Genomic DNA, 72,089 nt, shown 5'->3' with positions numbered 1-72,089 from the left:
CATGGTTTTCCTTGACCACCGACATGTCGCCAAGCGGCCACGGCGCGGGCCACTTCGGTCCAGCGCACTCCCGGAGGTCGGGACTCAGCATGGCCTCCGCTGCAAAAAGGCCTCCTCAATCATGCCTGCTCCCCGCTCCCCGCTCCCCGCTCCCCGCTCCCCGCTCCCCGCTCACGCCTGCTTGCCGCGGCCTCAGAGCCTGTGCGCTGCCTCGCACCCCACCCCGCCACGGCCTCAGGCCGCTGCCTCCACTGTGGCCCGCCCGCCGGCAAGTCCAGCCTTCCCTCTCACTGGGCTCCCGCCGACACCGCTAACAGAGCACGGCGCCGCGCGCACTCGAGGCTGGGCTTGACAATCACAACAGCAAGCAGGCGGTCTGACTGGGTATTAGGGAGGCAGAGTTTTCTGTTTTGTCGCTCCTGCGTGGGAAAAGAGACAGGGGAGGGGCAGACTGCCTTTATCAAAGTCAGAGGGAAGCCAGCCACGGTGCCTGCACCATGCTCTGTGACAAAATGGTTTGACCCAGAGTAGGGGATTTCCCTGGATAGGCTCTCCTGGTGGCCATTAGGGTCAGGCTGGCTTGCCCTGTGGCCAGCCCATTTTAAAAGTGGGCCATTCCAGGAAGCAGACTGCTTGCCCGACTCTCAGATTTTCACAGCTCGGTCTGCAACTTCTCTTTAGAGCAAGGATCAGAGGTGGATATTTATTGTACCATGGTACCAGGTTTAGAGTCGAGTACAAACAGATATACAAAAACAAAGACACGACATATAGACAGAACAATCAGACAGTCGGCAACAGAATGCGCAGCGCGACTTCCGCGACAAATTCAGATGGGGAAGTGACAACTTCACCCTACAGACTCACGAATCCATAGGATTTGCACCGAGCCCTGAAGAATCGGGCACCCCAGACGTCTGGAGCATCCCCCAGGGTGGCGGGGGAGGAGTCCAGGCTCGTCAGCCCCTCCTCAAGGCCACCTCAAATACAGAACTGCAACCGATCTGATCCAATTTACAAACGCTGCGCAACAGGGTGAAGACGAAAACAGAGAACAAATAATCAGACAGACAAGGACGAACAGATGCTGGCCAGCTTACCTCCCAGTGGGCTCCGGGTTGGTCTGGGTGTGGGGGGGGGGGGGGGGGGAGCAAATCCCGGACGAGTTCCCAAATGAAAGATCCCTGATTCGAATGTCCTCCCCTCGGGGACCCTGACGCCCAAGATTTTGACAAGGGTACCAAAAGTACACCGTGGGAGTGAGGGAGACAGTCTCTTGGGCGAATGACGATGGGAGAACTGGAGGAGCACGCAGGTTTGGATGTTATTGTTCACCATATACAGCATTGAACTCAGTGAATTTAGGAGCTAAAAGCCTACGACTGTAGATTCGTGTAAGAAAAGGTAGGAAAGTAGTAATGAGATTGTATTTTGCGCTGACTTGTTGGATATGTGGTGAAAAGCACTATAAAGACAGTAAGTAGGTGATTGAGGCTCGGTGAACGTTGAAGGTATTTTTCAGCGGTGAGAGCTGAGAGTGAATGCAGAGCTGCGGGAGTGTTTCCCGGGGAGACCGGCAGGGGTGGCGCGAGCCGGCATCACCTCCAGGAGTTGAGAGTCTGCAGAAGACTAGTGTTGTGCTCAGGTTTGGATTACAGGAAGGTGGGCTTAGTTCTGCCGCTAAGGTTCTGTCCTCTTCCTTCATGGGTGGAGCCACATTGACGTCATCGAATTCTTTCTCAACTACTATTTAAATAGGTCGCACTCCTGCCAGTTCTGGTGGCTCAGGCCGGTAGGATTTGCTGAAGGAGGCAGAGGCAGGTGGATCTGGAGTTAGAGGCCAGTCTGCACTACACACTTTTTCCTTCAATTTTCAACAAAAATTCTTCAATCTGTATCTACAACACACACTAACAACTAATGCCCAATAGTCACTGTTCTCCTTACACCGGGATCTTGCTCGCTTACCCGCGTGCCACCCACTCAACCCGCACCAGCCCCTCCAGATGCACAGGCGCCAGCTCCACATGCTGCTCACAAGACCCTGCCCATGTACTCGCCGACCCTCACTCATGCCCATTATAGACACTGTCTCTAAGAATATATAATCTGCCCTTTTAGAGTTCAAGGCAGATGCCCACTAGAACCCAGAATAAGTGACAATGGTGTGACGAACATATTCTAACTTTCCAAAATTTATTAAATGAAATACATCCATTTGCCAATTTTTGTTATTTTTGCATACCTTTAGGGTTTGTATTTGTAGGTAAAGGAATTTGATTATAAAAGGAACAAACAGGACAGCATTTTATAATTTTCTTAGCTTGATGCCAAGTAACAGAATTTTTTTTAATCCCCTACTGTTAACATGATGTATCTTATGAATTTTAGAAACCTCCAACACACTTCCTATTAATAATGGGAGGGAGTTCCAGTGAATACTGAAATTGTCCACGTTTAATTTCCTATTCCTTAAAATACACAACCCTAATAAGTAGGAGAAACATAAAACAAACAAACAAACAAACAACAAACAAACAAAACAAACAACGAAACAACCATTGCATTAACATGATACAAGAAAATGAACAGATCAGTGGAAGGCTGGGTGCTACATCCATAGTTAAACATTCTGTTGCTAGAATGAAGCCAATCAGGCTTTCACCCAAGACCAAATCATTCTGTAGGCAAATCTCTCCCTGAGTGGAATCCATTGTTATCTCCCTAAGGGACCTGAACCTTAGTGGACTCCCTAGACTTTTGTTTGAGGTAAAATATCTACTTCTCTATTCCTAAAATATAAGGGTTGGATATTAGCCACACTTGTTGACAATAATCTTGAGAATGCAAAGGTGAGACCTTTGTTTGAGGTAAAAAGACAATAACATTAAAAGAATAGAGATTAGTTCCAACTCTCTGAATAGAGTCAAGTTCCAGGTCACTGGCCTTTGGTCAAGGTGGAAATGGGCTCACATATTTGGGTCTCCACAGTAATTGATCAGTTTTTGCTTTGCTTTTCTTTTCTTTTTCTTTTTTTTTTTTTGCTAATGGTCCAGGCAAATCAGTATAAGATCGAATCTGAGTAATCTAAAATGGGCAATTTCTTTTGAAATTTTCAGGTTGTCTGTTGTAGTTGCACAAATAATAAAGTTAATTCTAAATCATTAGAAGTCAGTTTAACAGTCTCTATAAGCAACACAACTCTTTTTGCATATTGAGAATCAGTAATTATGTTGAGAGGTTCCTTAAAATCTTGTAAAACCATCAGAATGGCGTACAGCTCTGAGTGTTGGACTGAGTCATGTGGACTTTGAACAACCTTATTGTTGTTCCCTGCTTTATAAACAGTCATTTCTGGTTTGTTTGCACTGTTGGACCCTAGCGTCCAATCACCAAGAGACCATCTCTCATATCACAGCAGATGTAAAACCATGATGATTTTATTAATTCTGACATGACAGCGTCTTCCAGCAGTCAGGAGGCTAGAAGACCCTGAATGTCTGGTACAAGCTATTTTTAAAGGGAAAAACGACAGAAGGAAAGGGTGTCTGGTGGTTGTTCTTTAACTATTATGATTGGCTTATTCAAAAGGACTATTACCAATAATTGGCTGGAGAGTGGTTGCTAGATCAGATGAGGTAAAGGTACACTTCAAAGGGTCACTTTGCCCCTTCCCAGGGACTAAGTCAAAACATCAGTAACTGAGTCAACACCTAAGATTATCTTGCCCCTCTTTAGGGAGATGGAAAGTTCCCAACATCTCAGTACATGCATTCATAGCTGTTCTGTCCTTGGTTCCGCTCTAGGAGAGGAGCGGAAATACTGATAGTTGTTAGAAATGGCTTCAGAATTGTCTTAAAGTTCTACAGCACAAGTATAAAATGTAACAGCCCCAGAAATAGGTGCCCTTCTCACTATGAAGGGAAGAATCCAGTTAGTTCTTTTTATAAACTGAATTTGCTTACTTTTTGGAGACTTGTTGTTAATATTTTTTTAAGAAATTACTACAAGCTCTTTGCCAATCATTAATCCCCTACATTTGCCTAACTTCAGCATTGGTATATGATACCATAATCTTATCTGGATTCACACCTGACAATTGACAAAGTCTTAATCTTCCTTCTATAATTAGTTTAGAAACTTTTTTTATAAGAGTCTTTAATTTTTTACTGTTTGTGAGCTAAGATAATCCATTCCAAAATATTATTCTCTCTCTGCATAACAAGCCCAGTATGGAAATGATTTGAAGGTAAAATTGCCCAAATAAACCTATTTGTGATATCTAATCTAGCCACATGGGCTTTTGTAATTTTTGTTCTACTAGGGTCAATTTTTTTTTGTCAGTCTTGGCTGTTAACTGTCTTGGAATGTTTAACTCTGAGTCACCTTGCAATCTTTGAAACAAATTAGTTATTTTGAGTACCAGTCCAATTGTAGGCCACAACTAATTGATATCTCCTAATAGCCTTTGAAAATCATTAAGAGTATGCAATCAGTCTTTCATATTTTTGCCTTCTGTGTTTGAATATTTAGTTTACTTAATTTATAGCCTAAATAGCTTAGAGAATCTCCTCTTTGTACTTTTTAATATTTTTTAGATCTATGATCTCCAATAAGGTAAATTTTTGTGTACTGCATTAAACATTCTTTTTAAGGTATCTGTATCAGAAACATCCCATAAAATAGTGTCTGGATAATGACAGATAATAAATTGAGGAGAATGTTTAGGTACTACTTTTAGTGGTTGATTTACAAACTATTGACACAAAGCTTAGCTATTTGCCATACCCTGTGGAAGGATATTCCAGTGATATCTCCTTACTGATTGAGAATTGTTATAAGTGGGAACTGTAAAAGCAAATTCTTTCTATCCTGTTCTTGTAAAGGAATAGTAGAAAGCAATCATGCTAATCAATACTATAATAGGCCAGTTTTGGGGCAATAAAGAAGGTAAATGGATCTCAGTCAGTAAAGGTCTCATATGTTGAATTATTTTATTAATAGTTCTTAGAACAGTTATCATTTTTTATTTTTCAGATTTTTTTTAAAGATCTGGTGTTTTATTTTTATTTTTACTTTTTATATTCTCCACTCCCTTCCTTATGTATACAGCATGCATGCCTGCAGGTCAGAAGAGGGCAGCAGATCTCATTAGAAATGGTTGTAAGCTGGGAACTGAAATCAGGACCTCTAGAAGAACAACCCACACTCTTAACCTCTGTGCCATTTCTCCAACTTAATTTTTTTTTAATACAAATACTGGGGAATTTTAAGGACTAGTAGTTTCCTCAGTGTGTTTTCTTCTAACTGTTTCTAACTGTTCTTTCCCAAGTTCCTAAAACGCCTGCAATTGTTCTTTAGTCAAGGGCCGCTCTATCCGCACAGGCTTCTTTCTTAGCCCTTTGAAAGGCAGAGCAGTGAGGCTGTCAGTGGTGGCCCAGGCTATAAAGTTGGACATCCGACTGCTGTCCTGTTTGCCTTCCTATAACTTGTAGAGCCTGTGACCTTTCTTTATATTTTTCCTGATGCCCCTTCCAGAAATACATCCCAATTTAAAAATCAAATTACAAGCTGATTCTGAAATTGTAGTAATATTAGTTTGAGCTCCCCATTGTTGTAACAAATCTCTTCTTCATAGATTTAAGGCCATATCAGCCACATAAGGCTTCAAAATTTTTACTTGTCCTTTAGGCCCTATACATTCAATCCATTTACACTCTGTTTTACTTGAGATAAGGTTCCAATACCCACAACTAGAGTGGAGACTTCTTGTGGAGGTCAGTTGAGATTCCAGGATTCTCGTGAAATTATAGCTACACCAGCACCAGAATCCAATAATCCTTTAATCTTAACCCCATTTAATTTTACTTTCAATTTAGGCCTTTCATCATTAATGTCCATTTGCCAAAATACCCTTTTCACTCCTTCCCAAGCCTCCTGTCCTAGTCACTGGAACTGCTTAGACTTTTAGCTATGGGTGTGTCAGCAACTGAGCGATTCTATCACCAGCTTCTATTTGCACACTCCTTTCTACATATGCCATAATTGCAATTTCTCCCTGGTAATCTTCATCTGTAATTTTCTTGAGATATTGGACTGCTTCTACCAAAAATCATTCCTACTGTTCTTTGGGGGAAGAAGACCTTACACCCCAGTGGCTATTTTATAACAAGGGATCTGTGGGGACAAAGTTAGATGTCTGCCCACTGCCAATTCCAAAGCAGTGCTCCCTGAAGCAGCAAGCATTAAACCTCTAATGCTGAGTCTGTGTTCCCCTGGTGGATCTGTTGATGAGCCACACAGTTGCTGGTGGGAAACTGCGAGCTCTTGTCTGTTAATGTGCCCCAGCTAGGCCCCTCATCCAGTTTCCTGAAGGTAAAGGACTACCATGCATATCTCTCTCAGATCTACACTCTTTAGTCCAGTTTACCTTTCCCACATCTCTTACAAATTCCCGGGGAATGAGGCTTTCTAAATGATCATCGTCTAAAGAGGTATCCCTTTTAGTAACAAAACAGTAACAGGCTTTCCTTAAATGTCCCAGTCTCCCACAGTTAAAACATCTTGTGTTATGGGATTTAAGGCCATTAGCTATAGCTTACCTAGCCATATTAGCATCATATTCTGGGGAGCCAATATCAGCAGTAGGCTTTAACCCACTACTCTGAAGGAGCTCCCTGAGCCTTCAAGGGCCTTATGGCCTTTGACATTCTATAGTAGCATTCTCAAAAGCCAAAGATTCAGATAAAACCTTTCTAACATCTGGATCAGCTGCTGTTCTATGCCCTGCTGAAGTTAATCTTTGTAAAAAGACACTGTAGGTTTCTCCTGCAGTTTGTGCGGTTTTTGATCTTTTCCTTGACTCCTCCACCATATCCTGTGCCCTCAAAGCCACTGGGCGACATTGCACTACAGTGGCATCCAACTGCGTTTGTCTTTGGAGATTAGCATACTGTCCCTCTCCTGGTAATTGGTCCTTTACTCTCTTTCCTCCTCTAGTCTGACTGCCCTGTTCTGTGTCTGTGGCTTCCTCTCTCTCCAAGAAAGGCATTGTAATTGAGGACTAGCTTTTTGTATAGCTGCCATGTGGTCCTTCCAATCTTGCGGAATAACTCTATTCTGAGTAGCCCAGTGGCTTAAAACACAGGGAGAATGCGTTCCATGAGCTACTCCTGCTTCTTTTAATCCGTTCATACCTTTACTCTGTAGGTCTCCAATCAACCTCAGCCAACCTTGAGGCTGCTGATCATTTGCAGGCGTACACTGCATAATATCTGGGGACACCCGTGGAGGTGTCCTTATCACCCTAAGCAACCATTTCTCAAATCCCTCAAAAGGTGGACCTACAATTAAACATTTCCCTTTCTTCTGTAGGGAAAGTTTTCCTTTCAATTCTCTCTCCTTCTCATTTTTTCTACTGGGAAGATTTCCCTTTGCATCTTCATAGTTTTCCTTTTCTTTACTGGGACGTTTTCTTTTTTGCCTTTTGTCTCGAGAGTTCTTGTGTTTTTAAACGTGCAGTCTTCTTCTCACCCTTTCTAATTCCTAAATTTGTTATTTCTAATGTAGGCGGAGGAAGAGTCATCTCCTGTGTGGTGGTTTTCCTCACTTTTATGGTCCTCTGAAACAGCTTTCTTTCCTACCTGTGAAGGATCATTCTCCTCTGCTGGCTGACCATTTCTAGCCTGAGTGTCTTCCCTTTTACTTTCCTTTCTACTTGTGATGCAGCTTTAAGTGACTCCTTACTCTGCAACGGTTCCAGAGCATTTGATATTTATTAAATTACATAAAGTACAAAATTTTAGTGGTGTGGACTCTCCTTTTTGACGACCTCTCTTCAAATCTTCCATCCTTCAGTTTCAATTGACCGTGAGGAGTTGCCTGAAACCACTTGCAATGGCGTTTGATTAACGTCAAAAGCTCTGTAGCCGTTTTTCCTTCTCTTTCACTTCATTTCCCTTTAACAGGTATTTTAATAGCTGCATGTACTGTCGCCCCTGAGATGGGAAGTTTCTCATGACCCTGCCAATCCTGGGGTCCTCTGACTGTGAGAGTGTTCCTCCTAGTTCTCAATGCCCCTGGCTTTTCTGTCCTTCAAGCCCCAGTTGGGCGACAAAATGACTCGAATATTTTTGGCGCAGGAATGAAAAATAAAGACTTCAGAGACACATGAGAATCATCGTAGCCTCTGCGACTTGGGGAGGCTCAGTCTCAGAGAACTGAAGCGCTTTCCTCAGCATCTTTAACCCCCGTGTTTACATTTTAGCTGGTAGATTTCCATATCTCAAAACAAACTGATAGAAACTTCTGACCATACAATGCCAGGTGCATATACCTAATTCATGAGGTACCACGGTTTTCCGGGTTTCCTCTAAACCAAGTTTTGCATACGCTTTGTATCCATGGGAAATGAAAAGTCTTTACAGCCAACAAATTTCTCCGCATACGCAATAATCCAAATCAGACCAAATCAAACAAAATTAGAAAAAGCCCAAGTTTAATGGATGCCAGCCCCGGTAAGATTCCCACAGGGCAGCGAAAGGTCTTTTAAGAAAGGAAGTCCTAGCGGCTGTGTGAAAATTCCGGGGCCAGTCCAGGTATAACTAAGGGCTACTGACAGATTTGCTTGTTCTCCCTCTGGCCTGGTGCCCGAGGGAAATTATACTACATAATGTGAGTGTTTTCTATAGTGGAAGTCAGAAAACACTGCTGTATCAAGTTAAAGCACACTAATAAATGACATCTTGGGTTAATGGATTGTACGAATAAATATTGGTACGGTCATACTAACAAAGCGATTTATAAAGGCAAAGCAATCCCTATCAAAACCTTAATACTGTCTACCAGAACTACATATATTTGAAACATACAAAACACACAAACTTGGAGAACTTAGGTAGGCTTATGTGAAAATATAAACCATCTATAAAAACAAAGCAACTTATAAAACAAGGCAACCTATAAAAACAAAATATGTATGATATTGACATAGAGAAAAATAAACCAGAGTAAAAAATTACAGAAGAATGAGTATTATCAAATGCTCATTTATAGGGTCTCATGATTTTGACAAGGGTACCAGAACCACACCGTTGGAGTGAGGGGGGACAGTCTCTTGGGCCAATGACGATGGGAGAACTGGAGGAGCACGCAGGTTTGGGTGTTATTGTTCACCATATAGAGCAATGAAGTCAGAATGAATTCAGGAGCTAAAAGCCTACGACTGTAAATTCCTGTAAGAAAAGGTAGGAAAGTAGTAATGAGATTGTATTTTGCGCTGATTCGTTGGATGCGTGGTGAAAAGCGGTGTGAAGACAGTAAGTAGGCGACTGAGGCTCGGTGAAGGTTGAAGGTGTTTTTGAGCGGTGAGAGTTGAGAGTGAATGCAGAGCTGCGGCTTAGGCTCGAGCGGTACGGGAGTCGCGAGTGGAAGTGGCCTCCAGGCGGTGCGAGCCAGCTGTTCAGTGGAGAGAAGGGCGTGTGTGTCAGTGTGCAGTAGATTCGCGTCGTCCTTAGGTTGAGACACAGGAAGGTGGGACTAAATCCTGCAGCTATGGCTCCACCCTCGTTCTCGGTGGAAGGATCCCGGACGTCATAGTAGTGCATTCTCAAGTATCCATTTAACAGTCTTGACATTTGCCGGTTCTGGTGGCGCAGGCCGGTAGGATTTGCTGAAGGAGGCAGAGGCAGGTGGATCTGGAGTTCGAGGACAGCCTGGTCTACACATTTTTTTCCTTTCATTCTCAGCCGAAAACACCTTAAGGGGACTCAACACCAACAACCAATCCCCCAACAACCACATGACTGCTCTCCAAGATTTTCTTTGCCTACCCTCGTCCCCACCACACCCAAACCTCACCAACTCTTCTATTCGCCCACTCTTATTGAAAATTATACTGGACATTTGGTCAGACAAATTTTCATCTTTAATGCTCGTGTATGTTGTTATTCTGGGTTTACTAGGATTAATAACTATGTAATACACATTCTTTAGATGTCCAGAGGAAAACATGGCCAACTCAAGATAATTATGAGGAAATTCTAAACACTAAGAGTGGCTGTTCTCTTCCTCTTCAGATTACAAGTCACTGCTGTGCCAGGAGGAGGTGGTGGTGCATGCCTTTAATCCCAGCACTCAGGAGGCATCTCCGTGATCCGAGATCTTTGGACAGAAAGAGACACTTGTGTCTCAGTCTCAAAAGACAAAGTGATTTCTGAAGGCTGTATTTCACACAACAATTGGATCTGCCAAAAGGAACCAAACCTGAAACCTCGAGTAATGACTCCTGACTGCTAATCCCGTCTCCATCACTTTACCATCCAGATCTCTGCACTCACTCTTTCTAGGCTGTGGGCCCCCACCCCACCCAGTCATAGTGGCACAAAGCATGGACTCCATAAAACTGGAGTGTAAGCTAGCCTGTCTGGAATTTTCTTGATTAAAGAGAAGATGATACTACATAGTATAAGAAAGCAAACTGAGCAAGCCAGGAGAAAGCCTCTAGTAAGCAGACACCGTCCATGGCTTCTACTTAAGTTCCTGCCTCGAGATTCCTGCCTTGAGTTCTTCACCTGACTTTGCTTCAAAGGCTTACTGTAAACTATAAACTGAAATGAACCCTTTCCTTCCTAGGTGCCTTTGGTCATGATATTTATCACAGCTACGAAACCCGGACTAAGATACCTGGCAATGAACTGGTGGTCCACATGAGGTAGTTACTGACAGGCACACTGATTAAGCCAATTAAAAGTTTTGAATCTTTTATACAATTCAGAGGCTTGAGCCTCTGGAATGTTTCTTGGTACCTGAACTCAGAGATACAGCGCTTTAATAGACAAAACCATAATTACATCAGTGCCTTGGCAGTCCCTGCGCTGTATTATAGTCATAAAGCGAGTGATGTTAAAGTGATCTAGAACACTTTGGAGGGATTTATTCAGCAATAGAATAAGTACACTTTTTAATACAACGGATAATCAGAACAGCTTTATTTGCTTCCTCCTCGGCCCAAGTTCACCTGTCCGGTTGCCTTAATGATGTGTATATCTGGATATTTCTATTTACACAAAAACAAATTTAGAAAACGTCTTGGTCTAAACAAGCTCATTTTTTAACCTCTTACTCACTCAAGCAGTTATAACACCCGCTGCTTCCCACAAGTACATCCTCGGGGAAATCTTGTTTTCCAGGGCTGAAGTGAACGCTGTAACATGAGGGCCGGCTTGTTGGGGTTTCCGTCCCGCCCGGTACCCCAACAGCCGGCAAATCCCAAAGAGAAATTACACACAGGACTCCATAAGGTTATAAACTGATTGGCCCATTTGGTCAGGCTTCTTGTTAACTCTTATAAATTATCTTAACCCATTATTCTGATCTATGTTAGCCACATGGGCTCAGTACCTTTCTCAGTGTGACAGCTTACATGTTGCCTCTTCGGTGTTCTGCGCAGGAGTGGCTGAGGGTTTCCTGTGTCCCAGAATACTCCCAGTCTCTTTACTCCACTCCTACTTCCTGTCTGGCTTTCCCGCCTATACTGCCTGCCTGGCCAATCAGCGTTTTATTAAAATATGATTGACAGAATACAGACAATTCTCCCGCACCATTTCCCTCTTTTTTTTTTTTTTTTAAACAAAGGAAAATACCCATAGTCCATTTGTTGGGAATGTGGGCGTAGTATTTCAGGCTACTTCCTGCTGGTTGGGGGCGCTGATGATCTTATGGGGACCTAAAGAAAACTTAGAGTTATCATCAAGTCCTGACTGGAGTATCCTGTGAGTCTTGATCATCTCAGGCAGCAATCTTGAACCTGTTCTGGATGAAGAACTCAGACATCTGGGCCATCTATTCCTGTCAGAGATTTTTCAGGTGGCCTCCCTTGGTCAAAGGTGATTTTTCTTAACTCTGAATAAATCCAGAGCCTCTTGTTTTCTGTGGAAACAAAAGCAAAATCTCTTCTCCAAAGTAGCATACCTTTTGACTTCAGTTTTGAAGCCAAGGTATTTTCAAAATACCTATCTTGGGTTAGTTCAGTATCATTTATAAACAAAAGTCTTTTAGCAGCTGTTTCTCCTTCCTCAGCATTCAAACAATTCAAAGAGAGCATAAAAACATACATTATCAAGATTCTCTGTGTATTTTCCATCTTTATTTTAACCTCTATTTCTTTTATTTTTATTTTTACTTTTTGAGACAGGTTCTCTTTATATCTTTGTCCTGGAATAACATTGTAGACCAGGCTGTCTTTGAACTCACAGAGATCCTCCTGTCTCTGCCTCCCCAGTGCTGGGATTAAAGGTGTATGCTACCACACCTTGAACTCACAGAGATCTGTCTCTGCCTCCCAGGCATTGGGATTAAAGGCGTGTACTACCACACCTTGAGGTCACAGAGGTCAATCTACCTCTACCCCTTGAAGTCACAGAGGTCAATATGCCTCTGCCTCCCAGGAATTGGGATTAAAGGTGTGTACCACCACACCCAACTACTCTCTTTCTTCCTCTTTTACCCTAAGAACTTTAACCTTTAGCCTGTATATATTTTTAACACATAGTAAACCATTTAGAGGTTTTCTTTGTCTTTGAACCTCTCTTTACTGTATCTCTCTCTCTTTTTTATGACCACATGAGTCTAAAACCGTGGCTTTGACGGTTAGACCCAGTCCATTTTTTAGCTTTCCAGACTCATATTAGAGGTACCATTGGAGCCTTTTACTGCCACAACTCTATGGCGTTTCAAGGTCCCTGCCAGCAAACAAGCTGGAGCATTCTGCTCACAGACCACACTCAGTCGGACTGCCTGCCTGAAAGAGTCAGAGTTTGCCCTGGCAGGACGGCCCAGAAAGACGGCATTTTAAAACAGCGCAGCGTTTTTCCTGCTACGACTGAAAACCGAAAAGCATGCGTTCAGCTTTTCATCAATACCATTTAAGTGTTTCGCGGCAGGACCTCTTAATGAGCTACAAAGTTTTGCAGCTAAAGCTGAGTCAGGAAGCCTCTCTTAAATGAGAGCATTGCTTGCCTCTAGCAAGCAGAACAGACCCGAGAAATTGCTGCCACCAAGAAAACATGCTTTACTCTATTCTTTCCCAAACTTTCTTAAGCTTTCTGTGGATTCAGTTATCCACGTTGGCGCCATATGTAACATGAGGGCCGGCTTGTTGGGGTTTCCGTCCCGCCCGGTACCCCAACAGCCGGCAAATCCCAAAGAGAAATTACACACAGGACTCCATAAGGTTATAAACTGATTGGCCCATTTGGTCAGGCTTCTTGTTAACTCTTATAAATTATCTTAACCCATTATTCTGATCTATGTTAGCCACATGGGCTCAGTACCTTTCTCAGTGTGACAGCTTACATGTTGCCTCTTCGGTGTTCTGCGCAGGAGTGGCTGAGGGTTTCCTGTGTCCCAGAATACTCCCAGTCTCTTTACTCCACTCCTACTTCCTGTCTGGCTTTCCCGCCTATACTGCCTGCCTGGCCAATCAGCGTTTTATTAAAATATGATTGACAGAATACAGACAATTCTCCCGCACCAGAACGCTGTAATCATAAGGTTTCCAATACCATTTACCTTTTCCTATATTTAACTCCTTGTGCTTGCTTTTTAGAGGAGACAAAATCTGTGGAAGTGAGATATTGTTTACTACAAGTCTTTCAGTCCTCCTCCCACCGCCAGATGGCGTTTCTCTATGTAATAGTTTTGTCTATCCTAGGTTGGCCTAGGAACTTACCCACATCCTGCTGCCTCTGCCTGTCCTGTGCTGGGATTTAAAGGTGTGAACCACACCCAGCAAATGTTTTCTATACATATGTATACAGTGTGTGTGAGAGTGTGTGTGTGTGTGTGTGTGTGTGTGTGTGTGTGTGTGCAGTGTATGCACATGATAAGAAACTAACTACCTTGGGAGTCCATTTGTATACAGTGTGTGTGAGAGTGTGCATGTGTGCAGTGTATACACACGATAAGAAATAACTGCGCTGGGAATCCTTATTGTCCACCTGATCTCAAAATGATCAATTCAGTCAAGTAAGCAATTGAATATCTTCGAATTTCAATTTCTCATTATAAATAAAAACATTAAAAGCAGCGATAATCTCTCTCTCTCTGTGATAAGATTTGTTTAGATACATAACAGTGCTAGTATTTTTATTGAGTTATTATTATTAATTTTATACTATGTGTATGGGTGTTTGTGTGCATGTATATCTTTGTACCATTTGCAGGCCTGGTGCCTGGAAAAGGCAGAAGAGATCAGTTGGCCTGGAGCTGGTGTTCGAGATCGTTGTGAGCCATCATGTGTGATGTGTGTGCTGGGAATCAACCTGGGTCCCTGGAAGAGCCACCTGTGCTCTTAACCCCTGAGCCATCTCTTCAGCTCCAATACTATTTATTATAAATACTCTGTATTATTATTTGAATTTATTGTTGAAATTACTTCAAATAATAATAGATTGAGTTTTTTTGGGGAAAAAATGATTTATTCCGTGATACGGAGAAAGCAAAGTTCACAGACCTGTGCTCTCATTTGTATCATAGTCCATTACATACTAACACTACTTTACTCCGGCGATTTTAGTAAATGTAGAATTTAAGAACAAACGTCCCTTTATGACCTGTTTGTATAAATTTTACATACACTTAAAACGTTTTGCTTTGTATCACCATAGAACGTTCATCTGGCAAGGGATAAAGATAGAGATAGAGACCCACAATGGAGCACTGGACTGAGCTCCCAAAGCCCAGACGAAGAGTGGAAGGAAGAAGAGTATAAGAAAGGAAGGCAGGACCGCGAAGGCTGCATCCACCCACGGAGACTGTGGAACGGATCTAGTGGGAGCTCACCAAGACCAGCTGCACTGGGAATTGACAAGCATGTGATCAAACTGGACTCTGACAATGGCTGACAATGAATATGGCTGACAATGAGGGCGAACTGAGAAGCCAATGATAATGACACTGGATTTTGATTCTACTGCATGTACTGGCTTTTTGGAGCCTAGTCTGTTTGAATGCACACCTTCCTAAGAGAGAAATGGGGGTGCCTTGGACTTCCCAAAAGACAGGTCACCCCGACTTCTCTTAGAACTGGAGAGCGAGGGGGAGGGCGAGTGGGTAGTGGGATGGAAATGGGAGGATGGGAGGAGGTGGAAATTTTAAATTAATTAATTAATTAAAAAAATAAAAAAAGTTTTGCTTTTCCATATCTTGTACATTAAAGTTCACTCAAGATAGGTTTATTTACTGAAGAAATGCTTATAGACTGATAATGGTCAGGATTATGATTATCAGATTATTTGGGCTTGGACTACATCACTGTACTAAAGTGGCTTAGACCCTGGTCCTTGTACAACTCACATTCTCTGTCAGTCAGGCCGACAATAAACAAGAAAATATATACAAGTAAAACGTCCCGTGGAAGAAAAGGAAATGTGCTTTCTGGGTGGAGGGGATAAGTTCAGTGGTCAGGGTTTTCCTCCTCACAGACATGCAAGCCTAAGACCTATTCCCACATTCTCAGCATCATAAAGGAAATTAAAATCTTAAAAACAAAAGAAAAAATCCGTTAGGAAAATATTAAAGCAGTGTATCTCAAATTCTTTTATATTTTATCCCCTAAAGTGCCTGCTTGAATTTAAAAGACATTTTCTTGTAATTGTCATCCCCAAACCTTAATGTCACAGAGATAGAGGTGACTGTTCAACATGTTCTGTGGAGAGTGATGCTTACATTTTCAACCCTTGACAAGGGGTCTTCTCCCTCTGTGGGTGACCTCTTACCTGGGAAAACGCAGCTTTCACAGAACAGCTACCAAGTAGCATGAAGAGACGGGGCGGACAGGTCTACCAATCAATCAGAGCTGAGGGCTGATGAAAATGTGTGAAAAATATGTTTAGTAGCAGAAGGTGGCTAGGGGGGTGGGGAGGCTGGAAATGTGGGGCATGTGTCAACAGTAGGAGGATGAAGACAAACGGGGGCGCTCCAAGACGTCTTTCACAGTCTCTGTGGTTTGTGGAAGTACCTTCGGGGGCCAGATAGGAGATGAACACGCAGAAAGAAACAGAGATGCTTGAAATTGGAAAGTGAACATTAGTGCATCAGTTGGATGGCAGCTTTCTTTCTAAAAAGGTATTTTTCTTATTTTTTAATTGCATTTTTTTAATTGTATTCTCAAAGGCCAGAGTCCTTGGATTCCCCTGGAGCTGGAGTTACAGATGGCTGTAGATCACCTGGTGTAGGTGTTGGGAACTGACTCATGTCCTCTCAAACCCTTTACAAGAGCATCACGTGGTCTGAAGGACCAGCCAGGCTCTCCAGCCCCTGGTGGGGGAGCCCCTTGCTGTCTGAGAGCCGCTCAGACCTCTCAGTTAGACTCTCAAATGATGGACTTCCATTTATCAGGACAATGATGGTATCTGTCTCGTCGACGAGAGCCGCTCAGACCTCTCGCTTAGACTCTCAAATGAAATGATGGACATCCAATTATCAGGACAACGATGGTCTCCGTCTTGTCATCGACCGCGTCTTTTCAGCCAGAAAGCGCTAACTTCAAGGTCATCTTGGAAAGTTCACTTCCTTCACAGGGTGACAGTGGCTTTTTTTTTTTTTCACGGACTCTGTTTAAGAAAAGTAAATTTCCATGTTCATGTCATGAAGGAATTGCTTTATGTTGAAAAGTCTTTTCTACCTGTTTAATGATAAGACTGGTTCTGTCTGGTCACACCTGCTTTTTTTACCCCCGAGCGTCTTGCTAATGAGCTTCCAAGGCAGAGTTATTGCTCGTTTTATGCATCTGAATCCCTGTTGGGCACAGAAGACCCGGTTTCATCATTTTTTAATATTTGAGTTCTGTGTGTTTTCTCTATTTTTTTAATTAAAGACTAAAAATTTAAAGTTATTTAGTAACATCTTCACGGAAGTAAGCAAGCAGTGACACCCCAGACACACCTCTATTTGTAAGAAGGATGGCCTTTCACCTCTTTCTCTGGAGTTAAGAACATTGAAATCAGTTTCATAGACTGTAGTGGTGGGCTGCGGGCAGGCCTGCTTTTCATCCCGCCCAGCTCCCGCACGGCTAGCTTAGTCCTGGAAATAACAACACACAAATTGTATTCATTTAAATACTACCTGGCCCATTATCTCTACAGAGTTAGTTACTGGCTAACTCTCACATCTTGATATTAACCCATTTCTAATAATCTGTAGCACCACGAGGTGGTGGCTTACCGGAAAAGATTCAACATGTCTGACCTGGTGGCTGGCTCCATGGCTTCTGCCTCATAGCCCTCTTCCCAGCATTCTGTTCTGTTTTCTCCGCCTACCTAATTTTCTGTCCTATCAAATGGGCCAAGACGTCTCTTTATTGACCAATGAAAATAACACAATAGACATATAACCCTCCTCCATCAATAGACTGACTTGAATTCAGACAGAAGATCATTTTCCCTGATTCAGTTTTCACAGTCTGCGTGATAATTTCAAATATATCATTACAAAATGAAATTACTCTTACATACAAATACATGAATAAATAAATATAACTTACAAAATAGCTCTACCAAATACTCCTTGCCATTATCCAAATCCTCAACTCTCCGACTCCCGACACCTGTGTAAAGACTGTAGTGAAACCTGGGAGACTAAAATGTTTTCCCTGACTTAAAACATTGACAATTTAATTTTTGTAACGAGCAACTGGAAAGAGTCATGACCCACACACCTGCCACAACTGGAAGGCAATCACATTGGGAACGGCCTCATTGCTGACGTCAGGACGCTCACTCAGAATGGGATACTGCAGCATGGTGTTGTGCTCCTATTTCCTGACCAGGCTTCTGGTCTCTTCTCTTCCACCCCCAGGTCTTGCCCTTCATGAATGACCTCTTGTTTACCTTCCACATTTCTTTCACTCAGCATACTGCATCCTCTGAAAGACAGGAGAGCTGATTCCAACCAGTGTAGAACACAAGTATATTTCTGCACACGAAAGCCAATATAGCACACAATATCGACAGAGGGAAGACGGCAGTCTCAGGCTCATCTCGGGGAACACAGAAACAGCCTTTGACAAGATTACATGCCACTTGATGGTGAGGCATTTAACAAACTAGGTGAAGAAACCCCTCCACTCACACAGTGAACACCATTTATAAAAAGTCAGAGGGTAGGACTCAGAACAAGTGTGCATACCCCTGCTGGTCAATAAACACACTGCTGTTCAACATAGGACTGGAGGTCGTAGGTGTAGGACCCAGCCATGACAAGCTCCATACTGGTCAGAGGCTAAGTAATTGACCCTAATCAATACTTGGTTCCAAGAAAGACCAAACACTGAGACTACCCAGAAGCAAAGGAAATTCCTAATGTGTGCAGATAGGATCACCTGCCAGCACACACCCATCCCTTTTAACCAGGACACCCCGAGACAAATGTCAGCCATTCAGGGGTCCTGAAACTTTAAAATCCCTCACCTCAACCTCTGCTATTATAAAAACAAACAAACAAACAAACAAAATACAAAAAACAAAAAACAAAACCACACAGCTGTGCTCAGGGCTCTCAGATCACTAATACATGGGGCACACTGAGAGCTTGAGTTTGCCAGCTTGTGTAAGAATAAAGGCTAATATGGGACTCGGTCTCCTTGTTAGTGTTTGGGGGACTCCGCAGATCTGGGTATAACAACAGACACACAAAAGACGTAAACAACAGAGATATCTCTATTAGAGAAGATATCCAACCATTCTCTGTTAGCAGGGAACAAACTCCTTAAAAGTTACATTTTTTATTTATTTGTGTGTGTGTGTGTATGCGTTTATGTGTGTACATGCCATGGCACACATGTGAAGCTCAGGGGACAACTAACAGAAGTCTACTACATGGGTCCTGGGGGTCAAACTCTGGGTCCTCTGGCTTGGCAGCAGGCACTCTGGTCACCGAGGCAACTTACTGGACCTAGAACATATTATGTATAAAAACTATAAAAGATTCTCTGTGTGTGTGTCTCTGTCTCTTTCTGTGTTTGTGTCTGTCTGTCTGTCTCTGAGATCAGAGTCCATAGTCGTAGGGCAGAGGTAGCAAGCCGACATGGTAGTTGGAGCAGGAAGCTAAGAGCTCTCCACATCTTGAAACACAAGCATGAAACAGAGCAAACAGGAAGTGGGATGGGACCTATGATCGCAAAGCCTGTCCCCAGTGACATATTTCCTCCAGCAGGGCCACATCTCCTACCCCTCCCCAAACATCACCACCACCTGGGGTCCAGATTTTCAAATGCTCAGGACCAAACAGGACATTGTTCTTCTTTAAAACATCACACTCACCTGTGTACATCACTTACCATGAGCAATTCGAAGAGAAAACTAAAATAGCTCCATTAACAATACCATGGAACAGGCTAAAATAGGAATAAACCAAATTGTAATGTGAATGCTTTATATAGTGAAGTCAGAAAACAGAATCAAATTAAAACAAACACTAAGAAGTGACATCTTAGGTTAATGGTTTGGATGAATTAAATATTGGCACGGCCATACTAACAAAGCGACCTACAGATTCAAAGCAAATCCTTAATGATGTCGTCTACTAGAGCTTCATGGATTTTAAACACTCAGAACACTTTGAAAACACACAAAGCTGGAGGACCCAGGAAGGCGTATATGAAAATATATTAGCAATCCAAAACAGCAAAATAAGTATTGTAGTGCCATAGAGAAAAATAAAGCAAGGTAGAGGATTGCAGAACAGTGAGTATTATTAAATGTTCACAGGATCTTGACTGTGGGAGTGAAGGGGACAATTCCTTGGGCCAATGAGGATGGGAGAACTGGAGGAGCACGCAGGTTTGGGTGTTATTGCTCAGCATATAAAGCAATGAAGTCAGAATGAATTAAGGAGCTAAAAGCCTACGATTGCAAATTCGTGTAAGGAAAGATAGGAAAGTACTGAGATTGTGTTTTGCGCTGACTCGTTGGATGTGTGGTGAAAAGCACAATAAAGACAGTAAGTAGTCGACTGAGGTTGGGTGAACGTTGAAGGTGTTTTTCATCTGTGAGAGCTGAGAGTGAATGCAGAGCTGCGGGAGTGTTTCCCGGGGAGACCGGCAAGGGTGGCGCGAGCCGGCGTCGTCTCCAGTAGTTGAGAGGCTGCGGTTCCTTGGAGACAGTGTGCGGAAGGCTAGTGTTGTGCTCAGGTTTAGATTACAGAAACGTAAGGTGGGTTTAGTTCTGCCGCTAAGGTTCTGCCCTGTTCCTTCAGGGCTGGAGGCACTGACGTCACGAATTTCTTCCTCAACTACCAAGTAAACAAGCATCTCGGTCGCCGGTTCTGGTGGCGCAGGCCGGTAGGATTTGCTGAAGGAGGCAGAGGCAGGTGGATCTGGAGTTCGAGGCCAGTCTGGACTACACATTTTTTCCTTCACTTTTCAACAAAAATTCTTCAAACTATGTTTACAACACCTACAAACAACTAGCAACTAATGCCCAACAGCCCAACAGTCACAAGACCGCTTATCCTTCTCCTCACACCGGGCCCTGCTCTCCTACCCGCATGCCACACTCTCAACCTGTACCAGCTTCTCCAGACGCACAGGCCTCAGCTCCACATGCTGCTCACAAGACCCTGCCCATGCACTCGCCGACCCTCACTCATGCCCATTATAGACACTGTCTCTAAGAATACACAATCTGCCCTTTTAGACTTTAAGGCAGATGCCCACTAGAACCCAGAAGAAGTGACAATGGTATGATGAATATATTCTAACTTTCCAAAATCTATTAAATGAAATACATCCATTTGCCAATTTTTGTTATTTTTTGCATGCCTTTAGGGTTTGTTTTTGCAGGTAAAGGAATTTGATTATAAAAGGAACAAACAGGACAGCTTTTTATAATTTCCTTCGCTTGTTGCCAAGTAACAGAATTTTTTTCTTTAATCCCCTACTGTTAACATGATGTAGCTTATGAAATTTAGAGACTTTCAACACACTTCCTATTAATAATGGGAGGGATTCCAGTGAATACTGAAATCGTCCATGTTTAATTTCCAATTCCTTAAAATATCCAACCTTAATAAGTAGGAGAAACATAAATCAAACAAACAAAAATCAAAAGCAAACAAACAAAAACAAACAAACAAACAAAAACCCAGTGCATTAACATGATACAGGAAAATAAACAGCCCAGTGGAAGGCTGGGTGCTACATCCATAGTTAAACATTCTGTTGCTAGAATGAAGCCAATCAGGCTTTCACCCAAGACCAAATCATTCTGTAATCAAATCTCTCTGAGTGGAATCCATTGTTATCTCCCTAAGGGACCTGAACCTTAGTGGACTCCCTAGACTTTTGTTTGAGGTAAAACATCTACTTCTCTATTCCTAAAATATAAGGGCTGGATATTAGCCACACCTGTTGACAATAATCTTGAGAAAGCAAAGGTGAGACCTTTTGAGACAATATTTTTGAGACAATAACATTAAAAGAATAGAGATTAGTTCCAACTCTATGAATAGAGTCAATTTCCCGGTCACTGGCCTTTGGTCAAGGTGGAAATAGGCTCACATATTTGGGTCTCCACAGTAATTGATCAGTTTTTCCTTTTTTTTTTTTTTCTAATGGTCCAGGCAATTCAGTATAAGATCGAATCTGAGTAATATAAAGTGGGCAATTTCCTTTTCAGATTGTCTGTTGTAGTTGCACAAATAATAAAGTTAATTCTGAATCATTAGGAATAAGTTTAACAGTTTCTATAAGCAACACAACTCTTTTTGCATATTGGGAATCTATTATTTTATGTTGAGACGTTCCTTAAAATCTAGTAAAACCATCAGAATGGCTTACAGCTCTGAGTTTTGGACTGAGTCATGTGGACTTTGAACAACCTTACTGTTGTTCCCTGCTTTATAAACAGACATTTCTGATTTGTTTGCACCAGTATAAAATGTAACCGCACCATAAATAGGTGCCCTTCTCACTATGCAGGGAAGAATCCAGTTAGTTCTTTTTATAAACTGAATTTGCTTACTCTTTGGATACTTGTTGTTAATATTTTTTAAGAAGCCACGACAAGCTCTTTGCCAATCATCATTAATCACCCACATTTGCCTAATTTCAGCATTGGTATGTGATGCCGTAATCTTAGCTGTATCCATACCGAACAATTGACAAAGTCTTAATCTTCCTTCTATAATTAGTTTAGAAATTTTTTTCTGTGGGTGGTGCTCGAGAATTGTCTGTATTCTGTCAATCATACATTTTAATAAAACGCTGATTGGCCAGGCAGGAAGTATAGGTGGGTCAACCAGACAGGAAGTAGAGGCAGGGCGCAGGAATATTCTGGGAAGCAGGAAGCTCCCTCTGCCATTCCTGCCCAGATCACTGAAGAAGCAACATGTGAGCTGACAACTGAAAAAGGTACCGAGCCATATGGCTAACATAGATAATGATAATGGATTAATATAAGTTACAAGGACTAATAAGAAGCCTGACCTAATGGGCCAATCAGCTTATAACCTAATATAGACTCCGTGTGATTTTCTTTGGAACTTGCTGGATGTGGGGTACCAGGCGGGATAGAAACCCCAACAAGCCAGCCCCTCATGTTACATGTGGGTCTTTGATTTTTTACTGTTTGTGAGCTAAGAAAATCAATTCTAAAATATTATTCCCTCGCTGCATAACAAGCCCAGTATGGAAATGATTTGAAGGTAAAATTGCCCAACTAAACCTCTTTGTTATGTCTCATCTATCCACATAGGCTTTTGTAATTTTTATTCTACCAAGGTCAACTTTATGTCAGCCTCAGCTGTTAACTGTCTTGGATTGTTTAATTCTGAGTCACCTTGCAAAATTTGAAACAAATTAGTTAATTTTGAGTACACAGTCCAATTGTAGGCTGCAACTAGTTTTAAAAAGTCATTAAGAGGCTTCTTCTTCTTCTGGAAAGCACCAATGGTGGATGACACCGGTGCAGCAGGGGGGCCCGGAAGCTCCGGGGGCCCAGGATTAGGAGGCCATGGTGGCTTCCACGGAGGATTTGGTAGCGGTCTGAGGGGCCGCGGCTGTAGTCGAGGCCGTGGCCGAGGCCGTGGGTCTCGCGGAGGTAAAGCTGAATACAAGGAGTGGATTCCCTTCACCAAGCTGGGCCGCCTGGTTAAGGACATGAAAATCAAGTCCCTAGAGGAGATCTACCTGTTCTCCCTGCCCATTAAGGAGTCCGAGATCATTGACTTTTTCCTGGGAGCATCCCTAAAGGATGAGGTTCTGAAGATCATGCCCGTGCAGAAGCAGACTAGGGCAGGCCAGCGGACCAGGTTCAAGGCTTTCGTCGCTATTGGGGACTACAATGGTCACGTGGGTCTCGGTGTTAAATGCTCCAAGGAGGTAGCCACTGCCCTCCGAGGGGCCATCATCTTGGCCAAGCTTTCCATTGTCCCTGTGCGGAGAGGCTACTGGGGGAACAAGATTGGCAAGCCCCACACTGTGCCTTGCAAAGTGACAGGCCGCTGTGGTTCTGTGCTGGTGCGTCTCATTCCTGCCCCCAGAGGCACTGGCATAGTCTCAGCTCCTGTGCCCAAGAAGCTACTGATGATGGCTGGCATTGATGATTGCTACACATCAGCCAGGGGTTGCACTGCCACCCTGGGCAACTTTGCCAAGGCCACCTTTGATGCCATCTCTAAGACCTACAGCTACTTGACCCCTGACCTCTGGAAAGAGACTGTGTTCACCAAGTCTCCTTATCAGGAATTTACTGACCACCTAGTGAAAACCCACATCAGAGTCTCTGTTCAGAGGACCCAGGCTCCAGCTGTGGTCACCACATAAGGGTTTTTATACAAGAAAAAAATAAAAGTGAATCAAGTCTGTTAAAAAAAAAAGTCATTAAGAGTATGCAATCAGTCTCTCATAATTTGTGACTTCTGTGGTTGAATATTTAGTGTAGGTACCCAGGTCTTTTTCCCTTTTCTTCCTTGGCGATTCGCAGGGCCATTTGACCTCTGGCTCCCTGGAGATTCTGCACTAGCACTGGCTTGAGGGTATAGCTTAGGAAGAATTTGACTCTCTTTGTTATGGTAATTCCACCTGTAATCAAGGTTCTAGCAGTGGGCCCTATACACCTGTCATGCCTGCCCCTCCCAGCTGATTCTGCCTGAGGCGCCGGGCACCTGTAATCTCCTTCTACTGCTCCTGATGGGAGGAGACCGTGCCCTTTTGAACCCTCTTGCCCACTGGTATAAATACCCGACTTGAGTTTAATAAAGTGGCCATTTACTCTTTGGTAAGTGAGCAAGGTCTCTTTTGTGTGTGTCTGTTTTAACCCTCAGGACAATCGTCCATTCTCGTGGACTTGAGTTCAGGAAAGCGCGCGCCTGGATCGGGTGTGGGTATCCACAGAAAAGTGCGGAGGCTTACAATTTAGTTTACTTAATTTATAGCCTAAATAGCTTAGAGAATCTCCTCTTTGTACTTTTTAATATTTTTTTGATCTATGATCTCCAATAAGGTAAATTTTTGTGTACTGCTTTAAACTTTCTTTTTGAGGTATCTGTACCAGAAACATTCAATAAAATAGTGTCCAGATAATGACAGATAATAAATTGAGGAGAATGTTTAGGTACTGCCTTTAGTGGTTGATTTACAAACTATTGACACAAAGCTTAGCTATTTGCCATACCCCGTGGAAGGATATTCCAGTGATATCTTACTGATTGAGAATTGTTATAAGTGGGAACTGTAAAAGCAATTTTTTTTCTATCCTGTTCTTGTAAAGGAATAGTAAAAAGCAATCATGCAAATCAAAAAGTATAATAGGCCAGTTTTGGGGCAATAAAGAAGGTAAAGGGATCCCAGTCTGTAAAGGTCTCATATGTTGAATTATTTTATTAATAGTTTCTAGATCAGTTAACATTTTTCAGATTTTTTTTAAAGAACTGGTGTTTTATTTTTATTTTTTATTTTCTCCACTCCTTCCTCTATGTATACAACATGCATGCCTACAGGTCAGAAGAGGGCAGCAGATCTCCTTGTAAGCTAGGAACTGAACTCAGGACCTCTAGAAGAACAACCCACACTCTTAACCTCTGAGCCATTTCTCCAACCTGATTTTTTTTTAAAGACAAATACTGGGGAATTTTAAGGACTAGTAGTTTCCTCAGTGTGTTTTCTTCTAACTGTTTTTAACTGTTATTTCACAAGTTCCTAAAATGTCTGCAATTGTTCTTTAGTTAAGGGCCGCTCTATCCGCACAGGCTTCTTTCTTAGCCCTTTGAAAGGCAGAGCAGTGAGGCTGTCAGTGGTGGCCCAGGCTATAAAGTTGGACATCCGACTGCTGTCCTGTTTGCCTTCCTATAACTTGTAGAGCCTGTGACCTTTCTTTATATTTTTCCTGATGCCCCTTCCAGGAATAGATCCCAATTTAAAATTCAAATTAGAAGTTGATTCTGAAATTGTAGGAATATTAATTTGAGCTCCCCATTGTTGTAACACATCTCTTCTTCATAGATTTAAGGCCATATCAGCCACATAAGGCTTCAAAATTCTTACTTGTTGTTTAGGCCCTATACATTCAATCCATTTACACTCTGTTTTACTTGAGACAAGGTTCCAAAACCCACAATTTGAGTGGAGACTTCTTGTAGAGGCCAGTTGAGATCCCAGGATTCTTGTGAAATTATAGATACACAAGCATCAGAATCCAATAATCCTTTAATCTTTTTTAATATTTATTTATTAATTATGTATACAGGCAACATTCTGTCTGCCTGTATGCTTGCAGGCCAGAAGAGGGCAGCAGACCTCATTACAGATGGTTGTGATCCACCATGCGGTAGCTGGGAATTGAACTCAGGACCTTTGGAAGAGCAGGCAATGCTCTTAACCGCTGAGCCATCTCTTCAGCCCCTAATCCTTTAATCTTAACCCCATTTAATTTTATTTTCAATTTAGGCCTTTCATCATTTATGTCCATTTGCCAAAATACCCTTTTCAGTCCTTCCCAAACCTCCTGTCCTAGTCACTGGCGCTGCTTAGACTTTTAGCTATGGGTGGGTCAGCAACTGAGCGATTCTATCACCAGCCTCTATTTGCACACTCCTTTCTGCATATGCTGTAATAGTAATTTCTCCCTGGTAATCTTCATCTATAATTTTCTTGAGATATTGCTTCTACCAAAAATTATTCCTACTGTTCCTTGGGGGAAGAAGACCATATACCCCAGCGGCTATTTTATAACAAGGGATCTGTGGGGACAAAGTTAGATGTCTGCCAACTACCAATTCCAAAGCAGTGCTCCCTGAAGCAGCAAGCATTAAATCTCTAATGCTGAGTCTGTGTTCCCCCGGTGGTTCTGTTGATGAGCCACACAGTTGCTGGTGGGAAACTGCGAACTCTTATCTGTTAATGTGTGGTGAGGGTGCTGCAGGCAGGCCTGCTTTTCATCCTGCCCAGCTCCCGCATGGCTAGCTTAGCCCCAGAAATAATAACACATAAGTTGTATTCATTTAACCACTGCCTGACCCATTATCTCTAGAGAGTTAGTTACTGACTAACTCTCATATCTTGATATTAACCCATTTCTAGTAATGTGTATAGCACCACGAGGTGGTGGCTTACCGGAAAAGATTCAGCATGTCTGACCTGGTGGCTGGCTCCATGGCATCTGCCCCATTGCCCTCTTCCCAGCATTCTATTCTGTTTACTCCGCCTACCTAATTTTCTGTCCTATCAAAGGGCCAAGGCAGTCTCTTTATTGACCAATGAAAATAAGACAATAGACAGATAACCCTCCTCCATCATTTCCCCTTTTTCTGTTTAAACAAAAAAGAAAGGCTTTCATTTTAACATAGTAAAATTACATATAACAAAACAGTTATCAAGCAAGAATTACAGTCACAATATTTATAACTATATCTTTATCATAGTAATGGAAAACTATAACTATGACTATCCATTCTTCAACTCCATCAAAGACTCCAGAAGGATATATTACCTAAGTAAAAAAGAAGTAAGCAACTTCCAAAACTCTAGAAATGACAGAGACATCTCGCTGTCTGGACAGTCACCCAAAGTTCCTCTGTATCGTTGGGGCATCCATTTTCGGCCTTTAGACCCATAATATCCAGCAGACATTTCCATGAAGCAGGAAATTTCATGGGCAGTTCAGTCACTATCTGCTGTGTCCTGCAGAATGTCTCACAGACTCTTTCATGAATCAGGAACCCCGAAAGATCATTTCACCTTTAGACAAGTTCAGCAGTCCTCTCTCTGCAGGTTCTCTGTGTCCAGTTTATATAACAGTCCAGGCAAGAGCAGTTTCTTGCCCAAATGGCTAACCAACTCCATAAGGAGCCTCTTCGATGCCCATCTTCCTCTTGAAGTAGATTGGTGCTGCCAGGTGCAGACGTGTCTCATTGTCATGAAAAGTCCTAAGTTATTAAAACATTAAATGCCATGTTCTGTAGTCTTTGAAAGATATGAATGTCTATCTGAAATATATCTATGCGTTTCTAGAAAATCAGACAAACATTACTACAAGCTTGACTATTATCGATGATTATCCATTAGCAACCTATATTTTTAATTATACATTGCATTTTTATATGAACTACAAATCAAAATCAGAAATATATACACATATAACAAAATTGACCTTAAAATTCATACCAATGCAAATTATTCATATCTATATCATATCCCCCTTTAAATGTAAAAGAACATTTATAAGCAATATTTGGGAATATAGACGTAGTTATTTCTCTCCAAATTTCTTCCTGCTGTATAGGGGCGCAGTTAATCAGGTCTTTCATGGTATAACCTGTCTGCCAGGTTCATCTTAGTCGGCAGTCGAGTGAAGTAATTTTTTGAGGGTGTTCACAGAAACCTTTCAGGAGGGCGTGGTCTATCATACCATATTGGGATAGAAGCAATCCACAGGGTCTCATCCTCTGTGAAAACAAAAGAAGAACCTCCTTTCCAAAGTATCATATCCTTAGATCCAAATTCAGAAGTCAAGGTATTTTCAACATATCTATCTTGGATTAGTTCAGTAGCATTTATAAACAAATATCTTTTAGCAGCTGTTGCTCCTTCCTCAGCATTAAAACAATTCAAAGAGAGAATAGTAGCATACAGTATCAAGATTCTCTGTTTATTTTCCATCTTTATTTTAACCTCTATTTCTTTTATTTTTACTTTTACTTTTTGAGACAGGTTCTCTGTATATCTTTGTCCTGGAATAACTCTGTAGACCAGGCTGTCCTTGAACTCAGAGATCCCACTGTCTCAGCCTCCCCAGCACTGGGATTAAAGGTGTGTGCTACCACACCTTGAACTAACAGAGATCTGTCTCTGCCTCCCAGGCATTGGGATTAAAGGCGTGTACTACCACACCTTGAGGTCACAGAGGTCAATCTACCTCTGCCCCTTGAAGTCACAGAGGTCAACCTACCTCTGCCTCCCAGGCATTGGGATTAAAGGTGTGTACCACCACACCCAACTACTTTCTTTCTTCCTTTTTTACCCTAAGAACTTTAACCTTTAGCCTACATATATTTTTAACTCATAGTAAACCATTTAGAGGACTTCTTCCTCTTTGAATCTCTTTTTACTGTATAGCTCTCTTTTTCTGACCACATGAGTCTAAGACTCTGGCTTTGACGGCTAGATCCAGTCCATTCCTTAGCTTTCCAGACTCATGGTAGAGGTACCACTGGAGCCTTTTACTGCCACAACTCTATGGCGTTTCAAGGTCCCTGCTAGCAAGCAAGCTATAGTATTCTGCTCACAGACCACACTCAGTCGGCTGCCTGCCTAAAAGAGTCAGAGTTTGCCCTGGCAAGACAGCCCAGAAAACCGGCATTTTCAAATAGCGCAGCTTTTTTCCTGGTACGACTGAAAACCGAAAAGCATGCTTTCAGTTTTTCACCAACACCATTTAAGTGTTTCGTGGGAGGACCTCTTAATGAGCTACAAAGTTTTGCAGCTAAAGCTGAGTCAAGAAGCCTCTCTTAGATGAGAGCCTTTGTTTGCCTCTAGCAAGCAGAGCAGACCTGAGAAATTGCTGCTACCAAGAAAACATGCTTTACTCTATTCTTTCCCAAGCTTTCTCAAGCTTTCTGTGGATTCAGTTATCCACGTGGGCGCCATCTTGGTGAGGGTGCTGCGGGCAGGCCTGCTTTTCATCCTGCCCAGCTCCCGCATGGCTAGCTTAGCCCCAGAAATAATAACACATAAGTTGTATTCATTTAACCACTGCCTGGCCCATTATCTCTAGAGAGTTAGTTACTGACTAACTCTCATATCTTGATATTAACCCATTTCTAGTAATGTGTATAGCACCACGAGGTGGTGGCTTACCGGAAAAGATTCAGCATGTCTGACCTGGTGGCTGGCTCCATGGTGTCTGCCCCATTGCCCTCTTCCCAGCATTCTATTCTGTTTACTCCGCCTACCTAATTTTCTGTCCTATCAAAGGGCCAAGGCAGTCTCTTTACTGACCAATGAAAATAAGACAATAGACAGATAACCCTTCTTCATCATTAATGTGCCCCAGCTAGGCCCCTCATCCAGTTTCCTGAAGGTAAAGGACTACCATGCATATATCACTCTTCGATCTACACTCCTTAGTCCAGTTTACATTTCCCACATTTCTTACAAATTATCCGGGAATGAGGCTTTCTAAATGATCATCCTCTAAAGAGGTATCCTTTTAAGTAACAGAACGCTAACATGCTTTCCTTAAATGTCCCAGTCTCCCAAGTTAAAACATCTTGTGTTCTTGGATTTAAGGCCATTAGCTATAGCTTATATAGCCATATTAGCATCATATTTTGCGGAGCCAATATCAGCAGTAGGCTTTAACTCACTGCTCTGAAGGAGCTCCCTGAGCCTTCAGGGGCCTTATGGCCTTTGATATTCTGTAGTAGCATTCTCAAAAGCCAAAGATTCAGATAAAACCTTACTAACATCTGGATCAGCTGCTGTTCTATGCACTGCTGAAGTTAATCTTTGTAAAAAGACACTGTAGATTTCTCCTGCACTTTGTGCGGTTTTTGATCTTTTCTCTGGCTCCTCCACCATATCCTATGCCCTTAAAGCCAATAGGCTATGCTGCACTACAGTGGCATCCAACTGCGTTTGTCTTTGGAGATTAGCATACTGTCCCTCTCCTGGTAATTGGTCCTTTACTCTCTTTCCTCCTCTAGTCTGACTGCCCTGTTCTGTGTCTGTGGCTTCCTCTCTCTCCAAGTAAGACATTGTAATTGAGGACTAGCTTTTTGTATAGCTGCCATGAGGTCCTTCCAGTCTTGCAGAATAACTCTATTCTGAGTAGCCCAGTGCCTTAAAACTTGTCTTACACAGGGAGAATGCGTTCCATAAGCTACTCCTGCTTCTTTTAATCCGTTCATACCTTTACTCTGTAGGGCTCCAATCAACCTCAGCCAACCCTGAGGCTGCTGATCATTTGCAGGCATACACTGCCTAATTCCTGGGAACACCCGTGGAGGTGTCCTTATCACCCTAAGCAACCATTCCTCAAATCCCTCAAAAGGTGGATCTACAATTAAACATTTCCCTTTCTTCTGTAGGGAAAGTTTTCCTTTCAATTCTCTCTCCTTCTCATTTTTTCTACTGAGAAGATTTCCCTTTGCATCTCCGTAGTTTTCCTTTTCTTTACTGGGACGTTTCCTTTTTTATCTTTTGTCTCGGGAGTTCTTGTGTTTTTAATCATGCAGTCTTCTCAACCTTTCTAATTCCTAAATCTGTTATTTCTAACGAAGGCGTAGGAAGAGTCATCTCCTGTGTGGTGGTTTTCCTCACTTTTAATGTCCTCTCAAACAGTTTTCTTATCGACCTGTGAAGGATCATTCTCCTCTGCTGGCTGAGCATTTCTAGCCTGAGTGTCTTCCCTTTTACTTTCCTTTCTACTTGTGATGCAGCTTTAAGTGACTCCTTACTCTGCAACGGCTCCAGAGCGTTTGATATTAAATTACATAAAGTACAAATTTTAATGGTGTGGACTCTCCTTTTTGACGACCTCTCTTCCAAGTTTCCACCTTCAGTTTCAATTGACCTTGAGGAGTTGCCTGAAACCACTTGCAATGGCATTTGATTAACGTCAAAAGCCCTGTAGCCGTTTTTCCTTCACTTTCACTTCATTTCCCTTTAACAGGTATTTTGATAACTGCATATACTGTCGTCCCTGAGATGGGAAGTTTCTTATGACCCTGCCAATCATGGGGTCCTCTGACCCTGAGAGCGTTCCTCCTAGTTCTCAATGCCCCCGGTCTCTCTGTCCTTCAAGCCCCAGTTGGGGGACAAAATGACGCGAATATTTTAGGCGCAGGTCTGAGACTTCAGAGACATCTGAGAATCAATGTAGCCTCTGCGACTTCGGGAGACTCAGTCTCAGAGAACTGAAGCGCTTTCCTCAGCATCTTTAACCCCCCTGTGTTTACATTTTAGCTGGTAGATTTCCATATCTCAAAACAAACTGATAGAAACTTCTGACAATACAATGCCAGGTGCAAATACCTAATTCATGAGGTACCACGGTTTTCCGGGTTTCCTCTAAACCAAGTTTTGCATACGCTTTGAATCCATGGGAAATGAAAAGTCTTTACAGCCAACAAATTTCTCCGCATACGCAATAAACCAAATCAGACCAAATCAAACAAAATTAGAAAAAGTCCAAGTTTAATGGATGCCAGCCCCGGTAAGATTCCCACAGGGCAGCGAAAGGTCTTTTAAGAAAGGAAGTCCTAGCGGCTGTGTGAAAATTCCGGGGCCAGTCCAGGTATAACTAAGGGCTACTGACGGATTTGCTTGTTCTCCCTCTGGCCTGGTGCCCGAGGGAAATTATACCACATAATGTGAGTGTTTTCTATAGTGGAAGTCAGAAGACACTGCTGAATCAAGTTAAAGCACACTAATAAATGACATCTTGGGTTAATGGATTGTACGAATTAATATTGGCACGGCCATACTAACAAAGCGTTTTATAGAGGCAAAGCAATCCCTATCAAAACCTTAATGCTATCTACCAGAACTACATATATTTGAAATATACAAAACACACAAACTTGGAGGACTTAGGTAGGCTTATGTGAAAATATAAACAACCTATAAAAACAAAGCAAACTATAAAACAAGGCAACCTATAAAAACAAAATATGTATGATATTGACATACAGAAAAATAAACCAGAGTAAAAAATTACTGAAGAATGAGTATTATCAAATGTTCACTTATAGGGTCTCACGATTTTGACAAGGGTAACAAAACCACACCGTGGGAGTGAGGGGGGACAGTCCCTTGGGCCAATGAGGATGGGAGAACTGGAGGAGCACGCAGGTTTGGGTGTCATTGTTCACCATATAGAGCAATGAAGTCAGAATGAATTAAGGAGCTAAAAGCCTACGACTGTAAATTCGTGTAAGAAAAGGCAGGAAAGTACTAATGGGATTGTATTTTGCGCTGACTCGTTGGATGTGTGGTGAAAAGCAGTGTGAAGACAGGAAGTAGGCGACTGAGGCTCGGTGAAGGTTGAAGGTGTTTTTGAGCGGTGAGAGTTGAGAGTGAATGCAGAGCTGCGGCTTAGGCACGAGCGGTACGGGAGTCGCGAGTGGAAGTCGCCTCGAGGCGGTGCGAGCCAGCTGTTCGGTGGAGAGAAGGGCGTGTGTGTCAGTGTGCAGTAGATTCGCGTTGTGTTTAGGTTGAGACGCAGGAAGGTGGGACTAAATCCTGCAACTATGGCTCCACCCTGGTTCTCGGTGGATGGGTCCAGTAACGTCATAGTACTTCATTCTCAAGTATCTATTTAACAGACCCCAACGCCGCCGGTTCTGGTGGCGCAGGCCGGTAGGATTTGCTGAAGGAGGCAGAGGCAGGTGGATCTGGAGTTCGAGGACAGCCTGGTCTACACATTTTTTTCCTCATCCTCGTCCCAAACCTCACCAACTCCTCTATTCGCCCACAATTATTGAAAATTATACTGGACATTTGGTCAGACAAATTTTTAGCTTTAATGCTCCTGCCTGTTGTTATTCTGGGTTTACTAGGATTAATAACTATGTAATATACAGTCTTTACAAGTCCAGAGGAAAACATGGCCAACTCAAGATAATGATGAGGAAGTTCTAAGCACTAAGAGTGACTGTTCTCTTCCTCCTCAGATTACAAATCACTGCTGTGCCAGGAGGTGGTGGTGGTGCACGCCTTTAATCCCAGCACTCAGGAGGCATCTCCGTGATCTGAGATCTTTGGAGAGAAAGAGACACTTGTGTCTCATTCTCAAAGGACAAAGTGATTTCTGAGGGCTGTGTTTCACACAACAATAGGACCTGCCAAAAGGAACCAAACCTGAAACCTTGTGTAATGACTCCTGACTGCTAATCCCGTCTCCATCACTTTACCATCCAGATCTCTGCACTCACTCTTTCTAGGCTGTGGGCCCCCACCCCACCCAGTCATAGTTAGTGGCACAAAGCATGGACTCCATAAAACTGGAGTGTAAGCTAACATGTCTGGAATTTTCTTGATTAATGAGAAGATGATCCTACATAGTATAAGAAGGCAAACTGAGCAAGCCAGGAGCAAGCCTCTACTAAGCAGACGCCGTCCATGGCTTCTACTTAAGTTCCTGCCTCGAGATTCCTGCCTTGAGTTCTTCACCTGACTTTGCTTCAAAGGCTTACTGTAAACTATAAACTGAAATGAACCCTTTCCTTCCCTGGTTTCTTTTGGTCATGATATTTACCATAGCTACAAAACCAGGACTAAGATACTTGGCAATGAACTGGTGGTCCACATGAGGTAGTTACTGACAAGCACACTGATTAAGCCAATTAAGACTTTTGAGTCTTTTATACAATTCAGAGGCTTGAGCCTCTGGAAGGTTTCTTGTTACCTGAGCTCAGGGATACAGCGCTTTAATAGACAAAACCATAATTACATCAGTGCCTGGCAGTCCCTGCGCTGTATTATAGTCATAAAGCGAGTGATGCTAAAGTGATCTAGAATACTTTGGAGGGATTTATTCAGCAATAGAACAAATACACTTTTTAATACAATAGATAATCAGAACAGTTTTATTTGCTTGCACCTTCGGCCCAAGTTCAGCTGTCTGGTTGCCTTAATGATGTCTCAGCATCTCTGGATATTTCTATTTACACAAAAACCAATTTAGAAAACGTCTTGGTCTAAACAAGCTCATTTCTTTACCTCTTACTCACTCAAGCAGTTATAACACCCGCTGCTTTCCAAAAGTCCGTCCTCGGTGAAATCTTGTTTCCCAGGGCTGAAGTGAATGCTGTAATCATAAGGTTTCCAACGCCATTTACCTTTTCCTATATTTAACTCCTGTGCTTGCTTTGCAGAGGAGGGAAAATCTGTGGAAGTGAGATATTGTTTACTAGAAGTCTTTGAGCCCTCCTCCCACCGCCAGATGGCGTTTCTCTATGTAATACCTTTGTCTATCCTGGAACTCGCTTAATTTCTCAGGATGGCCTAGGAACACAGCCACATCCTGCTGCCTCTGCCTGTCCTGTGCTGGGATTTAGAGGCTTGAACCACACCCAGCAAATATTTTCGATACATATGTATACAGTGTGTGAGAGAGTGTGCGTGTGTGCAGTGTATACACACGATAAGAAATAACTGCGCTGGAGTCCTTATTGTCCACCTGATCTCAAAATGACCAATTAGGTCAATTAAACAACTGAATGTCTTCAAAATTCAATTTCTCGTACTAATAAGAACATTAAAAGCAGCGATAATCTCTCTCTCTGTGACAAAGATTTGTTTAGATACATAACAGTGCGAGAATTTTTATTGAATTATTATTATTAATCTTATATTATGTGTCTGGGTGTTTTGTGTGCATGTTTATCTTTGTACCATTTTCAGGCCTGGTGCCTGGAAAAGGCAGAAGAGATCAGATGGCCTGGAACTGGTGTTCGAGATCGTTGTGAGCCATCATGTGTGTGCTGGGAATCAACCTGGGTCCCTGGAAGAGCCACCTGTGCTCTTAACCCCTGAGCCATCTCTCCAGCTCCAATACTATTTATTATAAATACTCTGTATTATTATTTGAATTTATTATTGAAATTACTTCAAATAATAATAGATCGGGTTTTTTGCGAGAAAAAAAATGAGATATTCCCTGAGACGGAGAAAACAAAGCTCACAGACCTGCGCTCTCATTTGTATCATAGTTCATTACATACTAACACTATACTCCGGCGATTTTAGTAAATGTATAATTTAAGAACAAACGTCCCTTCATGATCTGTTTCTATAAATTTTACATACACTTAAAACGTTTTGCTTTGTATCACCATAGAACGTTCATCTGGCAAGGGATGGAGACCCACATTGGAGCACTGGACTGAGATCCCAAAGCCCAGAGGAAGAGCAGAAGGAGGGAGAATATAAGAAAGGAAGGCAGGACCGTGAATGGTGCATCCACCCATGGAGACTGTGGAATGGATCTAGTGGGAGCTCACCAAGGCCAGCTGGACTGGGACTGAACAAGCATGTGATCAAACTGGACTCTCTGAATGTGGCTGACAATGTGGGCGAACTGAGAAGCCAATGATAATGACATTGGATTTTGATTCTACTGCATGTACTGGCTTTTTGGGAGCCTAGTCTGTTTGAATGCTCACCTTCCTAGGAGGGAGAGGGGGGGCGCCTTGGACTTCCCAAAAGACCGGGCACCCTGATTTCTCTTAGAACTGGTGAGCAAGGGGGAGGGGAGAGAGTAGTGGAATGGAAATGGGAGGATGGGAGGAGGTGGAAATTTTAAATAAATAAATTAATTAATTAAAAAAAGAAAAAAACGTTTTGCTTTTCTATATCTTGTACATTAAAGTTCACACAAGATAGGTTCATTTACTGAAGAAATGCTTATAGACTGATGATGGTCAGGATTATGATTATCAAATTATTTGGGCTTGGACTACATCACTGTACTAAAGTGGCTTAGACCCTGGTCCTTGTACAACTCACATTCTCTCGGTCAGGCCGACAATAAACAAGAAAATATATACAAGTAAAACGTCCCGTGGAAGAAAAGGAAATGTGCTTTTTGGGTGGAGGGGATAAGTTCTGTGGTCAGGGTTTCCCTCCTCACAGACATGCAAGTCTAAGACCTATACCCACATTCTCAGCATCATAAAGGAAATTAAAATCTTAAAAACAAAAGAAAAATCCATTAGGAAAATATTAAAGAAGTGTATCTCAAATTATTTTATATTTTATCCCCTAAAGTGCCTGCTTGAATTTAAAAGACATTTTGTTGTAATCGTCATACCCAAACCTTAATGTGTGTATGCGTTTACGTGTGTACATGCCACGGCACACATATGGAGCTCAGGGGACAACTAACAGAAGTCTACTACATGGGTCCTGGGGGTCAAACTCTGGGTCCTCTGGCTTGGCAGCAGGCACTCTGGTCACCGAGCCAACTTACTGGACCTAGAACATATTATGTATAAAAACTCTAAAAGATTCTCTCTGTGTGTGTCTCTGTCTGTCTGTCTGTCTGTCTGTCTCTGAGATCAGAGTCCATTAGTCGTAGGGCAGAGGCAGCAAGCCGACATGGTAGTTGGAGCAGGAAGCTAAGAGCTCTCCACATCTTGAAACAAAGGATGAAACAGAGCAAACAGGAAGTAGGATGGGACCTATGATCGCAAAGCCTGTCCCCAGTGACATATTTCCTCCAGCAGGGCCACATCTCCTACCCCTCCCCAAACATCACCACCACCTGGGGTCCAGATTTGCAAATGCTCTGGACCAAGCAGGACATTGTTCTTCTTTAAAACATCACACTCACCTGCGTACATCACTTATCATGAGCAATTCGAAGAGAAAACTAAAATAACTCCATTAACGATACCACGGAACAGGCTAAAATAGGAATAAACCCAATTGTAATGTGAATGCTTTATATAGTGAAGTCAGAAAACAGAATCAAATTAAAACAAACACTAAGAAGTGACATCTTAGGTTAATGGTTTGGATGAATTAAATATTGGCACGGCCATACTAACAAAGCGACCTACAGATTCAAAGCAAAACCTTAATGACGTCGTCTACTAGAACTTCATGGATTTTAAACACTCAAAACACTTTGAAAACACACAAAGCTGGAGGACCCAGGAAGGCATATATGAAAATATATTAGCAATCCAAAACAGCAAAATAAGTATTGTAGTGCCATAGAGAAAAATAAAGCAAGGTAGAGGATTGCAGAACAATGAGTATTATTAAATATTCACGTCTGTGGTCAAAGGATCTTGACCGTGGGAGTGAGGGGGACAGTCGCTTGGGCCAATGAGGATGGGAGAACTGGAGGAGCACGCAGGTTTGGGTGTTATTGTTCACCATATAGAGCAATGAAGTCAGAATGAATTAAGGAGCTAAAAGTCTACGCTGTAAATTCGTGTAGGAAAAGGTAGGAAAGTAGTAATGAGATTGTATTTGCCGCTGACTCGTTGGATGTGTGGTGAAAAGCGGTGTGAAGACAGTAAGTAGGCGACTGAGGCTAGGTGAATGTTGAAGGTGTTTTTGAGCAGTGAGTTGAGAGTGAATGCACAGCTGTGGCTAGGCTCTGGCGGTTTGGGAGTGTTTCCCGGGGAGACCGACAGGGGTGTCGCGAGAGGATGTCACCTCCAGGCCCTGTGAGCAGCGGTTCTGAGGAGAGAAGGGCTTGTGTGGCAGTGTTTGTGAGATCCGTGTTGTCCTTAGGTTTAGAGGCAGGAAGTTGTGACTAAATCCTGCAGCTAGGGCTCCTCCCTGGTTCTGGGTGGATGGGTCCAGTGACGTCATAGTACTTCATACTCACGTATGAATTCAACAACCACCACTACTGCCGGTTCTGGTGGCGCAGGCCGGTAGGATTTGCTGAAGGAGGCAGAGGCAGGTGGATCTGGAGTTCGAGGACAGCTTGGTCTACACATTTTTTTCCTTCACTTTTCAACAAAAATTCTTCAATCTATATCTACAACACACACTAACAACTAATGCCCAATAGTCACTGTTCTCCCTACACCGGGATTTTGCTCGCTTACCCGCGTGACACCCACTTACCCGCTCCACATGCTGCTCACAAGACCCTGCCCATGCACTCACCCGACCCTCACTCATGCCCATTATAGACAATGTCTCTAAGAATATACAATCTGCCCTTTAAGACTTTAAGGCAGATGCCCAATAGAACACAGAAGAAGTGACAATGGTGTGACGAACATATTCTAACTTTTCAAAATTTATTAAATGAAATACATCCATTTGCCAATTTTTGTTATTTTTGCATACCTTTAGGGTTTGTTTTTGCAGGTAAAGGAATTTGATTATAAAAGGAACAAACAGGACAGCTTTTTATAATTTCCTTTGCTTGTTGCCAAGTAACAGAATTTTTTTCTTTAATCCCCTCCTGTTAACATGATGTAGCTTATGAAATTTAGAGACTTTCAACACACTTCCTATTAATTATAATGGAGGGAGTTCCAGTGAATACTGAAATTCCTATTCCTTAAAATACACAACCCTAATAAGTAGGAGAAAGATAAACAAACAACAAAAAAAACCCAAAACAAACAAAACAAAAACAAAAAACAAACAAACACTCACTGCTTTAACATGATACAGGAAAATAAACAGCCCAGTGGAAGGTTGGGTGCTACATCCATAGTTAAACATTCTGTTGCTAGAATGAAGCCAATCAGGCTTTCACCCAAGACCAAATCATTCTGTAGGCAAATCTCTCCCTGAGTGGAATCCATTGTTATCTCCCTAAGGGACCTGAACCTTAGTGGACTCCCTAGACTTTTGTTTGAGGTAAAACATCTACCTCTCTATTCCTAAAATATAAGGGCTGGATATTAGCCACACTTGTTGACAATAATCTTGAGAATGCAAAGGTGAGACCTTTTTTTGAGGTAAAAAGACAATAACATTAAAAGAATAGAAATTAGTTCCAACTCTCTGTATTAACGAATCAATCCCACACCAGTTATGTTTTAAGGGGTTATTTATTTGGCGGGGGGTAAAACTTACATACACCATAAACCGTCAGGAAGGGAGCCTAGTCGCTGGAGCAGGAGCCGGGAGCAGCAGCTGAGACCGAGCACCGGAACCAAGAGCCGGAACCAAGAGGGCCTTATCCGGAACTGCTTCTCTTTTTAAGAGAGAAATATACTACGCCCCAGTGGGCTGGTATTTCAGCAGCTATTGGCTGACGGAGCGGAAGTCGCTCCCCGCTGCACTGTGGGCTCCTGCTTCAGTGATTATTGGTTGAGGCAGCGGAAGTTACTCCCACAATACCTCCCCCTTTTGTTTAAGTAAGAGAGTTCTAAGCCTACTACGAAATTATATACAGTAAGTACAAACCTACACAATTATATACAATAAATACAAATATCCTATTCTAACTAGCTTAAGTCTTGTATAAGAAATAACTTGGCCACGTCATAAAAGGAAAGTAACTACGTTTATATAATCTTCAATCCCATCAAAGATCTGAGAAGGGAAATAATGTTACCTAAGTAATTAGGAAGTGCAATCAAACTTTCAGAACATGTAACAAATCACAGAGACTACTGGCTACCTGGGCAATCACCCAAAATCACGTTTGCAGCTTTGAAGCAACCAACTTTGGCTAAGGCCTAACGTAACTGACATACCATTTTCAAAGGCAAGGAACTTTTCAAAACTATCTTATCCTGTCTTGGCAGGATATGACAGTCCTGTTTTATCCATTTACGGATACTCTGCAACTCTGTCAGTAGTTGAGGTATGGGCATTTCTTTACCCAAAGGCCAGTTCTACCAAGAAGAAAGGCTCCAGGTGGAGTGTCTTTGGTGCTCAACATTCTCTCGGGAATAGATCAGTGTTGCCAGGAAGGATTGTGTCTCCCTACCACAGAACTCTGAGTTAGATTAAAGGCCATTTTCTACAGCTCTTTGAAGAGGTTGAAGATTATCTATCTATACTGAATATAATCTCTATGTATCTAAAGAACCTGATTAGTCTAATTATAAATGACAAACTTAGATGACTATTGATCTATATTATTCTCAATATCTACCTAACTTAAAGACTGAAATAGTAAACAACTGTGCAATAAATGGGGACAATATGACCTCCAAATACAAACAATGTGCAAGTATACATTGCAATATGGTAAATATATATATCAATACATAAACAATATATAAGTATCTTAATCAGAGGTAGAAGTGTACAATGCAATATGGTAAAATATACATATATCAATACAATATATATATGTCAATACATAAAAATGTTTTAAACAGAGGTAGAAGCATGTATGCATAAAATAGTCAACATAATTTAACTTTGTATCAATATATAAGAATCAATACCAATATATTTGTCAAAAACAATAACTCACAAGTACAAAGCTATTATCCCATAATCCAATTATCCCTCTTTTTTTTTTTTTTTGATTCCTGCGCTTATAAAATTCCTCCCCCAACCCTCAACCCTATACTAATTATAACCAACCCCTAAATGATGTCCCTAAACCCAAGGACAAACTTTACTGGGAGAGGGGACGTCGTTCTCTAGAATTACTTCCAGCTGTCATGGGGGCGACGTTCTTTCTGGGGGATCCTGTGAAAGTAAAATGATGGTTAAATTTCAAGATCAATGTCTTTTAAAATTGCAAATAGTCTCTGAGTATTTTGTGGAGGTCTGGCCAGAATGTTGTACAAGATGTGCATCATTTCAGTTAACCACGTTGGCATCGTCTTGTGCAGCTGGTACTCAAAACAGGTCTTGTAGTAGCGCTATCAGTATCATGATGTCATATCAACCAGGTGGAGTTGTTGTTATGGGGCCCCATCTTCTTCCTGGAAACTTCAAATGTCACTGCAGGAAAAACTTATTGTTCATTGTGGAAAAATTAAACATTAATCATATATATTAATCATATATTAATATCATATATTATATGATTATAATAATATATAATCGTATATTAATCATATAGACATATACAGACATACATATATTCAATGAAAGACATGATAGATATATTCACTGAAAGGTATGATAGATATGAAGAAAAGTAAAAATGTTTTCTAAACTCATATTTCTTTCTGTCCCATATCATGGCTCTTGACATGAGACAGAAACTCCAGAAATTCTGGGTTTTTCTTTTAACAACAGGCTTGGAATTAGAGAGGGACTGAGCCAGAGTCCAACTCTAAAACCAGCTCTATAAATTTAGAAATATGATTTAGTATATTTTACTTACAGAACCTATTCAGTTTTCTTGATAGTCCTTATTGTGCCATTATTTTCCATCTGTCAGTATTCAGATATCCAGGGTCCCTTGAACTTTTCAAAAATCAGTGTTTTCCTGTGGAGATAAGAACAGAACCCTGCCCCCATTCTATATGTTTTTCTTACCAACTATGAATATCATCATTGTGGATGAGCTGTCATTTCTCCTTTCCAAGAGGTTTCTCCTCTTCAAATCGAACCTTTATTAATTTTGATGGTATCCACAATTTTTCTTCTCCTGTGGAAACAAGAGCAAAACCCCTTCCCCAACGCAGCACATCTCCTGGCCTCCATTGAGAGGTCAGCACGTCTTTGAAATAAACAGGTTGGTTTAGTTCAGAAGTTTTTTCCATTATCCAATGCCTCTCTGCTGCTGTTGTTCCTTTCTCATTAGCATTAAGAAAATTCAAGGTTAATAAAGCATTATGCAATCTATTTCTGGGGGTATCTTTCGTCCCTTTCTGTTTGTTTAGCATATCCTTTATAGTACGATTTGATCTTTCTATAACGGCTTGACCTGTAGGATTGTATGGTATACCTGTAACATGCTTAATATTATAATAAGCAAAAAATCGTTTCATTTTCCTAGATACATAAGCTGGACCATTATCTGTTTTTATTTGTGCAGGTATACCCATAATGGCCATAACTTCTAATAAATGTGTGATTACTGAGTCAGCTTTTTCTGAGCTTAAAGCGGTTGCCCACTGAAAGCCTGAATAAGTGTCAATGGTGTGATGTACATATTTTAACTTGCCAAATTCTGGAAAGTGAAACACATCCATCTGCCAAATTTCATTCCTTTTAATACCCTTTGGATTAGTCCCTGCAGGCAATGGTGTTTGGTTATAAAAAGAGCAAGTAGGGCATTTCTTTACAATCTCCTTAGCTTGTTGCCATGTAATAGAAAACTCTTTTTTCAAGCCTTTGCTATTGACATGATGTTTTTTATGAAATTCAGATGCCTCCAGCACACTACCAATCAATAATTGATCAATATCTGCATTACCTTGTGCTAGAGGACCTGGCAGACCTGTATGGGATCGGATATGCGTTATATACATAGGGCAGAGCCTGTTTCTGATCATGTCTTGTACCTGGATAAACAATGAGGTCAGTTCTGTATCATCAGGTATAAATTCAGCAGTTTCAATATGCAAAATAACTCTTTCTGCATATTGTGAGTCAGTAATTATATTAAGAGGTTCTTTAAAATCCCTAAGCACCATAAGGATGGCATATAATTCTGCTTTCTGGACAGAATCATAAGGACTTTGTTCCACTTTACTCAATTCTTCTGATTTGTAACCTGCTTTCCCTGATTTATTAGCATCGGTATAAAATGTATGGGCTCCTGTTATTGGAGCATCACGGACAATTCGAGGGAGGATCCAAGAAGTTCTCTTTATAAAGTTAAGTCTCTTGCTTTTTGGGTAATTGTTATTGATTTCTCCCAAAAAATTAGCACAAGCTCTTTGCCATGGTTCATTGTCTTCCCACAACTTTTTTATCTCATCAGCAGTGAAAGGCACTATAATTTCTGATGGGTCTATACCTGCTAATTGACGAAGTCTCAATTTTCCTTTTATAATCAATTCAGAGACTTTTTCCACATAAGTTTTTAATTTTTTACTTGGTTTGTGTGGTAAAAAAATCCATTCTAAAATAGTATCTTCCCTCTGCATTAAAATTCCTGTAGGAGAAATTCTGGAAGGCAATATAACTAGAACGCAACTAAAATTTGGATCCACCCTATCTACATGTGCCTCCTGTAATTTTTCCTCAACCATCATCAGTTCCTTTTCTGCTTCAGCTGTTAACTCTCTGGGACTATTCAAATCTTTGTCACCATCTAAGGTTTTGTTTAAATGAATTATTAGATCAGGTGTTATCCCAACAGCTGGTCGTAGACTGGAAATGTCTCCTAATAATCTTTGAAAGTCGTTAAGCGTTCGTAACCGGTCTCTCCTGATTTGTGCCTTTTGAGTCTTAATTCTTTGTAAGCCTATTTTATAACCTAAATAATTAACAGAATCTCCTCTCTGAATTTTTTCAGGAGCAATTTGCAATCCCCATTTAGGTAATACTAGTTTTACTTCTTCAAACAGCCTTTCTAAGGTATCTTTGTTTTGATCAGATATCAGGATATCATCCATATGGTGGTATATTATGGACTTAGGAAATTGTTTGCGTATAATTTTCAATGGTTGGCTTACAAAATATTGGCACAGGGTGGGAGAGTTCAACATTCCCTGTGGGAGGACGGTCCACTGGTACCTCCTTGCAGGCTGAGAGTTATTATAGGTAGGCACTGTGAAGGCAAACTTTTCTCTATCTTTTTCTTGTAATGGTATAGTGAAGAAACAATCTTTCAGATCAATAACTATAAGAGGCCATCCCTTTGGTAACAGGGAGGGCAGAGGAATTCCAGATTGCAGAGGGCCCATAGGTTGAATAACCTTGTTGATAGCTCTAAGATCTGTCACCATTCTCCATTTACCAGATTTTTTCTTAACAACAAACACAGGAGAGTTCCAAGGGCTGGTAGATTCTTCTATATGTCCAGCATCTAATTGCTCTTGTACCAGCTGTTCTAAAGCCTGTAACTTTTCCTCAGCTAAAGGCCACTGTTTAGTCCATATTGGTTTCTCAGTCAACCATTGTAGAGGCATGGCTGTTGGTACCTCTGAAGAGCCATCAATTGTGTTGTGTTCTTGTATAGCTCTAATGGCTGGTTTCCGCCATCTGTAATATCTTGTAATATTGTCCTCAGAAATATGGGCTCTGGAAGCAGCAGGAATGTTAATTTGGGTATTCCATTGCTGCAATAGGTCACGGCCCCACAAATTCACTGCAATATTTGCTACATATGGCCTTAGTTTTCCTATTTGTCCGTCTGGACCTATACAATTGACCCATCTCGTGCTTTGTCTTACTCGAGATAGGGTTCCAATTCCTAAGAACTGAATATCTACCTCCTGAAGAGGCCAATGCGGATGCCAAGACTCTGGTGTAATGATACTTACATCCGCACCTGTGTCCAGTAAGCCAGTAATAAGTTTGCCATTTACACACACTCTTAGCTGTGGCCTTTGTTCATTTATAGAAGTCTGCCAGAATATTCGTTTACTTTGTCCTTTTAGATTTCTTGATTCATTCACCACATTTAACTCATCCTTCAGGCCGTTATTGCTTTTAACAGCAGGCATGGGGCATTCTAATTTCCCTGAAGAGGCATGTTCTCTGCAGTGATCGGAAATGACTGGACCACATTTGCCATGGGGGCCTTCGAGAGGCCCCCTATTGAGTTTCCCGATGGCAACGGGTTGCCCTGTTTATCTCTTGTTGACCTACACTCATTCGTCCAATGCCTGCCCTTTCCACATCTCCTACATAAACCTGAAGGCTGAGTCCTCCTATTCCTGTTATTCCTAGAAGAGGCATTATTCCTGGACTTCCATTGTCTGCAGTCCCTTTTCATGTGTCCCATTTTGCCACAATGAAAGCATTTTGTAATCTGATGTCTCCTTTTACCTTTGGAAATTGCTTCTTGTACCCATGTTTCATTGCCATAATCAAATGTATCAACATTCATTGTATGTAAAATCCATTCGTCCAAAGGCGCTGATCTGAGCTTTAAAGGCCCCAGGATCCTTTTGCATTCTACATTGGCATTCTCATAAGCCAAAGACTCAATTACTATATTTCTTGCTTCTGGATCAGGTATCCCTATTTGTACAGTCTTAGTTAGTCGTTGCAAAAAGTCACTAAAGGGTTCTCTCTGACCCTGTTTGACCCTGACATACGATTCTACTCTCTGACCTGAGTCTTGAACCCTGTCCCAGGCCCTTAGAGCTGCTGTAGCACATATGGATAAAATGTTTTCATCATAAAGAGCTTGTTCCTGAGGATCAGAGTAAGGTCCTTCCCCTAGAATTTGATCTAGAGAAACCTCAATTCCTTTCGCTGATTCTTGTTGTTGTAAAAGTCTGGCCTCTTGTTTGAATAGGCATTTGAAATGCCATAAAGGTCCATTCTCAAGGACAGCTGATGTGAGCTGGTTCCAATCTTTAGGGGTGGCCCTGTTGCTCAGAGCCCAGGATTTTGACATCTCCCTAACAAAGGATGAATGTAGTCCATAATTCACAATTGCTTGTTTAAATTCTTTCAGATCATTCATACGTATAGGCTCCCATGTATGTTCTTTAACGACCTTAGGGTTTTTGGAGCCAGTTATCTTTTCTGATGTTATTACTGGAAAGGCAGGTATAACTCTATGTAGACTGAGAGTTTTTTGAGGTGAAGGTTGCCTTTCTACCTTTTGCTCCTGTTCATCAGAGTCTATGATTTCCTCAATCTTATTAAATCTGCTCACCATTGCCTTCTGTAAGTCCTGAATCTCCTGTCCAGTATTATGCTCCAAAGCCTTCATTAACGATTCTAAGGCATGGAGCTTGTCCGTCAGAGACACGATATCCTCCTTGGACATAATCCTCATGGCATGTACTGTGCCTTCTTGTATGGAAATCCTGTCAATTAATCTATCATACCCTTTTGATAAAGTCCGATTTTCACATTCAATGGTTATAATCCTCTCAGCTAATGTTTCAGCACTTACAGTCATGGACTGGAGGTTATGCGTCATTTTGGTTGTCCCCTCCTCCAGGGCAGTGACGCTCCCTTCTAAAGAAGCAATATCAGACTGTACCTTCTTGATATTTTGGCCAGTTGACCGAGTCATATCAAACAAAGATCTATTCTCCTCCTTGAGAACTCCAAACTCTGATCTAGTCTCCTGCTTGAAAACTCCAAACTCTGATCTAGTTTCCTCCTTGAAATCTCCAAACTCTTTTTTGAGGAGGTTGGTATCAGTCTGAATTGTTCTTAAGGTTTTAATCTCTGCCCTCAGCATTGTAGATTCAGTCTGTAAGGACTGTATCTTTCTTATAAAATAGCCAAACACCAGAAAAGCAACAGATCCCAGGAATAACAAAGTAAGAGGAATATCTGAGACATCCTTCAGAATATCCTCCATAGCGCAACTGAAAAAACCATTGAACTTTTGGATAGTAATATTTTCCGACATTTTCAATCAAAGGAAATTGTACTTGTATGTATGTATGTATGTATTTATTTTCAACCGAAAAGAAAAATCTTACCTGTAATGACCGTTGCCTGCCAGTAGGAGGTGGGGCGCACCTGAATCCACGTGGCAGTGGTGTTGATTGAGGAAGTAAACTCTAGAATATATACACTCAAATCCAGAGGTTAAATCCACAGATCACAAAAGGTCAGAGAGCTTCTAGTGGCCAATAAACAAGGCAATAAACAAGGCCCTGCTGCTCTGTTCAACCGGATGCAGAGGGTCGTGACACAGCCACTGCGCTGTTGCTAAAGAGGCCTAGTGCTTTGGGCCCCGTGTCCCTGTGCTGGGATTAAGGGTCAAGCTGCTTTCAGCACTCCTAATCAGTTATGGGTTTCAAACAGCTTGCTGGAACTTCAAAGGGAGCTTGCGCTGTGAGCTCTTTGACTCACGTTGCAAGGAGAAATTTAAAAATCCGTGCTGAACAGGGCAAAGTAAGCCGGCAGAGACTGTCCGGACCTGTGTATCCTGGGAGGCCGAGCTGGGGGTGGGGGGGTGGGGCGGTTCTTAAACCAAACGCTGGGCGCCAATTATTAACGAATCAATCCCACACCAGTTATGTTTTAAGGGGTTATTTATTTGGCGGGGGGTAAAACTTACATACACCATAAACCGTCAGGAAGGGAGCCTAGTCGCTGGAGCAGGAGCCGGGAGCAGCAGCTGAGACCGAGCACCGGAACCAAGAGCCGGAACCAAGAGGGCCTTATCCGGAACTGCTTCTCTTTTTAAGAGAGAAATATACTACGCCCCAGTGGGCTGGTATTTCAGCAGCTATTGGCTGACGGAGCGGAAGTCGCTCCCCGCTGCACTGTGGGCTCCTGCTTCAGTGATTATTGGTTGAGGCAGCGGAAGTTACTCCCACAACATCTCTGAATAGAGTCAAGTTCCAGGTCACTGGCCTTTGGTCAAGGTGGAAATAGGCTCACATATTTGGGTCTCCACAGTAATTGATCAGTTTTTGCTTTTTTTTTTTTTCTAATGGTCCAGGCAATTCAGTATAAGATCGAATCTGAGTAATATAAAGTGGGCAATTTCTTTTTCAGATTGTCTGTTGTAGTTGCACAAATAATAAAGTTAATTCTAAATCATTAGAAGTCAGTTTAACAGTCTCTATAAGTAACACAACTCTTTTTGCATATTGAGAATCAGTAATTACGTTGAGAGGTTTCATAAAATCTAGAAATACCATAAGAATGGCGTACAGCTCTGAGTTTAGAACTGAGTCATGTGGACTTTGAACAAACTTACTGTTGTTCCCTGCTTTATAAACAGACATTTCTGATTTGTTTGCACCAGTATAAAATGTAACCGCCCCAGAAATAGGTGCCCTTCTCACTATGAAGGGAAGAATCCAGTTAGTTCTTTTTATAAACTGAATTTGCTTACTTTTTGGATACTTGTTGTTAATATTTTTTCTTTAGAAATTACTACAAACTCTTTGCCAATCATTAATTCCCCACATTTACCTAATTTCAGCATTGGTATATGATACCATAATCTTATATGGATTCACACCTGACAATTGACAAAGTCTTAATTTTCCTTCTATAATTAGTTTAGAAACTATTTTTAAATAATAGTCTTTGATTTTTTTACTGTTTGTGAGCTAAGAAAATCCATTCCAAAATATTATTCTCTCTCTGCATAACAAGCCCAGTATGGAAATGATTTGAAGGTAAAATTGCCCAAATAAACCTCTTTGTGATTTCTCATCTATCCACATAGGTTTTTGTAATTTTTGTTCTACCAAGGTCAACTTTTTGTCAGTCTGGGCTGTTTAATTCTGTTTAACAGTCTTGGATTGTTTAATTCTGAGTCACCTTGCAAAATTTGAAACAAATTAGTTAATTTTTGAGTACACAATCCAGTTGTAGGCCACAACTAGTTGATATCTCCTAATAACCTTTTTAAAAAAATCATTAAGAGTATGCAATCATTGTCTCATAATTTGTGCCTTCTGTGGTTGAATATTAAGTTTACTTAATTTATAGCCTAAATAGCTTAGAGAATCTCCTCTTTGTACTTTTTAAAATTTTTTAGATCCATGATCTCTAATAAGGTAAATTTTTGTGTACTGCATTAAACATTCTTTTTAAGGTATCTGTATCAGAAACACTCAATAAAATAGTGTCTGGATAATGACAGATAATAAATTGAGGAGAATGTTTAGGTACTGCTTTTAGTGGTTGATTTACAAACTATTGACACAAAGCTTAGCTATTTACCATACCCTGTGGAAGGATATTCCAGTGACATCTCCTACTGATTGAGAATTATTACAAGTGGGAACTGTAAAAGCAAATTCTTTCTATCCTGTTCTTGTAAAGGAGGAGTAGAAAGCAATCGTGCTAATCAATAACTATAATAGGCCAGTTTTGGGGCAATAGAGAAGGTAAAGGGATCCCAGTCTGTAAAGGTCTCATATGTTGAATTATTTTATTAATAGTTCTTAGATCAGTTAACATTTTTCATTTTTCAGATTTTTTTTTAAAGAACTGGTGTTTTATTTTTATTTTTACTTCTTATTTTTAACAGATCTTATAAGAGATGGTTGTAAGCTGGGAACTGAACTCAGGACCTCTGGAAAAACAACCCATACTCTTAACCTCTGAGCCATCTCTCCAACCTGGTCTTTTCTTTTCTTTTCTTTCTTTCTTTTTCCTTTTTTTAAAAGACAAATACTGGGGAATTTTAATGACTAGTAGTTTTCTCAGTGTGTTTGCTTCTATTTGTTTCTAACTGTTATTTCACAAGTTCCTAAAACGCCTGCAATTGTTCTTTAGTTAAGGGCCACTGCTCTAGCCACACAGGCTTCTTTGTAGCCCTTTGAAAGACAAAGCAGTGTGGCTATCAGCAGTGGCCCCTGCTATAAAGTTGGACATCTGATTGCTGTCCTGTTTGCCTTTCTATAACTTGCAGAGCCTGTGTCCTTCCTTTATACTTCTTCCTGATGTCCCTTCCAGAAATATATCCCAATTTAAGAATCAAATTACAAGCTGATTCTGAAATTGTAGGAATATTAATTTGAGCTCCCCATTGTTGTAACAAATCTCTTCTTCATAGATTTAAGGCCATATCAGCCACATAAGGCTTCAAAATTTTTATTTGTCCTTTAGGCCCTATACATTCAATCCATTTTACACTCTGTTTTACTTGAGATAAGGTTCCAATACCCACAAATTGAGTGGAGACTTCTTGTAGAGGCCAGTTGAAATCCCAGGATTCTCATGAAATTGTAGATACACCAGCACCAGAATCCAATAATCCTTTAATCTTAACCCCATTTAATTTTACTTTCAATTTAGGCTTTTCATCATTAATGCCCATTTGCCAAAATACCCTTTTCACTCCTTCCCAAGCCTCCTGTCCTAGTCACTGGAACTGCTTAGACTTTTAGCTATGGGTGTGTCAACAACTGAGCGATTCTATCACCAGCTTCTATTTGCACACTCCTTTCTACATATGCCATAATTGTAATTTCTCCCTGGTAATCTTCATCTGTAATTTTCTTGAGATATTGGACTGCTTCTACCGAAAATTATTCCTACTGTTCCTTGGGGAAATGGAACCATACACCCCAGCGGCTATTTTATAACAAGGGATCTGTGGGGACAAAGTTAGATGTCTGCCCACTGCCAATTCCAAAGCAGTGCTCCCTGAAGCAGAAAGCATTAAACCTCTAATGCTGAGTCTGTTTCCCCTGGTGGCTCTGTTGATGAACCATAGAATTCCTGATGAGAAACTGCGAACTCTTATCTGTTAATGTGCCCCAGCTAGGCCCCTCATCCAGTTTCCTGAAGGTAAAGACTACCATGCATATCTCTCTTCGATCTACACTCCTTAGTCCAGTTTACCTTTTCCACATCTCTTACAAATTCCTGGGGAATGAGGTATTCCTTTTAGTAACAGAACGCAAACAGGCTTTCCTTAAATGTCCCAGTCTCCCAAGTTAAAACATCTTGTGTATGGGGATTTAAGGCCATTAGCTATAGCTTATCTAACCATATTAGCATCATATCCTGAGAAGCCAATATCAGCAGTAGGCTTTAACCCACTCCTCTGAAGGAGCTCCCTGAGCCTTCAAGGGCCCTCCTTATGGCCTTTGACATTCTGTAGTAGCATTCTCAAAAGCCAAAGATTCAGATAAAACCTTTCTAACATCTGTATCAGCTACTGTTCTATGCACTGCTGAAGTTAATCTTTGTAAAAAGGCAGTATAGATTTCTCCTGCACTTTGTGCGGTTTTTGATCTTTTCCTTGGCTCCTCCACCATATCCTGCGCCCTCAAAGCCACTAGGCTATGCTGCACTACAGTGGCATCCAACTGTGTTTGTCTTTGGAGATTAGCATACTGTCCCTCTCTTGGTAATTGGTCCTTTACTCTCTTTACTCCTCTAGTCTGACTGCCCTGTTCTGTGTCTGCGGCTTCCTCTCTCCACCAAGAAAGGCATTGTAATTGAGGACTAGCTTCTAGTATAGCTGCCAAGAGGTCCTTCCAATCTTGCAGAATAACTCTATTCTGAGTAGCCAAGTTGCATAAAACCTGTCCTTCACATGGAGAATGTATTCCATAAACTACTCCTGCTTCTTTTAATCCGTCCAGACCTTTAATCTGTAGGTCTCCAATCAATTTGAACATAACCTTGTGGCTGCTGACCATTTGCATAATACCTGGGAACACCCGTGGAGGTGTCCTTATGACCCTAAGCAACCATTCCTCAAATCCCTCAAAAGATGGACCTACAATTAAACATTTCCCTTTCTTCTGTAGGGAAATTTTTCCTTTCAATTCTCTCTCCTTCTCATTTTTCTCCTGGGAAGATTTCCCTTTGCATCTCCATAGTTTTCCTTTTCTTTACCGGGATGTTTCCTTTTTTGCCTTTTGTCTCGAGAGTTCTTGTGTTTTTAAACGTGCACTCTTCTTCTCAACCTTTCTAATTCCTAAATCTGTTATTTCTAACGAAGACAGAGGAAGAGTCATCTCCTGTGTGGTGGTTTTCCTCACTTTTATGGTCCTCTGAAACAGTTTTCTTATCGACCTGTGAAGGATCATTCTCCTCTGCTGGCTGACCCTTTCTAACCTGAGGGTCTTCCCTTTTACTTTCCTGTTCTACTTCTGAAACAACTTTAAGTGACTCCTTACTCTGCAACGGCTCCAGAACATTTGATATTTTAATGATGTGGGTTCTCCTTTTTGACGACCTCTCTTCAAATCTTCCATCCTTCAGTTTCAATTGACCTTGAGGAGTTGCCCGAAACCACTTGCAATGGCGTTTGATTAACGTCAAAAGCCCTGTAGCCATTTTTCCTTCACTTTTCCTTCATTTCCCTTTAACAGGTATTTTAATAGCTGCATGTACTGTCGCCCCTGAGATGGGAAGTTTCTCATGACCCTGCCAATCCTGGGGTCCTCTGACTGTGAGAGCGTTCCTCCTAGTTCTCAATGTCCCTGGCCTCTCTGTCCTTCAAGCCCCAGTTGGGCGACAAAATGACTCGAATATTTTTGGCGCAGGTCTGAGAAATGAAGACTTCAGAGACACATGAGAATGATCGCAGCCTCTGCTTCTTCGGGAGGCTCAATCTCAGAGAACTGAAGCGCTTTCCTCAGCATCTTTAACCCCCCTGAGTTTACATTTTAGCTGGTAGATTTCCATATCTCAAAACAAACTGATAAAAACTTCTAACAATACAATGCCAGGTGTAAATACCTAATACAAAAGGTACCACGTTTTTTCATGTTTTCTCTATACCAAGTTTTGCATAGGCTTTGTATCCATGGGAAATGAAAAGTTTTTATGGAATAACAAACCTGTAGAAGGCCGCAGCCACATTCTCCATTATCAAGATGGCGCTGACATCCGGCTTCACCACCAGGTGAACGCACATGTGCTGGGTAATTTCCCACTGAGTCCCCGCCTACTCCCGAGGCATTCACCTGGGATTATGGACAGTTGACCAATCCAAGAATGAGACGTCCAAAGCAGGGTCTGTTTCCTATATACGGGATGGGTTCCATCTTATCTGGGTCTCCGCCATGTTGGCTGATGCCCGCTCTCCCAAGGGGCATTAAAGCTTTACTGCAGAAGTATCCTATGTGTACCGCGTGGTTCTTGCTGGCGAGACGGTAGCGCGGGACATCTGGTGCCAATACCCGGGAAGAAGAAGAAGAACTTTGCACCGCCGGAGACCCCTTGGACACAAGGAGGATTCAGAACTGCAGGCATGCATGCTTAGAGAGGTACGCTCTAAAGTCCAGAGAGCATATCAGAAACTGAGCAGCAGTGGGAGGTTGTGCGCGCACCCAGATAAGTTAAAAATGACCCTCCGGTAAAGAATGGGGGAGACAGAAAAGAAAATAAGTTAAAAAGGACCCCCCAATGATTCTAGAAAGTAAAAATGGGGGAGAAGGCTGATTTACAAGGTCAAAAGCTTTATGTTATGTTATATGTGTTGTCTTTTGTGTACTGGATAGGAAAAAGATATTTAAATTTAGAAACTGCTAAGGATATGATGTTTTGGAAAAGAGGTTCTGTTTTCGTCTCCACAGAAAAGGAGAGCCTAAGGGTGTACTTGGGATTTATGTGGTTTGAATCACCGAGACCTCCTGAAATGTTATAGTGTATACCCCTAAAATTCAGCGGCCCAATAACAGCAGGAAGCAGCCAAAGAGACTAAACGACGCCCAAATTCCCTAAAAGATTAAATGAGGTCCTTGCAGAGCAGCAAGCCTGCTTCTCTGAGTTCCGCTTTGCTCCGTACACCGGTTTGGGCTCGGAGTGGGTGCAGCTGCGGCTGGAGCGGAGCTTTGCTCTGTGGCTATAGTGGGGAGCACGTTGCGCCGGCTCAATTGGTGCGGCTCGGTTGGTGCCTGGCCTGGAGGATGTCACAGTGGTGCCACAGGCAGCCGGGCCAGAAGGCTTACAATGTACCTAAAACTGTGAGGGTCTCTGAGGGTAAAATGGCTCTGGTTCCATTTGGCTACGCTAAACGATGCTGACTTCAGGCAGGACTGGTCGTATTTATCATAATAAAAGCGCAATTAAGGTTTAGCCGCAGTAAACAGCAGTACCGTATTACATCTACATAGTGCGACTTAAGTTTTTAAGAACAGCTTAGCATTTTAAGAACTCAAGTCCTCCTGAAAGATTGCTGTGTATACGCTTGGCTTGTCTGATGTTTCGGGTTCCGCAGGGAGATGGATGCGAAGGGCCCTTGGATTTTGGGGTGATTGGGTCGTTGGCTGGATCTGTGAGAGTTTACAGCCGCTTTTGCTGTGGCACAGGTGTTGAGAGTTTGCTAGTAGGGAAGCGGCCCTGTTCGCCGCCTCTCCCATCAGCCCCTTGAGCCGCAACGGCTCTGGCGCGGACCTTGAGATGTTGCCGCCTGTGCCGCCTCGGTCTGAGTGTCGGCTCCCGCCACACTCCGCCACCAACACAGCCTCAGAGAACTAGGCTAGCCCCGCGGGGAAGGCTGGGGCGCTTGGGGTGGAGCCACCACTTCCTGGCCCGGGACAGGCGGAGCCGCACAGCAAACAGGCCCAGGGCCTTGGAGAATGGAGGGATGGGCTCTGGAACCCAAGGCCACCGCACCGCAAGGAATACGGGAGCCAATAAATCTTAAATCTAATATCAACAAACAGAGACCTGTAGATCTCTAAGTTCAAGACCAGCCTACTTCCAGTACTGACTGTGCTAAATTTTTACACTGAGTTTTTTAATACTCTTAAATGTTATTTTGGGAGAAGAGTTTATTTATGTTTTTTTTTCTAGGAATGCTACTATTCATGCTATGGATTCATCTGTCCAGAGGCCTGAGGACAAAGCCTCTGCTATGGAGCTGTCTGGCCTGATTGCTGCGGAGCTGGCGGGTTCCTGAGGGATGGTCCAGCTCCTGCCCTTGGTCTGTCAGTTATTGCTGTGCTGTTGTTGCTGTACATTGCAATGTTATTGTTGCTGTGCCATTGCTGTGCTGCTGGATTTCCCCTTGTTTTGTCAGTTATTGCTTGCTATCAGTTTCCCTTATCCTGTCAGTTATTTCTGCTAAACACTATGGGTATCTTCAAGACAGGTTACAAAATGCCATGGTTATTCAAATTAAAAATTGGATAAATATCTATTTAAATAAAAAAGGGGGGAATAATAAAGGAACTGCCCCCGATGCTCTGTTCATTATACATTTTTTAAATGGCAGCACGGCCTATACCATGGAAAACAAAGACCCTCAATCAGTTATCTACCACAGTGGCTACAGCCCTGGATCAACAGGCTACCATAGATACATCTATTAGAGGTAGAATAAAGAACAGGTGGATATCTTATGGCAGCTTGCCCAGTTGGGCTATGAATGAAAAACTCCAGCCTTATGTGTGACCAATGTACCATATGAGAACTTTATAAAAGTGGCTAACTTGTCCCGAGAATTGTCTTTGTATCTTGCAGGAGAATTTTGATGATTTGCTATCCTCCTTGAGATGGTCCATCGTGACAATCAACTCCACGCGAGTGGACATAAGCTTGGCCAAAGGATTCCAGTCCTGGATTGTGTCCTTCATCCCCTACTTCAAAGAATGGGTGGGGGTGGAAATGTTTTGGAACGGTCCTACGCTATGGAATAGTGTTTCTTCTCTGGATGGTCTGCTGACTCAAATCCCAAAGTCTTAGGGACAAAATGGTTTTTGCACAGCGCTGGCTGCCCTGGAATAGGGAGCCTCTGCTTATATGTGGTTATCTATGTTAAAGCAGTAAGGTTTAAGCCAACCAGCTCCTGCACCCCTAGGACTATGGTCCATTGCACAGGGTGGAGTGCTTGGCTTAGCTAGCCCTGAAGGTTGTCGAGCTGAAGAGCATCGCACAGAGAATGGCCCTCTCTGAGAGATAAGTCGCTCTGCATAAGGGTTTCCTGCCGTATGTTCCCTTTCCCAGAAAATTGGCAGAGGGCAGGCCGGATAGGTTCCAGGTGTCATGAGCCTAGGGACAGATTCCGTGTAAGCCCATTTTAATGTTTTCATTTTGGGAAGTGCGACCTCTATCTTTACCTTCCTAGGGAGTTGCCTTTCTGCAAAGAAGTAAAATTAGGGGGAGATGTAGAAGGCCGCAGCCACATTCTCCATTATCAAGATGGCGCTGACATCCGGCTTCACCACCAGGTGAACGCACATATGCTGGGTAATTTCCCACTGAGTCCCCGCCTACTCCCGAGGCATTCACCTGGGATTATGGACAGTTGACCAATCCAAGAATGAGACGTCCAAAGCAGGGTCTGTTTCCTATATACGGGATGGGTTCCATCTTATCTGGGTCTCCGCCATGTTGGCTGATGCCCGCTCTCCCAAGGGGCATTAAAGCTTTACTGCAGAAGTATCCTATGTGTACCGCGTGGTTCTTGCTGGCGAGATGGTAGCGCGGGACACAAACCTCTCCACCTACACAATGATCCACATCAGACCAAACCAAACATAATTAGAAAAAGCCCAGGTTTAATGGATGTCACCTTTGGTAAGATTCACACAGGGCAGTGAAAGGTCTTTGTAACACAATAACACAATGCAAGTCCTAGGGGCTGTGTGAAAATTCCGGGGCCTGTCCAGGTATCTTTCTGGCCTGGTGCCCGAGGGAAATTATACCACATAATGTGAGTGTTTTCTGTAAGGAGCCATCCAGATATCGCCATTACAACATGGTGCTGATGGTCCTGCTGCTTGAAGGTAAACAGACATTTGCATAATTGAGCCTTGCCCCTGGCCAATCTCGAGGCCCCAACACCAGCAGCTTGGGCGGGCTTCTTTCTCTTTCGCTTCTCTCTCTCTCTCTCTCTCTCTCTCTCTCTCTCTCTCTCTCTCTCTCTCTCTCTCTCTCTCGTTCCCCGCTGTCTCTTCAACCAAGAGGCTCCAATAAAGTGTGATCAGAGAAGAATCTTCGATTCGTGGTCGTTCTTGCTTGCTGGTCAAGCAGCATGCCACAGTTTTCTATGGTGGAAGTCAGAAAATGAAGGGCGTGGTCGATTGGTAGTTAAAAATTAACCTGACTAGCTTAATATAAAATATTTATCTTTAATAAACAGAAGAAAGGGAAACTTACAAAACCAGGGTTCTAGCGATCTGGGAACACAGGGGGAAAAGAGAAGAAGCTGCAAGGGCAACCCGATCTTTTATTTGTTTTGTGTGACCCCAGGAGGACACATCCTAAGCAGAATGTGATTCGCTTAAGTTCCCCATCAAGAAAACACTGCTGAGTCAAATTAAAGCACACTAATAAATGACATCTTGTGTTAATGGATTGGATGAAAAAATATTGGCACGGCCATATTAACAAAGCGATCTACAGATTCAAATCAATCCCTATCAAAACCTTAATACTGTCTACTAGAACTGCATAGATTTGAAACATACAAAACACTTGGAAAACACACAAAGTTGGAGAACTTAGGTAGGCTTATGTGAAAATATAAACAACCTATAAAAGAAAGCAACCTATAGAACAAGGCAACCTCTAAAAACAAAATATGTATGATAATGACAGAGAAAAAGAAACCAAAGTAAAGGATTACAGAACAATGAGTATTATCAAATGTTCACTTATACGGTCTCACGATTTTGAGAAGGGTACAAAAACTACACCGTGGGAGTGAGGGGGACAGTCTCTTGGGCCAATGAGGATGGGAGAACTGGAGGAGCACGCAGGTTTGGGTGTTATTGTTCACCATATAGAGCAATGAAGTCAGAATGAATTCAGGAGCTAAAAGCCTACGACTGTAAATTCCTGTAAGAAAGGGTAGGAAAGTACTAATGGGATTGTATTTTGCGCTGACTCGATGGATGCGTGGTGAAAAGCGGTGTGAAGACAGGAAGTAGGCGACTGAGGCTCGGTGAAGGTTGAAGGTGTTTTTGAGCAGTGAGAGTTGAGAGTGAATGCAGAGCTGCGGCTTAGGCTCGAGCGGTACGGGAGTCGCGAGTGGAAGTGGCCTCCAGGCGGTGCGAGTCAGCTGTTCAGTGGAGAGAAGGGCGTGTGTGTCAGTGTGCAGTAGATTCGCGTTGTGCTTAGGTTGAGACGCAGGAAGGTGGGACTAAATCCTGCAGCTATGGCTCCACCCTCGTTCTCGGTGGAAGGATCCCGGACGTCATAGTAGTGCATTCTCAAGTATCCATTTAACTGGCTTCATACTCGCCGGTTCTGGTGGCGCAGGCCGGTAGGATTTGCTGAAGGAGGCAGAGGCAGGTGGATCTGGAGTTCGAGGACAGCCTGGTCTACACATTTTTTTCCTTTCATTCTCAGCCGAAAACACCTTAAGGGGACTCAACACCAACAACCAGTCCCCCAACAACCACATGACTGCTCTCCAAGATTTTCTTTGCCTACCCTCGTCCCCACCACACCCAAACCTCACCAACTCCTCTATTCGCCCACTCTTATTGGAAATTATACTGGACATTTGGCCAGACAAATTTTTAGCTTTAATGCTCCTGCATGTTGTTATTCTGGGTTTACTAGGATTAATAACTATGTACTCTACAATCCTTACAAGTCCAGAGGAAAACACGGCCAACTCAAGATATTGATGAGCAAAATACTCAACACTAAGAGTGGCTGTTCTCTTCCTCCTCAGATTACAAATCACTGCTGTGCCAGGAGGAGGTGGTGGTGCATGCCTTTAATCCCAGCACTCAGGAGGCATCTCTGTGATCCGAGATCTTTGGAGAGAAAGAGACACTTGTGTCTCAGTATCAAAGGACAAAGTGATTTCTGAGGGCTGTGTTTCACACAACAATAGGACCTGCCTAAAGGAACCAAACCTGAAACCTCGTGTAATGACTCCTGACTGCTAATCCCATCTCCATTACTTTACCATCCAGATCTCTGCACTCACTCTTTCTAGGCTGTGGGCCCCCACCCCACCCAGTCATAGTTAGTGGCACAAAGCATGGACTCCATAAAACTGGAGTGTAAGCTAGCCTGTCTGGAATTTTCTTGATTAATGAGAAGATGATCCTACATAGTATAAGAAGGCAAACTGAGCAAGCCAGGAGCAAGCCTCTACTAAGCAGACGCCGTCCATGGCTTCTACTTAAGTTCCTGCCTCGAGTTCTTCACCTGACTTTGCTTCAAAGGCTTACTGTAAACTATAAACTGAAATGAACCCTTTCCTTCCCAAGTTGCTTTTGGTCATGATATTTATCATAGCTACAAAACCCGGACTAAGATACCTGGCAATGAACTGGTGGTCCACATGAGGTAGTTACTGACAAGCACACTTATTAAGCCAATTAAAACTTTTGAGTTTTTTATACAATTCAGAGGCTTGAGCCTCTGGAATGTTTCTTGGTACCTGAGCTCAGGGATACAGCGCTTTAATAGACAAAACCATAATTATATCAGTGCCTTGGCAGTCCCTGGGCTGTATTATAGTCATAAAGCGAGTGATGTTAAAGTGATCTAGAACATTTTGGAGGGATTTATTCAGCAATAGATAGCACTTTTTAATACAATAGATAATCAGAACAATTTTATTTGCTTGCTCCTTAGACCCAAGTTCAGCTGTCTGGTTGCCTTAATGATGTCCTAGCATCTCTGGATATTTCTATTTACACAAAAACAAATTTAGAAAACGTCTTGGTCTAAACAAGCTCATTTTTTAACCTCCTACCAAGTCAAGCAGTTAAAACACCCGCTGCTTCCCACAAGTCGGTACTCGGGGAAATCTTGTTTCCCAGGGCTGAAGTGAATGTTGTAATCATAAGGTTTCCAATACCATTTACCTTTTCCTATATTTAACTCCTTGTGCTTGCTTTACAGAGGAGGCAAAATCTGTGGAAGTGAGATATTGTTTACTAGAAGTCTTTGAGCCCTCCTCCCACCCCCAGATGGCGCTTCTCTATGTAATAGCTTTGTCTATCCTGAAACTCGCTTAATTTCTGCCTGTCCTGTGCTGGGATTTAAAGGCGTGAACCACACCCAGCAAATGTTTTCTATACATATGTATACAGTGTGTGTGAGAGAGTGCGTGTGTGTGCAGTGTATACACATGATAAGAAACTAACTACCTTGGGAGTCCATATGTATACAGTGTGTGTGAGAGAGTGTGTGTGTGTGCAGTGTATACACACGATAAGAAATAACTACGCTGGGAATCCTTATTGTCCACCTGATCTCAAAATTATCAATTCAATCAAATAAGCAACTGAATGTCTTCAAAATTCAATTTCTCATTATTAATAAGAACATTAAATGCAGCGATAATCTCTCTCTCTGTGACAAAGATTTGTTTAGATACATAACAGTGCTAGTATTTTTTGTTGAATTATTATTATTAATTTTATACTATGTGTATGGGTGTTTGTGTGCATGTATATCTTTGTACCATTTTCAGGCCTGGTGCCTGGAAAAGGCAGAAGAGATCAGATGGCCTGGAGCTGGTGTTCGAGATTGTTGTGAGCCATCATGTGTGATGTGTGTGCTGGGAATCAACCTGGGTCCCTGGAAGAGCCACCTGTGCTCTTAACCCCTGAGCCATCTCTTCAGCTCCAATACTATTTATTATAAATACTCTGTATTATTATTTGAATTTATTATTGAAATTACTTCAAATAATAATAGATTGGGTTTTTTGCGAGAAAAAAATGACATATTCCGTGATACGGAGAAAGCAAAGCTCACAGACCTGCGCTCTCATTTGTATCATAGTTCATTACATACTAACACTACTTTACTCCGGCGATTTTAGTAAATGTAGAATTTAAGAACAAACGTCCCTTCATGATCTGTTTCTATAAATTTTACAAACACTTAAAACGTTTTGCTTTGTATCACCATAGAACGTTCATCTAGCAAGGGATGGAGATAGAGATAGAGACCCATATTGGAGCACTGGACTGAGCTCCCAAAGCCCAGACGAAGAGCAGAAGGAGGGAGAATATAAGAAAGGAAGGCAGGACCGCGAAGGCTGCATCCACCCACGGAGACTGTGGAATGGATCTAGTGGGAGCTCACCAAGGCCAGAAGGACTGGGAATGAACAAGCATGTGATCAAACTGGACTCTCTGAATGTGGCCGACAATGAGGACGAACTGAGAAGCCAATGATAATGACACTGGATTTTGATTCTGCTGCATGTACTGGCTTCTTGGGAGCCTAGTCTGTTTGAATGCTCACCTTCCTAGGAGGGAGATGGGGGCGCCTTGGACTTCCCACAGGACAGGGCACCCTGACTTCTCTTAGGACTGGAGAGCGAGGGGGAGGGAGAGTGGGGAGTGGGAGGTAAATGGGAGGATGGAAGGAGGTGGAAATTTTCAATTAATTAATTAATTAATTTAAAAAAGAAAAAAAACGTTTTGGTTTTCCATATGTTGTATATTAAAGTTCACTCAAGATAGGTTTATTTAGTAAAGAAATGCTTATAGACTGATAATGGTCAGGATTGTGATTATCAAATTATTTGGGCTTGGACTACATCACTGTACTAAAGTGGCTTAGACCCTGGTCCTTGTACAACTCACATTCTCTGTCAGTCAGGCCGACAATAAACAAGAAAATATATACAAGTAAAAAGTCACGTGAAAGAAAGAAAATGTGCTTTCTGGGTGGAGGGGATAAGTTCAGTGGTCAGGGATTCTCTCGTCACAGACATGTAAGCCTAAGACCTATTTCCACATTCTCAGCATCATAAAGGAAATTAAAATCTTAAAAACAAAAGAAAAAATCCATTACTAACATATTAAAGCAGTGTATCTCAAATTATTTTATATTTTATCCCCTAAAGTGCCTTCTTGAATTTAAAAGACATTTTCTTGTAATCATCATACCCAAACCTTAATGTCACAGAGATAGAGGTGACTGTTCAAACATGTTCTGTGGAGAGTGATACTTACACTTGAGAAGCAAACATTTTCAACCCTTGACAAGGGGTCTTCTCCGCCTGTGGGTGACGTCGTCCCTGGGAAAACGCAGCTTTCATAGAACAGCTACCAAATAGCATGAAGAGACGGGGCTACCAATCAATCAGAGCTGAGGGCTGATGAAAATGTGTGAAAAAATACGTTGAGTAGAGAAAGTTTCTGTGGGTGGAGGCTGGGGTCTGGGGACAGGCCGTGTGTCAACAGTAGGAGGATGAAGACAAATGGGGTCCTTCAGAGACATCTTTCACAGTCTCTGTCGTTTGTGGAAGTACCTTCGGGGGCCAAATCGGAGATGAACATGCAGAAAGAAACAGAGATGCTTGGAATTGGAAAGTGAACTTTATTGCATCAGTTGGATGACAGCTTTCTTTCTAAAAAGTACTTGTATTATATTTTAATTGCATGTGTGTACTCTCAAAGGCCAGAGTCCTTGGATTCCCCTGGAGCTGGAGTTACAGATGGCTGTAGATCACCTGGTGTAGGGATTGGGAACTGACTCATGTCCTCTCAACCCTTTACAAGAGCATCACGTGGTCTGAAGGACCAGCCAGGCTCTCCAGCCCCTGGTGGAAGAGCCCCTTGCTGTCTGAGAGCCGCTCAGACCTCTCACTTAGATTCTCAAATGAAATGGTGGACATCCATTTATGAGGACAATGATGGTATCCGTCTTGTCAACGACTGCGTCTTTTCAGCTGGAAAGCGCAAACTTCAAGGTCAACATTTTGAGGTTTTACCTTCTTGCTGTTGCTGTGCCTTGGTACCTGGGAAGGTCCCTTCCTTCACAGGGTGGCAGTGGCTTCTTTTTTCATGGACTCTTTTTGAGAAAAGTAAATTTCCATGTTCATGTCCTGAAGGAATTGCTTTATGTCGAAAAGTCTTTTCTACCTGTTTAAGGATAAGACTGGTTCTGTCTGGTCACACCTGCTCTGTGTGCCCTAAGCGGCCTGCTAATGAGCCTTCAAGGCCGAGTTGTTGCTAGTCTTATTCATCTGAATCCCTTGTTTTTGATCTTTTCCTTGACTCCTCCACCATATTTTGTGCCCTCAAAGCCACTAGGCTACAAGGCACTACAGTGGCATCCAACTGCGTTTGTCTTTGGAGATTAGCATATTGTCCCTCTCCTGGTAATTGGTCCTTTGCTCTCTTTACTCCTCTAGTCTGACTGCCCTGTTCTGTGTCTGCGGCTTTGTCTCTCCACCAAGAAAGGCATTGTAATTGAGGACTAGCTTTTTGTATAGCTGCCAAGAGGTCCTTCCAATCTTGCAGAATAACTCTATTCTGAGTAGCCCAGTGCCTTAAAACTTGTCTTACACAGGGAGAATGCGTTCCATGAGCTACTCCTGCTTCTTTTAATCCGTTCATACCTTTACTCTGTAGGTCTCCAATCAACCTCAGCCAACCTTGAGGCTGCTGATCATTTGCAGGCTACACTGCCTAATTCCTGGGAACACCCGTGGAGGTGTCCTTATCACCCTAAGCAACCATTCCTCAAATCCCTTAAAAGGTGGACCTACAATTAAACATTTCCCTTTCTTCTGTAGGGAAATTTTTCCTTTCAATTCTCTCTCCTTCTCATTTTTCTACTGGGAAGATTTCCCTTTGCATCTTCATAGTTTTCCTTTTCTTTATTTACTGGGACGTTTCCTTTTTTTGTCTTTTGTCTCGGGAGTTCTTGTGTTTTTAAATGTGCACTCTTCTTCTCAACCTTTCTAATTTCTAAATCTGTTATTTCTGACGAAGGCGGAGGAAGAGTCATCTCCTGTGTGGTGGTTTTCCTCACTTTTAATGTCCTCTGAAACAGCTTTCTTTCCGACCTGTGAAGGATCATTCTCCTCTGCTGGCTGAGCATATCTAGCCTGAGTGTCTTCCCTTTTACTTTCCTGTTCTACTTCTGATGCAGCTTTAAGTGAGTCCTTACTTTGCAATGGCTCCAGAGCGTTTGATATTAATTACATAAAGTACAAGATTTTAATGGTGTGGGTTCTCCTTTTTGACGACCTCTCTTCAAATCTTCCATCTTTCAGTTTCTATTGACTGTGAGGAGTTGCCTGAAACCACTTGCAATGGCGTTTGATTAACGTCAAAAGCTCTGTAGCCATTTTTCCTTCCCAAATTCACTCCATTTCCCTTTAGCAGGTATTTTGATAACTGCATATACTGTCGCCCCTGAGATGGGAAGTTTCTCATGACCCTGCCAATCCTGGGGTCCTCTGACCGAGAGAGCGTTCCTCCTAGTTCTCAATGTCCCTGGCCTCTCTGTCCTTCAAGCCCCAGTTGGGCGACAAAATGACTCGAATATTTTTGGCACAGGTCTGAGAAATGAAGACTTCAGAGACACATGAGAATCAACGTAGCCTCTGCGACTTCGGGAGGGTCACTGTCAGAGAACTGAAGCGCTTTCCTCAGCATCTTTAACCTCCCTGTGTTTACATTTTAGCTGGTAGATTTCCATATCTCAAAACAAACTGATAGAAACTTCTGACCATACAATGCCAGGTGCAAATACCGAATTCATAAGGTACCACGGTTTCCCGTGTTTTCTCTAAACCAAGTTTTGCATAGACTTTGTATCCATGGGAAATGAAAATTTTGTATGGCCCAACAAACTTTTCTGCCGACGCAATAATCCAAATCAGACCAAATCAAACAAAATTAGAAAAAGCCCAAGTTTAATGGATGCCAGCCCTGGTAAGATTCACACAGGGCAGCGAAAGGTCTTTGTAACACAATGCAAGTCCTAGGGGCTGAGTGAAAATTCCGGGGCCTGTCCAGGTATATATAACTCAGGGGAGTCGAAAGGCTACTGAAGTTTTTGCTTGCTATCCCTCTGGCCTCGTGCCCGAGGGAAATTATACCACATGATGTGAGTGTTTTCTGTGGTGGAAGTCAGAAAATGAAGGGCGTGGTCGATCGGTAGTTAAAAATTAACCAGACTAGCTTAATATAAAAGATTTAACTTTAATAAACAGAAGAAAGGGAAACTTACAAAACCAGGGTTCCAGCGATCAGGGAACACAGGGGGCAAAGGAGGAAGCGGCAAGTGCACCTCGATCTTTTATTTGTTTTGTGTGGCCCCAGGAGGACCCATCCTAAGCAGAATGTGATTGGCTTAAGTTCCCCATCAAGAAAACACTGCTGAAGTCACATTAATGCACACTAATAAATGACATCTTGTGTTAATGGATTGTACGAATAAATATTGGCACGACCATACTAACAAAGCGATTTATAGAGGCAAAGCAATCCCTATCAAAACCTTAATACTGTCTACCAGAACTACATATATTTGAAACATACAAAACACACAAACTTGGAGGACTTAGGTAGGCTTATGTGAAAATATAAACAATCTATAAAAACAAAGCAACTTATAAAATAAGGCAACCTATAAAAACAAAATATGTATGATATTGACATAGAGAAAAAATAAACCAGAGTAAAAAATTACAGAAGAATGAGTATTATCAAATGTTCATTTATAGGGTCTCACGATTTTGACAAGGGTACCAAAACCACACCGTGGAAGTGAGGCAGACAGTCTCTTGGGCGAATGACGATGGGAGAACTGGAGGCGCACGCAGGTTTGGGTGTTATTGTTCACCATATAGAGCAATGAAGTCAGAATGAATTCAGGAGATAAAAGCCTACGACTGTAAATTCCTGTAAAAAAAGGTAGGAAAGAAGTAATGAGATTGTATTTTGCACTGACTCGTTGGATGCGTGGTGAAAAGCGGTGTGAAGCCAGTAAGTAGGCGACTGAGGCTCGGTGAAGGTTGAAGGTGTTTTTGAGCGGTGAGAGTTGAGAGTGAATGCAGAGCTGCGGCTTAGGCTCGAGCGGTACGGGAGTCGCGAGTGGAAGTGGCCTCCAGGCGGTGCGAGCCAGCTGTTCGGTGGAGAGAAGGGCGTGTGTGTCAGTGTGCAGTAGATTCGCGTTGTGCTTAGGTTGAGACACAGGAAGGTGGGACTAAATCCTGCAGCTATGGCTCCACCCTCGTTCTCGGTGGAAGGATCCCGGACGTCATAGTAGTGCATTCTCAAGTATCTATTTAACTGGCTTCACACTCGCCGGTTCTGGTGGCGCAGGCCGGTAGGATTTGCTGAAGGAGGCAGAGGCAGGTGGATCTGGAGTTCGAGGACAGCCTGGTCTACACATTTTTTTCCTTTCATTCTCAGCCGAAAACACCTTAAGGGGACTCAACACCAACAACCAGTCCCCCAACAACCACATGACTGCTCTCCAAGATTTTCTTTGCCTACCCTCGTCCCCACCACACCCAAACCTCACCAACTCCTCTATTCGCCCACAATTATTGAAAATTATACTGGACATTTGGCCAGACAAATTTTTAGCTTTAATGCTCCTGCATGTTGTTATTCTGGGTTTACTAGGATTAATAACTATGTACTCTACAATCCTTACAAGTCCAGAGGAAAACACGGCCAACTCAAGATAATGATGAGCAAAATACTCAACACTAAGAGTGGCTGTTCTCTTCCTCCTCAGATTACAAATCACTGCTGTGCCAGGAGGAGGTGGTGGTGCATGCCTTTAATCCCAGCACTCAGGAGGCATCTCTGTGATCCGAGATCTTTGGAGAGAAAGAGATACTCGTGTCTCAGTATCAAAGGACAAAGTGATTTCTGAGGGCTGTGTTTCACACAACAATAGGACCTGCCAAAAGGAACCAAACCTGAAACCTCGTGTAATGACTCCTGACTGCTAATCCCGTCTCCATTACTTTACCATCCAGATCTCTGCACTCACTCTTTCTAGGCTGTGGGCCCCCACCCCACCCAGTCATAGTTAGTGGCACAAAGCATGGACTCCATAAAACTGGAGTGTAAGCTAACCTGTCTGGAATTTTCTTGATTAATGAGAAGATGATCCTACATAGTATAAGAAGGCAAACTGAGCAAGCCAGGAGCAAGCCTCTAGTAAGCAGACGCCGTCCATGGCTTCTACTTAAGTTCCTGCCTCGAGATTCCTGCCTTGAGTTCTTCACCTGACTTTGCTTCAAAGGCTTACTGTAAACTATAAACTGAAATGAACCCTTTCCTTCCCAAGTTGCTTTTGGTCATGATATTTATCATAGCTACAAAACCCGGACTAAGATACCTGGCAATGAACTGGTGGTCCACATGAGGTAGTTACTGACAAGCACACTTATTAAGCCAATTAAAACTTTTGAGTTTTTTATACAATTCAGAGGCTTGAGCCTCTGGAATGTTTCTTGGTACCTGAGCTCAGGGATACAGCGCTTTAATAGACAAAACCATAATTATATCAGTGCCTTGGCAGTCCCTGGGCTGTATTATAGTCATAAAGCGAGTGATGTTAAAGTGATCTAGAACATTTTGGAGGGATTTATTCAGCAATAGATAGCACTTTTTAATACAATAGAAAATCAGAACAATTTTATTTGCTTACTCCTTAGACCCAAGTTCAGCTGTCTGGTTGCCTTAATGATGTCCTAGCATCTCTGGATATTTCTATTTACACAAAAACCAATTTAGAAAACGTCTTGGTCTAAACAAGCTCATTTCTTAACCTCCTACCAAGTCAAGCAGTTAAAACACCCGCTGCTTTCCAAAAGTCCGTCCTCGGTGAAATCTTGTTTTCCAGGGCTGAAGTGAACGCTGTAATCATAAGGTTTCCAATACCATCAACCTTTTCCTATATTTAACTCCTTGCACTTGCTTTGCAGATGAGGCAAAATCTGTGGAAGTGAGACATTGTTTACTACAAATCTTTAAGTCCTCTTCCAATCCCCAGATGGCGTTTCTCTAAGTAATACCTTTGTCTATCCTGAAACTCGCTTAATTTCCCAGGCTGGCCTAGGAACACACCCACATCCTGCTGCGTCTGCCTGTCCTGTGCTGGGATTTAAAGGCGTGAACCACACCCAGCAAATGTTTTCTATACATATGTATACAGTGTGTGTGAGACAGTGTGTGTGTATGTGCAGTGTATACAGACGATAAGAAATAACTACGCTGGAATCCTTATTGTCCACCTGATCTCAAAATGATCAATTTAGTCAAATAAGCAACTGAATATCTTTGAAATTCAATTTCTCATTATTAATAAGAACATTGAACGCAGCGATAATCTCTCTCTCTGTGACAAAGATTTGGTTAGATACATAACAGTGCTAGTATTTTTATTGAATTATTATTATTAATTTTATATTATGTGTATGGGTTTTTTGTATGCATGTATATCTTTGTACCATTTGCAGGCCTGGTGCCTGGAAAAGGCAGAAGAGATCAGATGGCCTGGAGTTGGTGTTCGAGATCGTTGTGAGCCATCATGTGTGATGTGTGTGCTGGGAATCAACCTGGGTCCCTGGAAGAGCCACCTGTGCTCTTAACCCCTGAGCCATCTCTCCAGCTCCAATACTATTTATTATAAATACTCTGTATTATTATTTGAATTTATTATTGAAATTACTTCAAATAATAATAGATTGGGTTTTTTGCCAGAAAAAATGGCATATTTCCTGAGATGGAGAAAACAAAGTTCATAGACCTGCGCTCTCATTTGTATTATAGTTCACTACATACTAACACTACTTTACTCCAGCGATTTTAGTAAATGCAGAATTTAAGAACAAATGTCCCTTTATGATCTGTTTCTATAAATTTGACATACACTTAAAACGTTTTGCTTTGTATCACCATAGAACGTTCATCTGGCAAGGATGGAGATAGAGATAGAGACCCACATTAGAGCACTGGACTGAGCTCCCAAAGCCCAGACGAAGAGCAGAAGGAGGAAGAATATAAGAAAGGAAGGCAGGACCGCGAAGGCTGCATCCACCCACGGAGACTGTGGAATTGATCTAGTGGGAGCTCATCAAGGCCAGCTCGACTGGGAATGAACAAGCATGTGATCAAATTGAACTCTCTGAATGTGGCTGACAATGAGGGCGAACTGAGAAGCCAATGATAATGACACTGGATTTTGATTCTGCTGCATGTACTGACTTTTTGGGAGCCTAGTCTGTTTGAATGCACACCTTCCTAGGAGGGAGATGAGAGCGCCTTGGACTTCCCACAAGACAGGGCACCCTGACTTCTCTTAGAAATGGAGAGCGAGGGGGAGGGGGAGTGGGTAGTGGGATGGAAATGGGAGGATGGGAGGAGGTGGAAATTTTAAATAAATAAATTAATTAATAAAAAAAGAAAAAAAACGTTTTGCTTTTCCATATCTTGTACATTAAAGTTCACTCAAGATATTTTTATATACTGAAGAAATGCTTATAGACTGATAATGGTCAGGATTATGATTATCAAATTATTTGGGCTTGGACTACATCACTGTACTAAAGTGGCTTAGACCCTGGTCCTTGTACACCTCACATTCTCTGTCGGTCAGGCCGACAATAAACAAGAAAATATATACAAGTAAAAAGTCACGTGGAAGAAACGGAAATGTGCTTTCTGGGTGGAGGGGATAAGATCAGTAGTCAGGGCTTCTCTCGGCACAGACATGTAAGCCTACATTCTTAGCATTCCCACATTCTCAGCATCATAAAGGAAATTAAAATCTTAAAAACAAAAGAAAAATCCATTAGGAAAATATTAAAGCAGTGTATCTCAAATTCTTTTATATTTTATCCCCTAAAGTATCTTCTTGAATTTAAAAGACATTTTGCTGTAATCGTCATCCCCAAACCTTAATGTCACAGAGATAGAGGTGATTGTTCAACATGTTCTGTGGAGAGTGATGCTTACACTTGAGAATCAAACATTTTCAACCCTTGACAAGGGGTCTTCTCCCTCTGTGGGTGACGTCGTCCCTGGGAAAATGCAGCTTTCATAGAACAGCTACCAAATAGCATGAAGAGACGGGGCGGACAGGTCTACCAATCAATCAGAGCTGAGGGCTGATGAAAATGTGTGAAAAATACGTTGAGTAGCAGAAGGCATCTAGGGGAGTGGGGGTGCTGGAGCTGCGGGGCGTGTGTCAACAGTAGGAGGATGAAGACAAACGGGGGCGCTCCAAGACGTCTTTCACAGTCTCTGTGATTTGTGGAAGTACCTTCGGAGGCCAGATAGGAGATGAACAACCAGAAAGAAACAGAGATGCTTGAAATTGGAAAGTGAACATTAGTGCATCAGTTGGATGGCAGCTTTCTTTCTAAAAAGGCATTTTTCTTATTTTTTAATTGCATTTTTTTTAATGTATTCTCAAAGGTCAGAGTCCTTGGATTCCCCTAGAGTTGGAGTTACAGATGGCTGTAGATCACCTGGTGTAGGTGTTGGGAACTGACTCTTGTCCTCTCAAACCCTTTACAAGAGCATCACGTGGTCTGAAGGACCAGCCAGGCTCTCCAGCCCCTGGTGGGGAAGCCCCTTGCTGTCTGAGAGCCGCTCAGACCTCTCACTTAGACTCTCAAATGAAATGATGGACATCCATTTATCAGGACAACGATGGTATCCGTCTTGTCATCGACCGCGTCTTTTCAGCCAGAAAGCTCTAACTTTAAGGTCGTCTTGGAAAGTTCGCTTCCTTCACAGGGTGACAGTGGCTTTTTTTTTTTTCATGGACTCTCTTTAAGAAAAGTAAATTTCCATGTTCATGTCATGAAGGAATTGCTTTATGTCCAAAAGTCTTTTCTACCTGTTTTACGATAAGACTGGTTCTGTCTGGTCACACCTTCTCTGTGTGCCCTGAGTGGCCTGCTAATGAGCCTCCAAGGCAGAGTTATTGCTCGTCTTATTCATCTGAATCCCTGTTGGCCACAGAAGACCCGGTTTCATCATTTTTTAATATTTGAGTTCTGTGTGTTTTCTCTATTTTTTTAAAATTAAAGACTAAAATTCAAAGTTATTTAGTAACATCCTCAGGGAAGTAAGCAAGCAATGACCAAAAACCCCAGACACACCTCTATTTGTACCTCTTTCTCTGGAGTTAAGAACATTGAAATCAGTCTCATAGACCGACTTGAATTCAGACAGAAGGTCATTTTCCCTGATTCAGTTTTCACAGCCTGCGTGATAATTTCAAATATATCATTACAACATGAAATTACTCTTACATACAAATACATGAATAAATAAATATAACTTATAAAATAACTCTACCAAATGGTCCTTGCAGTTATCAAAATACTCTACTCCCCCACTCCCGACTCCTGTGTAAAGACTGTAGTGAACCTGGGAGACTAAAATGTTTTCCCTGACTTAAAACATTGACAATTTAATTTTTGTAACGAGCAACTGGAAAGAGTCATGACCCACACACCTGCCACAACTGGAAGGCAATCACATTGGGAACGGCCTCATTGCTGACATCAGGACGCTCACTCAGAATGGGATACTGCAGCATGGTGTTGTGTTTGTATTTCCTGACCAGGCTTCTGGTCTCTTCTCTTCCATCCCCAGGTCTTGCCCTTCATGAATGACCTCTTGTTAACCTTCCACATTTCTTTTACTCGGCTTACTGCATCCTCTGAAAGACAGGAGAGCTGATTCCAATCAGTGTGGAACACAAGGATATTTCTGCACACGAAAGCCAATATAGCACACAATGTTGACTGAGGGAAGACGGCAGTCTCAGGCTCATCTCGGGGAACACAGAAACAGCCTTTGACAAGATTACACACCACTTGATGGTGAGGCATTTAACAAACTAGGGGAAGAAGCCCCTCCACTCACATAGTGAACACCATTTATAAAAAGCCAGAGGGTAGGACTCAGAACAAGTGTGCATACCCCTGCTGGTCAATAAACACACTGCTGTTCAACATAGGACTGGAGGTCGTAGGTGTAGGACCCAGCCATGACAAGCTCCATACTGGTTTGAGTCTAAGTAATTGACCCTAATCAATACTTGGTTCCAAGAAAGATCAAACACTGAGACCACCCAGAAGCAAAGAAAATTCCTAATGTGTGTAGATAGGATCACCTGCCAGCACACACCCATCCCTTTTCACCAGGACACCCCTAGACAAATGTCAGCCATTCAGGGGTCCTGAAACTTTAAAATCCCTCACCTCAACCTCTGCTATTATAAAAACAAACAAAAAACAAAAAACAAAAAACCAAAAACAAAACCACCCAGCTGTGCTCAGGGCTCTCAGATAACTAATACATGGGTCACACTGAGAGCTTGAGCTTGCCAGCTTGTGTAAGAATAAAGGCTGTTAGCTTTTACATACGGGACTCGGTCTCCTTGTTAGTGTTTGGGGGACTCCGCAGATCTGGGTATAACAACAGACACACAAAAGACGTAAAAAACAGAGATATCTCTATTAGAGAAGATATCAAACCATTCTCTGTTAGCAGGGAACAAACTTTTTAAAAGTTACATTTTTTATTTATATGTGTGTGTGTGTGTGTGTATGCGTTTACGTGTGTGCATGCCACGGCACACATGTGGAGCTCAGGGGACAACTAACAGAAGTCTACTACATGGGTCCTGGGGGTCAAACTCTGGGTCCTCTGACTTGGCAGCAGGCACTCTGGTCACCGAGCCAACTTACTGGACCTAGAACATATTGCGTATAAAAACTCTAAAAGATTTTCTCTGTGTGTGTCTCTGTCTCTTTCTGTGTTTGTGTCTGTCTGTCTGTCTGTCTGTCTGTCTGTCTCTGATATCAGAGTCCATTAGTCATAGGGCAGAGGCAGCAAGCCGACATGGTAGTTGGAGCAGGAATCTAAGAGCTCTCCACATCTTGAAACACAAGCATGTAACAGAGCAATCAGGAAGTAGGATGGGACCTATGATCTCAAAGCCTGTCCCC

General features: G+C 42.2%; 1 long non-coding RNA gene and 1 pseudogene across 1 annotated transcript; one reads left to right on the top strand and one right to left on the bottom strand.

Moving 5' to 3' along the window:
* Positions 1 to 16,623: 16,623 nt before the first annotated feature.
* LOC148122599 (uncharacterized) lies at positions 16,624 to 71,269 on the bottom strand. The gene is made up of 3 exons (XR_015737443.1): positions 70,242 to 71,269; positions 16,945 to 16,973; positions 16,624 to 16,684 (listed from the first exon to the last, which is right to left on the bottom strand). It is a non-coding gene; the product is annotated as an uncharacterized LOC148122599 (long non-coding RNA).
* LOC148122600 (small ribosomal subunit protein uS5 pseudogene) lies at positions 22,946 to 23,836 on the top strand (annotated as a pseudogene).
* Positions 71,270 to 72,089: the final 820 nt, after the last annotated feature.

This window comes from Myodes glareolus, chromosome 3, assembly GCF_982192425.1.
Source record: "Myodes glareolus chromosome 3, mMyoGla1.1, whole genome shotgun sequence".
In the NCBI taxonomy this organism is placed as follows: domain Eukaryota; kingdom Metazoa; phylum Chordata; class Mammalia; order Rodentia; family Cricetidae; genus Myodes; species Myodes glareolus.
Note: the sequence above shows the minus strand (reverse complement) of the source record. Positions and strands in the feature narration are given on the sequence as shown.